Genomic DNA, 62,396 nt, shown 5'->3' on the forward strand with positions numbered 1-62,396 from the left:
TTTTCTTGATAGTAAAGAAAAGGTTTCTGCAAAGTTACAACAAAATGCAGTGTCTATGAGCCGAGATATGATAACTTTAATAAATTTTATTTAATCGTCTGCTTAGAAAAAATCCCAAAATAAAAAAAAATTAAAGTAAATTTTTTTTTTTATAATCTTTCTTGTTATTATAAATTACCTTTGTTTTCAAATTTTGACCCTATTTTATGCTTAGTAACATTAATTTTTTAGCTTTTATATCGAATTAACCTCCTTTTTTAGTTTTGAAATTTAAAAAAAAATAGAAGGGGTGGTATTTACCCTTTGGATTTTTTTCCATAGTTAGATGAACAAACGATACTAATTTGTGTAAAGTTACAAATCAATCTGTTGTTTAGAAGCAGAGATATAAAGAGTGGCTGCTAGTTTCAGCGTCATCCCCGGCACAGAGGTAGGGTGGCCTTGCTCATAACAACGCCACCCCTTAGACGTGTGGTACTAAAGTGTAACCTAACCAGGATTCTAATAACCAAATTTAACATGAATAAACTCGTCACACTCAACGCTCCCCAGTAGGAGTTTGTCCTGTGGGGGGGGGGGGGTCTGTCAACACACACAACACACAAGCACAAACGCCCGGACCACGACAAAAACCTATTTAGCTAATACAAATGTTTCTCATGTGCTGCGTTAAGGCTAGGTATTCCTGCAAAAGTAGGCATTTAGCGCTGAGCCGGCCGCGCGTGATAATACTTCGCGCGGACACTGCGGCAGTGAACTCGCATTGCAAACGTGACCCCGCCGTCAGTGACACAGTGCAGAATTAAGCAGTAGGATAATTTTATTTGGCTTTAAAATAGAAAGGCATTTATTATGATCATTTTTTATAGTAGTAATAAATAATATCTAGTTTCGTAAATAAATGAAAGTAAAGGATTTTAGGGTTATTTATTTTAAAGACTGTTTGACATAAATAGAATAAAGGGTATCAAATGAAACAAATTACATTACAAAATTTAAAATATTATTATGTATCATCTCAATAAAATAGTCTGTAATTAAATTAGTTCTCCGATGTTGATGAATTTTAAAATTACTTCATCGGCATAGGCGTAAAAATATAACAGACAGACTGACTTTTGAATTTTGTAATTGTATTTACTTAAAATAAAAAATAATTGTATTTGCTCGCAAACGAAAAAAACCGACTTCAATTACATCGACAAGTAATAAAATGTAGATCGACGAAAAAATAGTCAAGTATCTACGCGTTATCAAAGATTACTCAAAAAGTAGTTATCAGATCTCAATAAAATTTACATGTGACCACATGATAAACATCAGCTTTCGATTAAATTAAAAATTATCAAAAGCGGTATACCCAATAAAAAGTTATGCGGATTTTCGAGAGTTTCCTTTGATTTCTCTAGGATCTCATCATCAGATCCTGGTTTTCTTATCATGGTATCAAACTAGGGTAGCAGTAAAAAGTTATGCAGTATAATACAACGTAGGTCGACGAAAAAAGCGTCAAGTAAAAACGCATTATTAGATATAACTCGAAAAGTAGTTGTTAGATCTCAAATAAATTTAAATGGGACCAAATGACATACACCACCTTTCGATCGGTCCACCCAGTCAAAAGTTCTGAAGTCACATACATTGCAGTCGAATTGAGAACCTCTTCCTTTTTTGGAAGTCGGTTAAAAATATAATTTAGATTATTCATTTTTAGCTGTGTACGAGTGTAAGGTTTGACATGTAGCGTTGCTTAGTTTAAACTAGTATCAAAATTATTTTAAAACTCATTAAATTTTAATTAGCGTGTGCTTTGTGCCGGCATTGAATCATCAGGGTTATCAGAGCTAGGATTAGGGGGATCTATGGCAAGCTTTTCATATTCCTTTTGACTTGATATGTCTCTAATGGGCATACTCCTTGCATTTCTACTGTCTATTATTTCAGGCAGCAAGCAATTTATATAAAATGTTAATAATTTAGGTTTCATATTAGTGTTCCAAAATACATCATCCTTTTCTATCAATTGTGTGTATATTTTTTCATTCTCGCCTGCCCATATGGCCAAAAGACACTTTTGTCGTTCTGATACGTGCAACTGACCTTGTATTTGGCGATACCAGTTAATTTTTTTATTAATTGTGGTTGTTTTAGTATTTTTATTATACTTTAAAATTCGTATCTTGTTTTCTTTTACTGCAGTAGAAAGTCCTTTTTTATATGCTGCAATTGGACACTTGACTTCGACAATAGTATCATGTCCAATTAAGCCGTCAGGCGTTGCCCCTATAAAAGGGTAATCTTTGTCAATAAATAAACCACAGGGTGCAATGATAACACCTTCCTGCTGTTGTAATTGCTGCAAAGCTTGTTGCTCATGCACGACTCCGTGTGCAACAGTCGTGACATGGGACAAATTTTTTCTGTTAAGTAAGTTTTTTACGAGAGGAGCTGTACTTGAGGTTACTTTTCTTTTGCATATAAGGCCTAAGTTTGAAGCAGTTACTAGGCTTTTTCTGATTTCAAGCCACTCGCCGCTGTCTCTCTGCAGTATCGTAGATCTTTCTACCTTGTGTCTGTCAGATGTAACAGTTTCTAAATTTTTTAGAAATTCTTTCTTTGCTGTTTCGTATTCTTTTGGCGACATATCAGGTGCTGAACAGGTTGAACCATAGTCGTTTTGCCCATTGTTTAAGTCTTTTAGCACTCTTTGTTTCTTTACTGGGTTTTCCATATTTAATTTTCGTTTTTTTGCACGTCGTTCTTCAATTTCTTTTGCTTTACCTCCAGAAGTGTTACCTTTTAAGTAAGTTAACAGTTTGAATTGTTGATACTGCAGCTTTCGTGTTAAACGAAACAACGGCGGCTGCACACCTTCCTTGGTAGCCACCTTTTAAAGCAAAATTTATTCTTTTGCCTCCAGTAAATTTTGCTATTACGCTGTTGAAGCACTCTACCTTATTTGTGTTCACATTTTCGACCAAAATTCGTGTTTTTGAAGCTACGTTGGACACAATTGCATTGATCCTGAACAGAAAATTGAATTTATTATTTTTAAAATTGAATATATTATTAAATATGTTTATATGCGAGCGACAAAGACAAAATATCGGGGAGTCGGTGTGCGAAATTCTTCGTACTCCGCGTCCGTACTATAATAAGTGAATAGTTCCATATAATATATTTATTATTCTTCTTTTTGAACCTACTGATAAAGTTAGACTGTGGTCAGTAGGTACGGATATTGAATCCGCACTAATATTAAAAATACGAGAAATAAAACTTACCGTATTTTATTCGCTATTATTATTAGTTCTATTAATCAAAATTATTATAATATGAAAATATGCTTTACGCAACAGAAGGGACTCGCGCGCAAAAAATCGTCACACGTCCTATCTCGGTAACGTCCCGCTGGACAATGCGAGCGCCTCGCGCGGATCGAAAATCACTTGAAAAATCGATAAAAAATTATTAAATTTATTTAAAAAAAAAACATCGGGTGTAAACCCTCCAGTTATATATGACCTTTATTTAGGTAAGTAACTCATAATATTTAATCAGTTATTTTAAAAATAAAACCGAAAATAGAACATAATATGACCCGAAAAGAGGTAACTTTGTGAATTTATTCTATCGAGCCAAATTTATCAAATCATGTTTTCATCGGATATAATCCCTAAAGTATACCCTAAACAATATTAATTAAATTTATTAGATTACAATTTCACTGTTTACTATTTCAAAAATGAATAACTAGAAACGTGTTTTGCAGGAATACCTGAAACAGCTCCCCTTAACGCTTAGTCGTAATATTACTTTCTGCTAAGTGTGGAACAATAACTGATTATCCGTCCTATGTTACATTCCCACAGATTTCCTTACATAGTGCCAATTATTTCGTTGAATAGAAGTTTAAAAATAAATTCGTAATATTACATAGAATAATGTAATAAAGAATTAAAAGAAAAAATAAATCATATTCTGTTCCTTTTAATACTATCTTACTACTATCTAAACATGTAAACTATATTAATATTGCCTCAAGTGTAAGCAATTATCAAAAATTTTTGAGCTCCTTTGTTGGTATGCTAAAAATTTACGATAAATCGAGTTGGCGTACAATTGTGTAGAGTTTGATATATAGATATGTATAACTAGGTATATTTTTATGTAAATACGTGCAATAAAATGATGGTAGTGTAGACCTAAACATTAGATCGCGTAAGACTTCCGGTAAGTCGTATTGACGCAAGACATTCATTCAAATTCATGCTTACGATTTGACTCTTGTTATCCAACTTCCAAATAAGGATGTTCTCAATTCGATTGTATTTTATTTATGCATGTTACCTCAGAACCTTTTACTGGGTGGACCGATTTCGATGATTTTTTTAATCATAAGGTATTGTGTAATGTTGTCCCATTTAAATTTAATTGAGCTCTGATTGGAACTTTTCGAGTTATACTCGTACCTAATAATGCATATTTACTTGACTATTTTTTCGTCGACCTACGTTGTATTATACCGCGTAACTTTTCGCTGGGTATACCGATTTTAATCATTCTTGCTTTAATCCAAAGCTGATACTTGTCTTGTAGTCCTATTTAAATTTAACTATTTTTTCGTCTACTTACGTTGTATTACTCGTCAATCTAATTTAAGTCGGTTTTATTTCGTTTGCGGGCAAACACGATTATTTAACACACCATCACGTAGATGCACATACACACATGACGGCAATTATTTATTCATTGATTTCCTTGTTATTGTAAATTATGTATATCTAAAGTTCCTACTCCTTATATATTTATGTTCTCAGATTTTATTGATACCTCAAGTCTCGTATTTGTATTATTATACCTAATTGTATTTGCTCGCAAACGAAAAAAAAACGAACATCAGTTACATCGACAAGTAATACAATACAACGTTAACAACTCCATAATGCAACGTTGCACTTTATTAAATAACATGACATAACACATCAATTATTAGGCATTGTTAATAATAAGTAATATCAATGCAATATTGTACTGCAGAGGCCAATGACCGGGCGAAAATTATCAAACCGTAACGTAGCCTTAAATAAGGATGATCACGTACACTGTTGACGTTCGGTTTTTCATCGTTGCCTGTGTTTCTGCGAATTTGGCTGTTTGTTAATGCTATTGTAACTAAAAAATCCAGTGGATTTGGAAAATGATTTGTTTACTAAAAGCTGTAGTCTATTATTTTAAATTTAACATTAGTCTATATTGGACGACTATTTTTAAAGATTATATATTATTCGTCAGGATTTTTTTAGTACCTCTGTCTAAAGTTTATCATAACTATAGATGTAATATGTTAAATCAATATAAAGTTTTTAGGATTTAGTAAACAATGGGTGCTAACGACTATCAGTTCTATCCGCTATCATTTGGTCATTCTTTCTTGACACCAGTAATTATGAATTTATTTCTCTCTCCTCTATACTACTCTCATCTACATCTTTGTTAACATCTTATTGAAACTAAAAGTTTAGGAGTGTAGACTACATTATTTCTGCAACATTTGTTACTTCCTGGATTAGTAAAAAAAATAATTAATCGTGAAATTTTTTTGCGATAAACCAACGTGATAGGATAACATTCAATTTAAACAAATATCTTCTTCTCTACGAAGTTATGGCTCAATGTATTTCCATTGACTTTCAAATCACAAAAGCAAAAAGTTATTATTTTACTCATGCTCATAAAAGAAATATTTCTTATGTTTACCTACTAGTATGAGTAGACTTATAAATAGCTACGCACACAAATGCACTGTAAATAAAGTCATACATTTTTACTACGTTGTTGTAAGGCTCGGCGTGTACGTCTCGTGATATATCTGAGCCTCATGCCGTCTGTGCTGCTGAGTCACAGCGCTTATCTCGGCTTTGTTAATACCGTGCTTACGTTGATATAGTAATCATGCTCTGTACGAGGAATGTTGTATTGTATGTGAATAATTAGATGTTAGAATTGGAGAAAATAAATATGGAAATGTATTAAAAACATCGTATGTCTCAACTCGATTTCATATTGTTAAAGGCTAGTTGTTTTGCTCGGCTTCGTTTGTATAGAAATTTTCATATTATCTCATAACTTATGTTATCAAAAGATAAAGTATTATTCTTATGAAACATTTTAAATTGATGCTCAGCTATTATAGGTCGATTAATGGATTATCCAACACTAAAATAATTTTTCGACTATTTGTAATATTACTTATTAGTATAGTTTTTAGCATAAACACATAAAATAAATTATTATACGTTTGTTATTCTGTAAAGTGTGTAGTTTATATTTTAATGTGACTTGGGTAACTATTTGTAACTTTAACCGAGTCAGCCAGACAGTTTTAAAGCTTCCAACCCCCGTCAGACATAATTGACGTAGCTGTCAGACGTAAATCCCGCATTTACGGGATCCTATATATAATCTTGTGACCTACATAGAGAAGTCGAACTAAATTTAAATAAACAATTAAACACTGTAGCAGATTAGTATAAAAAACTGCAATAAGATTCTTATAAATATGTTTCTTTAATAAATTTTAAATATATACGTGAGAACGACTAAGTACTATGAGAATAGATTTTTTTTATATCACTAGGTCGATAAACAAGCGTACGGCTCACCTAATGGTAAGAGATTACCGTAGCTTATAGACGCCTGCAACACCAGAAGCAACGCAAGCGCCTAGCCAACCCAATCCCCAATCCCCTCCCCCAGGAGCTCTGGTCACCTTACTCACCAACAGGAACACAATACTGCTTGAAAACAGTATTATTATGCTGTGATCTTCTGTAAGGTCGAGGTACTACCCCAGTCGAGCTGCTCCATATTAGATCCAAATTTTTAACTCCAAAGAATTTGAAATTCATAATTTTTAGCAATAGAAGAACATAGCTAGTAAAAGGCAGCCAAACTCTTGTCGTGTTTAAAATATTCTATTATCAAACAATTAATTTTTGACCAACCATTTAATTGACAATTTCCAGAAGCAACAGATAATCCAACAAATATATATAGCTCTATTTTGAAATTGTAAACCAAAAGGAAAGCCGTGGTTTTATGGTGTTTTAAAGGTATTGGATATTTGTGACGTATTAATTAATCAGTATTATTGTTGTTTCAGTATTAGACCAAGGGGAGCGGCCAGTGAAACTAAGCTCAGAACAAACACAGGCAAAGCCGACGGTACATTACATCACGGAGGACGAAGAGGTAATATATAACTTATAAGTACACATAACAGTATTATATATATACATATAATCCGATGATTGTGTTAATACCTAAATAATAAAACAACGATTTCAAATATATGGGATGACTCAAAAAGTACTCCTCAGATCTCATTAAAAATAGGACTACATGACAAGTATCAGTTTTCGATTAGAAAAAGAATCATTAAAATCTGTACACTCGGTGAAAATACACATTAAAAATACACAGTCGAATTAAAAACGTTTATCTTTTCTTGCAGTTGATTGAAAACGATTCGTTTTACTCGTGAACAGTTTAATTTCGAAAATTTGTTCGAAATACGCATCTTTTTTTAATATAGGATCGCTTTTAAATTGATTTTATTTATACTAATATGATAAAGCTGAAGAGTTTTTGTTTGAACGCGCTAATCGCACAAGAACTACTGGTCCGATTTGAAAAATTATTTCAGTGTTAGATAGCTAGCTCATTTATCGAGGAAGAGTATAGGCTATATATTATCACGTTAAAATCAATAGGAGCGGAGCACTAATGAAGAATGTTTCAAAATCGTTTTTTTTTAAGTAACTTCAAGCGGACGAAGTCGCGGGCAATAGCTAGTATTAATATAAAACTCTTACTATTCGGTTTTTTAATATCAAAAAAAGAAAAAAAATATAGCGCTTAAGATTATTTTCGATCATATAACTTCGTGATGTTTTTGTCGCCTTGTATGTAACCTTCCTCAATAAATAGAGCATCGTGACGCATGATGTCGAAATATGACTATCTAATTTTTGCTTATTGTGTTTGTATTAGCATCATGAAATTATATGAACTACGTCAGTTATTTTATCACTTAAACATTTGCAAAATCAAGTATAAATAATCGAAATGAGCTACATTTAATAATAACATATAAACTTCGTAACAAGAATTTTTTAAATTGTTCTTATATATGTAAATTTAAAATAAATATGTTAAAATAGTTAATAATGCGTGAATTAAAATATGAATGTAACAGATGTTTCTTTGCCATCCAGACGAAAGACAAACAATTACTGACACATTTTATGTTGATAATATTCCAAACGTCTTTTTCGCTATTATTGGGAACACGCAGCCTGGTTTAAAAAATAATTGCTTTATAAATCCTGCCTAGTGTATCTATTTACATATTGTTGTTTATCAACCTTAATTGACTAATATTTTGTATAACTTTTTATACTAGCTTTCACTTTCACTATGAACACTTTTATTTATTATCTTGGAATTCGCGTTGACATAATGATTTTTCTTTGTATTACTAAATTAATAGCAGCAAATCATCACGCTACGAGTCAAACAATACTAAATCAATACATATAATAAAAATGTAACGGGTCTCTGTCTTGTACATTTAAGATATATGAGAAAAATATTATTGGAACCATTATCAACGCAAATAGCACCCAAATCAATGATTGTCAAAATTTTGTCTGTTTGTCTGTCCGTTATTTGTGCACGCTACTCTCAGAAATGGCTTATCCGACTTAGATGTGGTTTTTACTTATATATTGTGGCAAGCTTAGCTTAACATTTAGTATTTGTTTCATGTCAATAAGTTCATAAATAAAAAAGTTATGCTAATTTAAAGAATCACAAAAACGCGGATGAAGTCGTGAGCACAGCTGTGAATCAAATACAAGTTAAACAATGAAACACATCTAGTCTTTCCATAGAAAGCAATTCTTTACACGAGTTGATATCAACAAGCAGCTCGAATAGCTCCCCATATTGTTATTGCTTAGATGCAAAAACGGAAGTACTTTTATGGCGGATTTGGTACGTCATACGATTATTAGTTTGTTGATCTCACTAAGTATGTCTGTATTATTCTCGTGTAAAAGAAAAACATTCAATAAGAATGTGTGACTAGCTTCTAAGATATGCCGTGGGTTTCCGGAGCACTTATTTGACCAAATATTTAGTTTTTAACGTAGCCGAACCTATAACCATTTAAGAGATAAATTTCAAGACTAATCAAGTAAAAACTTTCTACATTTCCACGTTTACTTTCACTTTTGAATTTATTTGTAATAGGCTGTTTTTCAAAATATGAACCAACTTAAAAATTATTGTTTTTCCAATCCTAAGTAAAAGTAAAGTAAAATCAAGTTTGGTTCAATAAGTTTAAATTTGGGGTTGATTATAAAAATTACTATACAGTTATACACAATAAATATTTTGTATAAACTTGCCGTCAGTAAAATCTGACACGATATAAAATGTTAGAGATATCTAAAGTATAGTAATAAACTATTCACGTAGGTAATAAATCGCATAATTTTATATTGGTAATGATTGCGGATTAAATGTGACAAAGTTTCAAGACAGATTTACCACATAAACTTCAATGAACATTGAGAGTTTAAGAACCGGGCGAATATTATGTCTAGACAAGTTTTGACATGTTGGTCTAGTCGGCAAGCTTTTGTTCAATTTAAAACGAGACGTGACTTGGAAATTACATGGTTTATTTCTCTAATAAAACTCAACTTTTCATTTTGTACAACTCTCTTTGTCGCTTCAAAATGTTACACTTTATTTTTAAAACCAGTGTATGTGCTTAGAGTGAAAGGTTTTTGTGTAGTCTATCTTAAAAACGGTTTTACCGGTTTAGGTAAAAATTTGTGATTTATTGAAGATGCTATTTGAACTTTGTAGAGATTTTTGGATGTCAAGGGGCGCCGTAATAAACATTCATGACTATTTGGGTTCAAAATTATTTTGGGTTCAAAATTTTTTATTTTTTTTGGTGACAATTTTTAGGATCTGGATAATAAATAACCAGAAATGAGGGGTCTATATTGTCGATCTTCTCTCCAAGAAATGTGACTAATTTAGATGTGGTATTTTTCGTGAAATTCCTAAAAATTTCTTTGCAATTATTGTCTTTTTGCTGTTTTTATGTGGTTTTATCAGTATAATATCAGTTTTCTGTAATGATACATATTAATTGATTCTGAGAAAAATGATGACAAAATACACAGTTTTTTGGGTTTTATAATTATTTCCGAACTTTTTGAGGTTCTTCTGTAATTACAAAGATTACGCAAGTTTTGGATTTTACCAACTTTTTTATTTATAAAATTGCAACAATGCATTTTACGCCCGTTTTTTTGCTCCGTACGGTATTAACTTGCAATATTTAAGTAATTCACAGTTTAATGCACTGCGAAAGGTCATATACACTTGATAACGATTGCTACACTTGGTAGGAACATTACCTGCCAAACTGCAGAGGAATAGTGTGATGTGTGGTGTATTATATGAAGAAGACACCTGGCTCAGCAGTAGGATGTATAGAGTTTTTTTTTTTTGTTTTGTTTTTTTAATAATTTCCACTATGACATATTTGCTGACTAATATCCAAACAGCATATATAATATATCAGCTCTCGCAAGTTTTCCACTTGTAGGTAATTTAATTTCGCATACATTTTCTTTCTTTCGTTCATGTCTTTTATACTATGGGCTCTGTTCCCATCTAACCAACTCTTACAGGTCGATTCAGTTCAATTAGAAAAGTACCTACTTCCATCGCTGCCTATTTGTTCCGTTTCCGTCGGTAATGTAGTGTGGCGGACTAATTTAGTGAAAACGATTAATAGAAAATCCGTCTAGTTACTGACCTTGGCCGAGTTCAATGCACATTTTTAAAACTAACCCAAAATCTAACACGAGACCAATTTCAAAATATTAAAATATGATTTTTTTTATTACTTGTTAGGTATTATGTTGATGTTTCAAAATATTTGAAAACTGACCGATATATGGTCACATTTAAAAAAAATGTCTTTTTTGTATTATTATTTTTTTTAATGTAGCAATTTATTCAAATTAATTTATTGAATTATTCTCTGTTGAAAGTATAAAATATGTAGCTAATAAGACTTAGTATAACTAAAATGAATTATTTAATAGATGGATACTGCATCACAAACAAACAAGGCAATTAACTTTTTCATCGTAATTATAATACATATACTCGATTTGGATCAAGCAACCAAGGACCGGACCGTGCATGCCTGATCAGGACTAGATAAGGCATGTAACGCAGATGATGTATCTGGACCTGACCAGGGAAACCTGATCAGGTCCAGATCAGGTATGACCTGAGATCAGGAAAACCTGATCAGGTCAGGGGTCAGGTCAGGTGTGTTGCTTATGAAAATTATGTTGGAATTTAAAAGAAAATCGTTTAGTATTACGGTACAGTACGTACTGTACTTATACCCGAGTAGAAATTTTTTCGTCTTCCTAGTCAGGACCGGACCGTGCATGCCTGATCAGGACTAGATAAGGCATGTAACGCAGATGATGTATCTGGACCTGATCAGGAAAACCTGATCAGGTAACCTGTCCAGAAGTACAGTACGTACTGTACCGTAATACTAAACGATTTTCTTTTAAATTCCAACATAATTTTCATAAGCAACACAAAAATGATCGAAAATGAAGTTTATTTTCATTAAATATTCGTTATTTTTTTCTTACCATTTACCATTAATTTAGATATATTTGTAATTTGCTTCAGTATATAATAATTGCTTGTCGATAATTACGGTTCGCTTCGGATAAACTAAGGAGGCTGAGCATTGCCCTGTCAATGACACCATCAAGTAACATTGCATCATTAAAAGTAACATTATCAATTTACGTCGAATTTACACTTTCAACCGTTCTTGATTAGTGTCATCGGAGTTATTTCAAATCATTATTCGACATTACACTATATAATGTTAATTATTACAGATGTTTTTTTTTCTCTATTATACGTAACATTGGCGAAACCGTCTGTACTGTTTTTGCTTTTTTAAAGCCATCAAACTATAACGAATTTATAAATTATGTTCACAAGCCGATATTCCTCAATTAAATTAACACATATTTGATAAAAACAAAACTTCACGCAAGCACCATTGATAATACCGTATCTAATATAGCCTGTATAAGTGTTAGGATAAGACTTAAAATATCATCTGTCCATAGTGAGATTTTTATAAAAAATCGGAATGACATTCATCGTACATTGAAATGAAATCAAAATGCATCGCGTGCGTGTTTCGTACATCACTTTCTACACCTATCAACACGCTGTACGGACGCATGCAAAGCGTTCATTGCGAAAGCGATACACTCGAAACTCGATCTTGATTTATTGTTTAGTTCGGGGTTAGAAAATTTTACTAAAATGAAAGTATTCAACGACTAATAGGAAGTACTGACTAACTAAAAAGTTTAAGTTTTATAAACATGGATTAATATCAACTTTACTTATTAACTTATGGAAATGACTCGAGTTATTTTTAAAAATTTGTAATATTTTATTTTTAATTTACCTGCAAGTTAATTAAATAATTGCTTAATTTAATTTTTAAAAGTTAAGCGTTTGTAGTGATGATTACATCTTAAAAAAGATGTCGATCAGATAACATTTTAAGTCAGATAATAATTAATTAATATTTCGACATTTTTCGGTTATCAATGGAACTATTTAATTAATTTAACGTTTTTAAATTAAAAGGTCAGGGTTTCGGCTCCTAATTTCACGATAAATTAAAAATGATATAAAAATAAACGATTCAGCCTGTAATATCCCACTACTGGGCATAGGCCTCTTTTCCCATGTAGGAGAAGGATCAGAGCTTAATCCACCACGCTGCTCCAATGCGGGTTGGCGGATGCAATGCGGCTTGGCGGATATTCTAAATGTATAGAAGGTTATACAGTTAGTCTAGGTTAACGTTTTATATAATATTTTTGGAACAGTGCTCTACATAGCATCATGTTCATTAATATTGTTTGATTCGACAAGAAATCAAGACCATCTCATCAAATATCACACGATTTCAACATATTTACAATCACGTACTTGCAACATACTTGCATGAGATTAAATTCAGCAAATATTTTGTCATTGTAAAATGCACGAGCTGTTTCTCGATGATAAAGCCTTATTTTATTGTAGCTAATGAACTCGTTAGGTATCATTTAAGTTATAAAATATAGGTTTAGTACTTAAATAATTATAGTTAATATGAAATTACATCGATGTATTAAACTCTACTGATAACATTGGCAAGATAAACGACAGGGCCTGTTTCACCAGTTTTGGGTACCGCTATTTGACGGATGACAGTATCCGACATTAAAAAGCTTTTGATTCATTATTCTTTTTTACCATGGAATTCTAATGTGTTTATGAAATATATCTATTCGCATATATTAATCTTAAAGTCATAGTTTACTAATTGCTGAGAAACAGGTCCTACTGGCCTATTCTACCTCCCGCTGTCAAAGTCTGTTTGTATCGTCATCCGTCAAATAGAGCTATGCGCAACTGGTAAAAACAGACCCTTTCTCTTCTAACGTCAATATAATATTATGCTTTGGCTACTAACGACATAACATCAAGTTTTTGTTCAAGAAATTGATGTTCATATTCGTATGCCTAACGAATCGTATAATTTCCATTATAACACGATACGTTTGACAAGTAAACTAAACGTTAAACTGTAAGTAGGCGTAATCCGAATTTATCCGAAATAGTGTGGTTTCATTAGTACGACTTCACTGAACAGGAAAGTTTTAGAGCACTCCGTGTCGGCTTCGCTTTAGTTGCCTAATGTTGATCGCATGTCATCAATAACACATGGAAATTTGTGGTTGTTCGAGTTATTGCGTGATATTGTTTGTTGCATATTGTTTTACTGTAATCTTTATCTACATATCTATATATGAGTGTGTATATAAAAATAAATCGCTACAATGCCGCGGTTTCGCATATAAATTTCAAAAGATAGCATTAAATTAGAGTTTTCTTTTTGTTAAAAAACAAAATGACAAAAAAAAACTTAATCCTTCGAAAAATGGCAGTACTAAGTTGGCCGAGTCAGTGCTAGCTTTTTATACGTCTCCTTAAATTTGTGTGTGTAAATGTCAAGGCCTCGTAGATGTTTTAACTATGATTTGTTTCCCTTTTCAGTCAATTATTGACTGTGAATAAATAGCATATGAATGTTGTAATAGGTAAATAAGTGTTCGAATCGTGTATACCATTGCAGGTTAGTATGACAATAATAATAATAATATTCTTTATTGCACACCATTAAAAGATTCAAACAAAAGTAGTATAATTAGAGGAAGATGTACAAAGGCGGTCTTATCGCTAAAAGAGCGATTTCTTCCAGAAAGCCTTTGGGTATAGGACAGTGTATAGAAAAGCGTAAGAAATATTGTGATGGTGAAACGGGAAATACGATTTTTTTTTCGATATTCTTGTAAGAAAACTAACATTTAAAAAGTGTGACGGTTCCCATTCACGAAAATTTGTAGGCAGTTTTACATATTTTCTTTATAGTGCGATAACTATATATTTTTACTAATTATACATTTATAGTATGCATTAATTGTGGAAGATTAATCTATCTGTATCCGCCAACCCGCATTTCTGGAGAGTGTGGTGGATTAACCACCAATCCTTCTCCTACGTGGAGAAAGGCCTATGCCCAGTAGTGTGGAATGTTACAGGCTGAATCGTGATTCTGTCTTATAAAGTCCGTTAGTAAATAAGATTGTCAAACGTATTTGACTATTCATTTAGAAGACTTTTTATTCGAAAAATTTATTATAGTAAACAGCAGTTTCTCGTAAATATTTAAGCTAAATCATCATAACGGTCAAGTGATTAATCACGGATCTAGCTCTAATGAACCGAAAAAATCGAGAAACGCTACTCCAAGCAATTTGAAAAATTAAGTTTTTTTCGAGTAACGATGATCAAACAACCCATTTACTTGTAGGTATACTTATACAATATAAACAAATAAACAACAACAATTTTAACTGAGGTAGCGTACAGCAGAATATATCCTGCTCAAAATGTAGAGCAGCCCGACTGGGGAAGTACTTCGACCTTGCAGAAGATTACAGCTAAATAATACTGCTTTCAAGCAGTGTTGTGTTCCAGTGATAAGTATGGTGACCAGAGCTCTTAGAGGGATAGGGGGAGGGACGATAGGGTCGGCAATGCTAGGCTACGGTAATCGCTTACCAATAGTTGAGCAACGAGTATTGTCAGGTAGCGTACCTGCTGTTTGTCGACCTAGTTGTATATAAAAAAGTTTTTTTTTTTTTGCTCACCTGATGGTAAGAGATTACCGTAGCTTATAGACGCCTGCAACACCAGAAACATCGCAAGCGCGTTGCCGACCCGATCCCAAATCCCCAGGAGCTCTGGTCACCTTACTCACCAACAGGAACACAATACTAATTGAAAGCAGTATTATTTAGCTGTGATAAAAGTGTGTGTATACTTATGTTTGTACGCGCATAAGATGTTATACTTCATTGGCTAGCTAACTTCACGTTGCCAACTTCTTCGCTAACTCGTTTAACTTCAGGGTGTCGGTTTTTTGTGACGGTATGCGCACACATCGTAAAAAATTACTTTCATTATTTTTCCCTAACGAGCCAAAAGAAGTTTAACTTCAAACATTTAAAAAAAGATAACGGTAATGCTTTTTTTTAATAAAAATTAGAGAGACTTCGATGTAGGTTTTCTCGTGGAAAACGATATTCCGTAGTTTTAACCCTTCAAATATTTATCCCTCGAACTCCTAAGTTATCACTCATCGTGTTTCACCTTATCTTTTTTTTAGTAAACGTATAATCGTACGTAATTTAACATCAATTTCGGTCGAAGCATAAATAAGACTTCGTAATATATTTTTAAGTATCTAACACATTATTATCTCATTAAAAATTTTATGCAATGTAAATGTTTGTAACGGATTACTTAAATAAAATAAATATTAATTTATATTAATGTTTTTTTAATAACTAGCTGACCAGCGAACTTCGCATGGGTCGTTTAAAAATTTGAATCGATTGCGTTTGACGTATATCCCGCGGAAGGGCTTTGGTGGTGAGGGAATGGAATTTCAGTTTGTTGTCATCTTGAAATCGAATATTTAGCATGTTAGAAACGTCAGAACCAAGAGAAGTGAAGCGTTCTTTTAAGTAAGTAGGATAGTCAGCACGAATAAGGATAGAGTAGAGAACAGATAGAAGATGTAAATTACGTCGGTCTCTTATTTTAAACCATTTCGGCTGTGCTCGATTATCTGATATATGAACATATTTTCTCAGGCCATATATGAATCTAATAATTGTTTTGCAAGTGTTCTAGTTTGTTAAGAAGAGTTTGATAGGTCAGGATGAAACCAAACTCATGTGTTGCTAATGAAGTTAAGACACACATTACTTTGCTAGGTCTATTATAACTTTAGTTGTATAAACCACAAAGCGAATACATTTGTAAATCTAGTACCTAAATCCAAGGTTATCTAGTCGAAGAAGAAATATATCCAATCGAGTCACAGTTGGTCAAGCCACGTTAGCTAAGACCCGATTACCTTTGCTGCTATTTTGTAATCGCGAACTCCTTTCCCTTGTCTAAGAGTGCATTCAATTATATAAATACTTAAAAACTTTAAGCAAATAACTATTATTTTGTTTTTGTCTTATAAATATAATAGTGTTTGTTCGAAAACAGAAAATAACCGACTTCGATTAGAATGAGAAAGAAGGTTCGAAAGCTGTCAGTCATATGGTCCCATTTAAATTTAATTCAGATCTGATGAGTACTTTTCATTCTAATATATGATAACGTGTATTTAATTTGAATATTTTTTCGTTTGCGAGCAAACACAATTATTATTCCTTACGAAAGAGGATGATAGTTAATATGTGTTATGGCGTACGAATCTTCTACTTTAATCTTTGGCGTACGAAATACCTTTATACTACTACAATGCAATGAAGCCTCCTTCGTGAATATAATGTTACCACTGTAAATATTATAAGTAATTTCATTGAAATTTCATATCGAGGTCGGTCGAAAAAAAAAATATTTTTCAATTACTCAGATAATGTTTTAAAGTAGTTATAATTAAAAGCAACGTTTTAATTACAAGGTGATTTATATTATTTATTATTAATTAATAATCTTTATGTATTCTAAAATGGTTTACCTTCCTGCTATTGTGTACGATCTTTAGTTATTTAATTATGATTATTTACATTGTGAGATAATTGTTACTGGCATATTTTAATGTCAATTACTTTCATGATCATAGTCATTTACTTTGTTGATATTTTATAGGTATATGTTTTTCCCGCGGTTTTATCGATCCTCTTTCATTACTCGTAACGTAATAGGTTATGAATTATATCAGTAACGCTTTCTAATGCAATAATAATTTTTAAAGTTAGTCCGACTTTTTTGATTGGTAAGTTCAAACAAACTTTAGATAGGTATAGTGAACCTCCTTGTATGGCGTAAAAAAAAACAGAATTATTTTTATATGAGAATATCATTCATTAAAAATAAAACTCCGCCTTTATAATGTTAGTATAGATAAGATCGATGTACCTATATATCCTATCGTACGATATAAAATCTCCATGGAGTATCTGAGATTATGTAACACTCTTTCCACGTAACGATTAACGTTGAGGCGTCTATAACGTTATTTCGGTGATAATCGGTCAAGAACATGTTTAAATATTATCTGGAAATTTTTTAACAGTAAATATTGAATTAAAATCTTTTTGATAAAGTTTTTTTTTTAATGACATTATATTTACAGCAAATTTAAGCTGACGATGTTGTTGTATGATCGAGTTCTAAATACTAATTTTATGCATAATCATTGTGTACGTATGTGTGTATGTCGTATTATAATGTGAACAACACTCTGGTAGGCTGATTACGATGAAATAAAACACTTTTTTTCTTATAATACAACTTTATCGTTTACTTGAAAGCGATTACATATTAACATGTTGATGTAGTGCTTGCGTGATTCAGAAAATTAAATAAATCTACCAACGCCATCTAGGCGTCATCGAGGAACTAAACTTATTGAAATAAATTGTAAACAAAAAATAAAGTTATAGTTACAAATACCTACTGGTGTGTATGTTTAATCCGGACATACCGCCCACCAAGGACATTATGCGAAATGTCCTTCAAACCGCCCACCATGCAACAGTCCAAATTGTAAAGAATCCTTCGACTAATAACTTATTTAGTTACAGGTAAAATTGCTACCTTAGAAGTAGGTCTTTTAATTAAAGAATTTTTGGTACGTATTGTGACTACCCGCGTGATATTATCGGGTCCCGGATGTTTTTGCTCGATTTTACCTAGCAACCATCGCGCCGGGGGTAGATCTTCCTCCTTAACTAAAACTACATCACCCAGTGATGGTTCCGGGTTCTGATATTCCCATTTATGCCTTTGAAGGAACTGATGAAGGTAATCCTGGGACCATCGACGCCAAAAGTCCTGCATCATTCGCTGGTGGAATTGCCATCTTCGCAAAGTATACATATTCGACGACTCATAATTTGCATCAGGAACAACTATGAGTGGTTCCCCCACCAGGAAATGACCAGGGGTCAATACTACGACCTCGGTTTGATCCTCTACACGAGACAATGGCCTCGAATTCAGACATGCCTCTATTTGAGATAACACTGTGGCCATCTCCTCATACGTCAACGTAGAGTTTCCAACTACTCGTTTGAGGTGGAACTTTGTGGACTTTATTCCTGCCTCCCATAGTCCACCGAAATTTGGAGCGCGAGGAGGAATAAAATTCCACTTGGTTCCATTGGTCACGAGATACTCTGCCAGTTCAGGTTTAAAATTAGTTTTCTCTTCGTTGAACAGACACAGTAACTGTCGAGCAGCGCCTACAAAATTTGTGCCGTTATCGCTGTATAGCTCTGCACACCTACCTCGTCTTGCAACAAACCTTTTAAAAGCGGCTATAAACCCTTGAGTGGACAGCTCGCTAACAGCTTCAAGATGGACGGCTCTGGTCGACATGCAAATAAACAGAGCAATATATCCTTTGTACGACTTGTTACCCCTACCTTTTGAAATTCTTATATTAATAGGCCCTGCGTAATCGACTCCGCTTATAAGAAAGGGCTTATTCGGATTAACACGCGCGGAAGGTAACTGCCCCATGAGCTGAGATGTGGACCGGCTTGAGTAACGCGTACAAGTTACACAGCTACGATAGTATTTTTTTAATTAGAGACTTTGCACCCACAATCCAATACTTCGATCTCAAATAGGTAATCATGAGTTGTGGGCCTCCGTGCAGGGTTTTTTGATGAGCATCAGCAATTAAGAGTCCACTCAAAAAAGATTCTTTAGGTATGAGAATCGGATATTTCTCGTTAAATGACAGCGAAGACATTTCTAGCCGGCCGCCGACTCTAATTATACCTTCTGAATCTAAAAATATATTTAATGACTTTAACTTTTTCTTTTTTTTATTTATTATGCCGTGTTTTCGAAATCCTTCCAATTCTTCCCAGAACCCTTCTTCTTGACATTTTTTAATACAGACCTTTATCGCATCCTCAATTTCCTGTCGCTCCAATGCTCCTAAACTTGGCATGCTACTTGAACCTTTTCTTAACCTTAACCATCGACGACAATAGGCGACTACACGAACAAGCTTCGAGAATGAAGAAAACCTTTGCCACAAAGTTGTGTCAACGACCGCTGTGTGAACTTTAACTTGCTCAAGATTTGTAACCAGGTGTTTTGGTTTTGTACACCTAATTACCTTATTTTTTAGAAACTCTGGCCCTTCAAACCATATAGCCATTTCTGATAGTTCCGCCGGAGAAATACCCCGTGATGCACAATCAGCAGGATTCTTCTTAGTGGTCACATGGGACCAATGATGTGTATCCAAAATCTGTAGGATTTCAGAAACTCGGTTAGCCACGAAGGACTTCCATCGACTTGGGTGATTGTTAAGCCAGGCTAAAACCACTTCACTGTCAGTGAATGCATGTAACTGATTCCTTTCAACATTCATGACTTCAGCTACCTCAATCATCAATTTAGCCAAGAGAACGGCCCCACAAAGCTCAAGTCTAGGGATAGACACCTGCTTTATGGGAGCTACTTTTGTTTTCGATGTAACCAACGAGACATACACATTTCCCACTTCATCTACAACTCGCAGATACACAACAGCCGCATAAGCCACCTTCGAAGCGTCAGCAAACCCGTACAACTCGCGCTTATATTTATTACACGTGTGTATCCATCGTGGAATTTTAATATTCTGTAAGGCAGTTAAATTTTTACGGTAAGTATTCCATTCAATTATTAAATTACTAGGAACTTGCTCATCCCACCCAATACCAGCTAACCAAAGCTTTTGTATGAGTATTTTTGCTGCTATAATACAAGGAGCTAACCATCCGAGTGGATCAAATAATCGGGATATATCAGATATAATTTTCCTTTTTGTTACAGGTTCCTCTTGTGGTGCAAGATCTACAGAGTACCGGAAGAAGTCACCACGCTGATCCCAGGTAAGTCCTAATATTTTAGTTGTATCATCTACCTTAATCCTTAATTCCTCATCCTTATTACCCTTTGCTTTCCATATTTTAGCTAATATTTCCTTAGAATTGCTTTTCCATTTCTGCAACGGAAACCCTCCTTTCGCTAACACTTCGGTTAATTCTTTATATATTTTATAAGCATCTTCTAGAGTTTCACTTCCGGTCATCACATCATCCATGTAAAAATCATTCAAAATAATTTTAGCGATTTTTGGCTTATTCTGACACTCCTTATAGGCTAACTCTTGCAGTGACCGCACAGCTAAATATGGAGCACATGCGGTGCCAAAGGTTACGGTAAGTAATTCAAACTCTTGAAGCTCCTTTTCAGGACTATCTCTCCAAAGAATCCTCTGAAATGGAGTATCTTCCCGATTTACCAGCACTTGTCGGTACATTTTCACCACATCCGCCACCAAACATATCTTATATTGTCTCCAGCGCATAATTATATGACGTAGTTCGGCTTGCAGTGGCGGTCCGATCAATAAATCATCATTTAATGACTTCCCATTGCTTCCCTTACAGGAGGCATCAAACACTACTCGGACTTTAGTAGTATCCTTATCTTCTCGGACTACTGCGTGGTGTGGTAAGTAAATAGCTGTTTCCTTAAATTTATCTTTATCTGTAACTTTTACCATATGATTTAAGTTTAAATACTCCCTTATAACTTGTATATAATCCTCTTTTAACCTAATGTTCTTTTGCAATTTAAATTCTAAATTTCTCAATCTTTTTTCAGCTATTTTCCTGAACTCACCACGCATGCAGTCCGGGTTAGCCGTACGAAACGGCAGTTTTACGATGAACCGACCATCTCCATCCCGTTTCGTAGTATCCTTAAATAATTTCTCACATTTAATTTCCTCATCTGTGAGCATTCTTTTTGTTACAGGTGGTTCGGCTTCAAGTTCCCAAAACCTTTTCAGCATATTGTCCAGTTCCAGATACGAATGCATCACAGTTATGTGAGAATGGATATTTGACGTGCTGTCTACCTCACAGACGCCAGATATTATCCAACCAAAAGCAGTATCCTGCGCCAAGAGAGATCCGTTGAAGTTTCTTTTAATGCCTTCTTGAATAATCTGACTGAATATCTCCGCACCTAATAAGATATCAATCTTATTAGGCGTGTGATACTCGGGATCAGCCAGATCATCCAGAGTCAGGTTTTCCCATTCTACCCTAGTTGCCTTCGCAACTGGGAGAAGAGACGTAACCGACTTCAAGACATACGCATTAACCTTCACTTGAAACCTAGGATCAACTCTCGACCTTAAATTGATTTTGACTGTGGACTTGGAAGTCACACTTTTGTCTCCCCCTACACCGACTATGGTGTTTTTGACCGCAAGCCTTTTTAAACCTAAGCGCTGCACCATAGCCTCGGTAATAAAAGAACCTTGCGACCCCTGATCCAATAAAGCCCTAACTGGGAAATGAGTCCCGTCCTTCGACTCAGCTTGCACCACAGCTGTAGTCAATAAAACCGTTTTAGAACAGTTTCCTGTCGAAAAACAAGACACAAGTGTTTTATCTAAACATTCTGCTGGAACAGATAACTTATCACTGCTTGCGGCAGTATCCTCATCCGTTGACCTTCGACTGGTCGACGAGGTTGATTGATGAATCGCCCCAACTTCAGCACTACCAGAACCAGAATCACCACTGGGATGTAATAGAGAATGATGTCGACGTTTACACACCTGGCATCGGACAATATTTTTACATAGTTTAGCGGAATGGTTGCTATTTAAACAAATAAAACATAAGTTTTTATCTAATACGAACTCACGGCGTTTCTCATTACTTTCTTTCCCAAATCTTTTGCACGTAGTTATCTTATGATCCGCATTGCAATACGCACACGATACAATCGGTTTATTTTTAACCACGTGAAAAGATTTAGTAAATTTTTTCTCACTGTGATGTACCTTAAAATCGATATTTTCTAGACCTCTAAAACGCCCTATTAAAAAATTGGAAAAATCTTGAAACGTGGGTAATTCGTCACTCGGATCTGAAGATACCTTTAACTCCCATGCTTTTCGCGTGTCCTTATCTAATTTAGCGCTTATAATGTGGATAATCAGGATATCCCAAGATGAAACATCCACACCAATATTTTTTATTGAGTCTAAACAATCTGAAGTTGTACAAATTAAGTTTTTAATTTCCGATGCTGATTCAGACACCAAACTTTTTTGACTTAGTAGACGCTTCAAGATGCCGTTCGCCAAAAACCTTTTATTATTATACATGCTATCTAATTTCTCCCAGGCAACTTGATAACTATCCGACGTCACCTTAATATTGCGTAACAGTTGTTCGGCTTCCCCGGTTAAATGTCCCCTTAAATAATAAAATCTTTGGGCATCATCCAGTGACTTGTTTTCATGCACAAGCCCTAAAAACAAATCTCTGAATGTCTGCCACTCTGTGTATTTACCGGAAAAGGTAGGTATTTTAATTTCCGGCAACTTGAAACGTCTTGCTGAACTCTCACCTTGACTATTTGAACTTAACTTTACTTCTAACTCAGGCGCTTTTAATTTATACAACATTTCTTTTAACTCAGTTTTGAATTGAACATATAATTCTTCTACATCATCATACACACTATTTTTGTGATAATCTGAACTATACAAATCAGTTCGCTTAACCTGGCTTATAATTTTAGCATGAGTGTCTGTAAACAAAGTCCACTGTTGTTCTAAGTTATCTAGCCTTGTTTCAATATAAGCAACCGTCAAACGATCCTTAGGAGACTTTTTAAAATTAGTCTTAACTTTTAGCATTTTAGTCCTTATGTCTTCCTGCAGATCATTAAACGACTCCATTTTAAATTTTTTAGTTTAACAATTTTATCACTTATAGGTAAATATAAAAGAATAGTATCAAATATAAAACAGAACACCAACTCTATACAACTAAATTATTTTTGTCCAAATTTTTATGATCCAATTTTTTCTAAGTCCAAGAAACAGATGAGCAAAATTTTACAAGTCTTTTTAACTTTAAATTCTAACTAAAATCGGGCATAGGTTCCCCGTCTCGACCAATATTTACTTAAAACTATTACAAGTCTTAAATTATTGATATTCTTCTAAGTTACTGTATAATTCACTATCTTCAATTTTTTAAGTTCAACTAATCTTTGAAATAAGGTTCAATTTTCAAGTTAATTTCTTCTATTATAATATTTAAAAATGTACTCACAATATATCACCGCACACACTCACTTATCTTCGCTATAATGCACCTGTGGCGCCCTCTAGCACTCCGCAACCTCACCGCTGCTTGCCGCTTCCCGTCCGTCTCTCCTCCGGGTTGTAGACACCCGGCTCCTCCACTGCCTCGGCGCCGCACGTGGCACCTCGCTGTAGGGATGTTCTGGACAGCAATCCACTGCCAGTAGTGACGAAGCTAGTGGTACTACTGTACCACTGACGCAGCAATAACACAAAAACACGCCTTGCCTATCCGGCTCGAAGGACCATGAACAACACTCTGGTAGGCTGATTACGATGAAATAAAACACTTTTTTTCTTATAATACAACTTTATCGTTTACTTGAAAGCGATTACATATTAACATGTTGATGTAGTGCTTGCGTGATTCAGAAAATTAAATAAATCTACCAACGCCATCTAGGCGTCATCGAGGAACTAAACTTATTGAAATAAATTGTAAACAAAAAATAAAGTTATAGTTACAAATACCTACTGGTGTGTATGTTTAATCCGGACATAATGAAAGTAATCAATTTTTGATGTGCGTGTGTAAGTTTGCGCAGAGCACACGTACGCTTAAATCGCCTGATATCAGTTTAGGCTTTTAATCCTCAAGTATTTAAAGGTCTTTTGAGGTCTTAAGAAGTATTAAAAGGTCATCAGTAATTTGAAGTTACCCGTTCCTCATTACCGGTCGGAAGTCAGCGGAGCGTTAACGACTGTTACTTTTACTTAATGAGGATAAGACGTAAACTTAACGCTTTGAACTGTTCTGATAACTGGGCTTTTTCATGAAATCAAAGCTTAACCCGGTTTCTTGCGAGAGGTCGTTATTACTTTTAACTTACCTTCTCTTTTAGTTATTAAATTTATGTTACAGTTATATTTTAAATATTTTGTTATGATTACAAATATTCATTAAAATAATTATTAATATTCAATAAAGAGCTCGCAATATTTTGTAAGTATGTTACTATTAATTTTATATTTGCTACATACAATAAAGTAAGAATAGCTGGCAAGTTTACAACTTGACACACATTTACAGTGTTTATTTATTTTAATCGTTTTTATAGATGTGTTTTTAATTATAATGTGAGTCGTTAACATTTAACAAATGTTATAAACATGTTTTTAAAAATATTTTGGTTTATGCTGATTACATTCGTAAAAAAAATTGTTTCAGTTAATATTAGCGAAAGCTTTTTTTTTAAATACGTACAGAAAAAAAATGCAAATGAGTTTGAATTACCTACATATATTAATTAAAATGGGAAAAAAATTCAGCTAATTTAGTTCAAGTACAATCGCATTTTTTAGATAATTCATGTATCCAAAGGTCATTCGAGTGCTTCAAATTCCACGTATGAAGTTAAAAAAAATAACAATGCAATGAGTTCTTAGAAAAGTATTTAAGGTTATACCGCTTTTGTTTTACATTTGAATGCAGTAGAAAGGAATTATTGTTATCTGACCTGGATTGCTATGGACTGGTAATATCGTCTAGTAAAATATATGTGGGAAACATTTTTTACAACCCTAAAAATCGCTCGAATCTACAAACTTGGTTTGGTATAGATTAAGGAATAAAAATAAAAGAGTAAGAGAAGGAGAAGGATCGGAGCTTAAAGAGCTTTCCTTGTAGGAGATAGGAGAGAGAAGTAGGACACATGGTCAAGGGACACCTATGCCCAGTCGTGGGATGTTAAAGACTGGATCGTTGATAAATGAGTGTTTATATATTTATTAAAAAATAATTCTAATATATAACTTAAAGTTTTTACGGTCACTATCAATACTTTTACTTAAATATAAATAATAATAAGTGTTCGATTTTTTCCATAATGGTGCAAGGGATCCGAGCCCGGAATCAATATCTCGGATGACAAGGAATCTTGACGTCAATTACTTGAACGATAAAAATTCAATATCTTTCAATCCCAATTATACTAAAAGCCACTTAAATAACGTTAAAGTTGTGTACAATATAGCAGGTATATTCTATCTATAGTATCTATCTTAGAAACTCCTAAATGTCGTATGATGGCTACGGCTATCCTGAATGGATTTTGTTTATAATAATCGTTTGAAACCTAGTTTTCAATAAGAGAGGTTGTAAATTGACAATATGTTGGTTTATATTTGGTCAAAATGTAATTTTAAACAACTGAACTGGTGATCGGAAGGTGACATTTTAAAGCCAATAGCATAAATTAAAATGGTAGGTACTCATTAAAAAATTTAAAATGTACATGTCAACAAATATTCGGTTCATTAGCTATGGTTTTAATTCAAATCAATAATAAACGTTATTTACTTACTGTGTGAACTCGCTAACCTCACCAGCTCGTTAATTCTTTATTATTTGAATTAATTGCTTTCAATAGTGCCCAAATGGCAGGGATGAGTTCGCCAATAATAGTAAGTAATCAATAAGGTCTATTAAAAAAATATTTTTGTATTTATTATACTTACAAGGTTATATACTATGTATCGAGTGATTTTTAAAAATGGAAATTTAAAAAAAAATGTTAAAATAGGCTCCTCCTGAGTATTTTCACCAATTTTTGTTTACTTTCCTTTCTAATCAAATCTAATATAATCTAAATTCCTTAAACTCAATTCAGTCTTTGTTCCTATTTAAAAATAATTGTGATTGCTCACAAACGAAAAAAAAAACCGACTTCAATTACATCGACGAGTAATTACGCGTTATCAAAGATTACTCCAAAAGTAGTTATCAGATCTCGATAAAATTTGTATGAGACCACATGATAAACATCAGCTTTCGATTAAATTAAAAATTATCAAAATCGGATCGGGATTTTCGAGAGTTTCCCTTGATTTCTCTGGGATCCCATCATCAGATCCTGGTTTTCTTGTCATGGTACTAAGCTTGGCATATCTCCTTTCCAACAAAAAAAGAATTATCAAAATCGGTACATTCAGTAGAAAGTTATGCGGTATAATACAACGTAGATCGACGAAAAAAGCGTCAAGTAAAAACGCAATATTAGATATAACTCGAAAAGTAGTTGTTAGATCTCAAATAAATTTAAATGGGACTAAATGACACACACTACCTTTCGATTAAAAGAAAATTTGTCGAAATCGCTCCACCCAGTCAAAAGTTCTGAACTAACATACATAAAAAAAAAATACAGTCGAATTGAGAACCTCCTCCATTTTTTGGAAGTCGGTTACAAAATAGGCTATTACGAAGAGATTTTCTTTAAAATATTATCGTTGGTAGAATCGTAAAACGGTTTGACTGGTTTTGAAAATTACCTCTGATGAAAATTACTACTGATTCATATATTAAATATGTATTGAAACATAATTCGTAGAAGCAAAGTAGTATTCATAAAAGCGAGTAAAATATACGAGTCATTTGTCATAACAATGAGATGAACCAAAATACTCAAACTACATAAATACATTACTCATAATTAATTATATTCAATTCAAACGTATTATAAATCAACAAAGCCGTCATCAGTTTGACGTATAGATGTCTGCCGTTACAAGGAAATGTTTGCAAATTAACTGTAATTTACTACGGCAAACACGCGCACGGGCCACATGATCGTAAGCGATCACCGTAACATATGTATAGACCCTACCCGCAGGAGATCTGTTCACCTTACTCACTACAGGAACACAACACAGCTTGAAAGCAGTGCTATTTAGCTGTGATCTTCCCCATACGGGCTGCTCCAAATTTTGAGCAGGATATTTCCTGCTGTGCCGTGCTTCAGTTAAATATTTGCCGTTATTGCAATATTTTTCGTTGGTGCTCTATTTCTATCGATCGTACCATGATTCTATAAAACCTATATAATATAATAGTATTAATAAAGTCTAAGTCTTGAAATAAGCTATCCAAAATTAAATATTTTTTTATTTCGATTTTAACCAACATTTCTTAAAATTAACGCATTGAATTAAAAAAAACTCTTCAGCTTTATAATATTAGAATAATTTAAAAAAAGAATCGGTATTATTAATATAGCAAAAGGATATTCCAAAAATGGCGTGAACTCGCGTGTTTTGCACATAGTCACCGCGCTGGGCAGGGGAGTTGGTGAACGCAGGGCTGGTTTTATCGCACCGAAGACGCTGCTGCCCGTCTTCGGCCTGTGTATTTGAAAGCAAGCAGATGGATGGTAACCCCGCCATCGGTCGGCTTTATAAGTTCCAAGGTGGTAGTGGAACTTTATTATCCTTTGGTCGCCTCTTACTAAACCCACGGGAAGAGCGAGGGGGTGGCTATATTCTTTACTGTCGTAACCACACAGCAATGATGCATCATTCATATTAACTTGTAAATTGTGATTTTAGGCTAACCCGTGTACTTATATCCCGTGTGTTGCGGTGTTGCTTATTATTATTATTATTTATTTATTATTTTTCCGATGAGGCTATTGTAATATTATTATGTATATTTAGGAATTGTAATGTTATGTACTATCATCATTTATGATTCTCTTTTTTTTTAAATTTCCGTTTGGGTTCTATTTTAATTTGAAAGCAATAACGATTAAAAATAAGTTTCGAAATAAAAGTTGAAAGTTTCTAAATTCATTATACTATGTATTTTTTTTTTTGTATTTTGCAGTTTTATTTGGATGAAAATGATATTCATTTCCGTAATAACGATGCAGTACGTACCAATTTAGATTTAACAAATTCCAAATTACAATAAATAAGATAAGTCACTAATCTTTTAGACACTGTCCTCACATCGTCACCTTCCAAAGATAATCTATAATTATTATAAAATTAAATAATAAATATCATAAAAATACAATTAATTAACTTCTTTTCGAACGATAAACAATTAGTCACATTCCTTTTTATTATCGTAATAGGCGTGGAAGTCTCAGGAAAATTCTATAGGCGTAACGAATTATGAAATAATGTGTAACATAACATAATGTAATTGTAATCGTAAATTTTTTTATTGTTTGTTATCGTGTGTTCGTTCTGATTATGTGTTGATAATACTAGTTTCTGTTTTTTTAACGACCAATTGATGGCGTAAATATATCGATGTAATGATGTTCGCACACCTATCATTTCCTAATTGTTTTTTAATAAGTCAATAAGCTTTAATTATAGCTTCTAACCTAACATACGTTGTTCCGTCTTGTTAACTGTCAAACGGTTTAAATAACTGATACGTATTTCTTTAGTGTTCTAATTATCTGCGCAGTTTTATTAATTATTCATTCCGTAAGAACCGTCTAAAAATTATTAGAAAAGTTCCGAAAAAGTCCATTTCTATCTGTTCTCGTTTTTTTAACTTAGCGAGACGGTACTTTTTTATTTTTGAAGATTATTTATTCAAATTTCACAAAAATAATAAATCGATCGATGTCAGCATGACTGTCATTGTCATGAACATTTTACTTTAACATTGCTACTCACCTACTTAAATAACTTTGACTTAAATACATTTTAAATAAAGACAAAAATAACTGCCAAACACAAGTCTCGACTTGCTTGATATGAAAATTATGATACTACGCGGATAAGCCACCTGATATTTTGTTATTATATTTACATCAATAGATATGTTTTTACATGCTAATCTTGTTATACTTAAGTAGAATTAAATGGTAAAGCTGAAACGTATAAAGCCCTAGTTCGAATTAACAGTACGATTCACGCGTTAATCGTGTAAAAAGGTAATAAAATAGGTAAGATATAAATGGATTATATGGAACGGTTACAGCCATGGATTGTGCCTGGTGCGCTGGCGGTTGCGGGTTTGATCCCCGCACATGACAAACATTTGTATTGGCCATAAAGGTGTTTTCCGTGGTCTAGGTGTTTGTGCAGTCCTTGTGTGTCTCCCCGCCGTGCCTCGGAGAGCACGTTAAGCCGTCGGTCCCGGTTGTTATCATGTACACCTGATAGCGATCGTTACTCCTAGTAATGAATATATCCACCAAGCCGCATTGGAGCAGCGTGGTGGATTAAGCTCTGATCCTTCTACTACATGGGGAAAGAGGCCTAGCCCAGTTGGCAATCAGAACCTATTCGTAACAGTCGAAAATTTCTCGAGCCGTTCCAGTTTAATGGATAACGGGTTAGCAGGCCATTTATAATCTATCTAGAACTCTTGAATATATTTTGTTTAATTTAGTCTCAATAACAATTTCATCACTTCAGCTTATCGCAGTCCACTGCTGGACATAGGCCTCGACAAATTCACGCCGAAAATGGCGTGAACTCATGTGTTGTGCCCATAGTCACCACGCTGGGCTGGCGGGTTGGTGACCGCAGGGCTGGCTTTGTTTGGCCTGTGTATTTCAAAGCTAGTAGTTGGATGGTTATCCCGCCATTGGTCGGCTTTTTAAGTTCCAAGGTGGTAGTGGAACAGTTTATCCTTTAGTAGCCTCTTACGACACCCTCAGGAAGAGAGGGGTTGGCTATATTCTTTACTGCCGTAACCACACAGCACGGCAATGGTGATTATTCTACAGATAATAAATTGTTCCAGGGTGAAGTACTCGACTGTCCGCTATGCCTGACGACATTCACAGCAGCGAGTATGGTCCGACTGGCGTGGTGCTCGCACCGCTGCTGCGAGTCCTGCCTCCGACAGTACCTCGCCATCGAGATCTTCGAGGCGAGGGTGCCAGTTAACTGCCCAGTCTGCCACGAGAATATGCATCCGTCTGGTAAGTTTATTTGATACCTGCTACATCTTTGGGGTCGTCCATTTATCATGTGATGTTTTTAGCTATTTTTACCTCCGTAGCCAAAATCATTTTTGTAAAAAAATATTTAAATTTAAATATTATAATATTTTCTTTAAATACAGGTATAATGTGATTAAATTTTGGAAAATTAAGTATCGTTTTACAATTTTCTACACAGACATCAAGGTCGCAAAGTGTTTGTTGGTTGTGTTTTGGTTTTACAATCGCCCGTTCAACGAAAAATAAATAAACGTGATATCTCATTACAGCCTCCGCCCTCCATATGATATTTCGTGTTTTTTTTCCAAACTCTTTTCAAGCCTAGTATGATTAATGGGCGCCCTTGTTTGTTAATTTTTGAACCAGTGCTGTGACCGTTGCACCACGTCGGCGTAGTATATATGATTCAAAATAATGTCTCTTGTTTGGGTCAGTCCTGTATATTACATACAGGTACCCAAAAGAATAATTGTGTTAGCTCTCAAACGAAAAAAAAAAACGATTTCAATTACATCGACAAGTAGTATCGTAGTACAACGTAGGTAGACGAAAAAATAGTCAAGTAAATACGCGTTATCAAAGATTACTCAAAAAGTAGTCATCGGATCTCACTCAGACAAGCATCAGCTCTCGATTAAAACAAGAATCGTCAAAATCGGTATACCGAGTGAAAATTTGTGCGGTGTAATACAACGTTAGGTCGACGAAAAAATAGTCGAGTAAGTCAAAAGTAAATATAATCGATCATATATAAATAAAATACAATCGAATCGAGAACCTCTTCCTTTTCTGGAAGACGGCTAAAAATATACATAAGTCCACCATTCGATTAGATTCGATTCCCATCTCAAGTCTGAGTGTGCCTAATATTTATGTGTTTCTATTGAAATCATACATATTTATATCAATCGGCTGTTACCTAAAACAAAGCCATCGAGTTGTCTACCATAGGGACAGATAATTAGGAACAGAAAAAACAAAAAAAAAAAAAAAATAGGTAAATCTTGTAGCATAACATCCTTAGATTACCTACGCTTATTTTAGTTACCTTGGCATTCATAGCGTCAGTATCTATTTATCTATGTACATTAGAATTCAATTAATAACGTGCGGAACTGACGACGAGACTAACATTGACTCTTGGCAGCCTGCCTGTTCATCTGTATGCCTTAATATTAGTACGTGTCAGAAATGATTGCAATCGGAAATTTTTCAACGTCCAATTAATCATACAATACGTGTTTGTCTTATGAATGTCTACTAATTTTAATACAAAATAAAATACTATTTTTAAAGTTCCATAGTAACTAACTACTAGTTTCAATATTCTATGTATCTCTGAATTTGCTTACTAGAGATATAATTTTGACCTAAGCTCCATACAAATTGTGTTCAAAATCTATCGCTAGTAGACCAAACCAGAGGTAGATAGATTATTGAAAACGGCCGTAAGTCTATGATTTCTATGTAAAATAGTATATTTATCACGTTTGTTGGTAATTTTGAGTCCCCAATGTTTCTCAATGTCGGACTGTTGTAAAAGCCAAGGTCACATTTAGGGTGAATTCAGTGCGTGGTAAATGTCCCGATTTGCATATAATGAGTATATTGTTATATTATTTAATTTTTACGTTGTTTTATATTATATAGTATTATTAATTAATAACGCAAAACTTAGTTTTGAGTAAATCACTAATCTCAACACGCGCTTGCTAAGTGTCAAAATGTAGAAATTAGCATTGTAAACTTAAATGTATCAATTGTAATAATGGAGTTACATTTTCTTTCATACTCGATTGAGATCAACAGTATAGTTGACTAGATAACTATCAAAACAACGTCGACACTCTTGACTCTCACTATAGAGTTCTTAAAGTGAAATATAAAAGCTAAGACAAGGGGAATGATAATTACTTTATGATTTCTTTTCGTGCCACTTGTGGCGCTGGCGTCACTATGAAGTGTCTTTAAAGTTAGCGGTAGTGCACTCGTACGTAGCTAAAGTTATGTGAATGCAGTTAATTATTGTAAAAACTTATCTTTAGTTTCACATATTTCTATCTATTCTAGAACATATTTCCGTACCTATATTCTATTTAAAGTGATTTTCGCTATAAAAAAAGAACTTACTATATATATTTTCAATTAAATCTTACAGTTTTACACTGAATTTCTCAAATTTAAGTCTTAGCTCTCGGATCTACCTTTCTGTAGTTATAAAAGAAATTTAAAATGTGAAATGCAAAAACAGGCCAGTGGTAAAGAGTATAAAATTGCAAGCGCTTTTTATGCTTTATATTTGTACTAATATGAGTTATAACAGTTCATTGTAATCACCTTAATGCTATATGAAAAATTCAGTTTGACATATGCTGTAGAATATAAACAGATTTCTGCATAAAATAACTTTATAGTGTGACCCTTACTATCATTCTTTATCGCATTCAAACGGATGGAATAGAAACTCAAACCAATTTGCATATGGGCTCTGGGTATATACTGCGCTAGAGTACTTGCTTTCTAGACAGTCCTTAACGTAGCTTTTTTTAAAAACATTTTTACGAGACTCGCTATAACAAATATCGATACAATAACAAACAGATAAATTCGTCCATGTCACGTAAGATGGGGGAGGATACGAAGGAGGCACTTACTATAATTCCTAAAAAACATTGTGTAGTAGGAGTGTTTAGAAAAAAACGTCGTGCATTAGAAATTTTCTTTTTCATAAAGTGTACCTTAATTAGCTTGACGACGAGTATATGAGCGAAAAAGTAAACGTGTAAATCCACGTGTCCGTCTATACTAAAAAAAAAAAAAAATAACTAAACGTACAAAGTAGTAACAAGAAAAACCCAGTATAGCTGCATTTATTGCCAATATTTTAAAGTTAATGAGTCTGTTTTCAACGTATTTATCTCAAATATTTCCAGTCCAAATTGCAATATTGTTTGTTCTCGATAGTCACTTTTAATACAATAAAATTGTAATTCTTAAATTTTACTTCACAGCATGGCATCAATATGGTGTTAAGTAAACAAATGTCACACTCATTGACCCCCCTAATATGATGTAACCCCGGGGCCCGGAAACACGCCACACGAGCTCAAATGCCCATACTGTAACAAACTATTTGGCTATATGGCCTATCATATAAATAAAATATCGAACGCGACTCGTGCGAACTAGTTGCTTTGACTACTGCGCTGACACGTCGTCAATCTTATGATCTTATGTAAATATATAATTTCTTTTAAAATCCGGCCAAGTTTGAGACCAATATAAAAGAGTTTAGTATGGTGCAAATTATTATTATTAATAGTAATAGTAGAACTAAGTATTATTTTATATTTTGGATTGATTGATTCAGCCTTTAACATCCCACTGCTGGACTAGATCTTTTCTCGTTGTAGGAGAAGGGTATTTTCTCTATGTGGGAGAATTATTTTATATCGATTTAAAATAAACTACAATTAACATTTTTGAAGATAAATTAACTTTATTTATGATATAACTATTATTTTTATTATCGTTTGGTATAAAGGTCATAATGCCCTAGAATATACACAAATATTACAATGAAAAAAAATCGAAGTGATAATTTCAAGTATCACGGCTTAAAAACCTACATCCGTGTAACCGACAAATACCTAAACCGGTTATAAATGCGTTTGTGTTTGTACCGGGTGTATTGTGTGTTTCCCAAGTCAAAGACACAAGAGTTTAAATTTTAAATCGTACTGGGGGCCGTTGAGTGTGTAGTATGTTTTAATGCGGATTTCTAAATCCACGTAGTATCCGAACAAACCTGTTAGCTAATATAATTTTAAATTTAATCAAAATTATGCTAAGTTTGTATTTATCTTAAGTAAACGGAACTAAGATTAGTTTATTTTTGGTTATCATTTAACGATTAGCATGTTGGTACAGTTGGTAATGGCCCAGCTTTCAGCGCTAAGCGTCAAGGCCTTGATGTTTATAATTATAAATGATATTTTAGTTATGGTTCATTGATGGACGAAGTGTCAATAACTTGAGCTACGCTGACGACATGGTTCTGTTGAGACCGTCGATCTGGGGATTAAGAAAATTGATAGTGATTTGCGAGTCGTATTTGGGGGCCCATGGCGTGGTGTAAAATGCCACGAAAAATGAGATCCTCCTGTTTAAGGCTGGTAAGCGGTTGCCAGGTCGTTTCCCGACAATTACTTTGAGCACGCACGCAGGTTTGCTCGTGATACTGCGGATGTCAAGATTACCCTATTTCGGGCTTTTTTTTCACTCGTTTTACTCGGATGACCTGTGGGTGAGCTACACGCGTCAAGGCTACAGCGCACTACGCGTGTAGTATAACAATGCCTCCAAAATGCTGTTGCGGCTGCCGCGTTTCTTCAGCGCCTCAGAAATATTCGCGGACGCACGGGTTAAAAATGCATCGTCTCTGTTGTGGCGCATGAGGGCCAGTAGCAACAGCATTCTGATGATAATCACGGCTCGCCGATTGTTCTATCCAAAAACATTTAATAGCAACAAAACTAACATAATCTATTAGTAAATTTTGTTATTAATACACTAATACTCTGTGGCTGATTAATCTGAAATAATCTATTGTTATTTTATTATTATTTATTAATTTTATATGTCTATCTTAAGCACGGCCGGCCGTATGATAAGTTAAACATATTTATACGTTTATAATTATATAATTCTCAAAAAAACATATTGTTAATTAGAAGTAAAGTATTATCCATCATTATTTCACTATGATATCAACATCGTGATAACAAAATATACGAGTATCTATATAACAAATCTACAAATGACTTGTTTAATTAATGTGTGGTCAAGATTTCTTTTTTATTTATTATTATTCGTAATTCTTCTGAGTAAAATCGACAAGAAACTCACAGTTACTCTTGTGCTGAATGAAAAATGTTTAATACGTACACGAAAGTCAGCGAAGATTGATGTATTTAAATATCTTGTTAATACTTTTTGTAAATATCGTGCATTTGTAATTCTTATAACAAAAAAGTCAAATAAAATATAGTCTTGTCTTGCAAGCAACAGATTATGAACGATTTTATTACTATGAATATTCATAACAAGTCCATTGTCTAATAAAACAGTACAAAAACGATTCGTGATATAAAATAATTAATTTGATACAGACTTTAAATAAGTATGTTCTCTTTAAATAAATATTAATATCTCGTTAAAAATTCGTGCGTAGTTGAAAATTAATTTAAATTTTAGTGTATTGATTATACCGAATATTCTGCAACCATTAATGTATTATAACTTAAACAACTTGTCCTAGCAAGTTTGTTACTGATTCGATTAAAAAACACTAATAAACAGAAAAACCTGTCTCGATACGTTTCAAATCAGTCAGCACTGTAACACTATCATTTTAAGACATCTTAAGCTATTGACAAGACATTTTTTTAAATGTTTTAGTTACGTATATATTTTTATATTAAATGCTTATTTAAATATATTTATAGACATCGACGTTGTGTGGTAACGAATAAAAATAATCTAATGGGCTAGCAGGTGAGTATATAAACTATGTACTATTAATAAATATCATGGCCATACAGGTGCTAAATGATTAATAATAAAGATGCTTTAATATTTTGTGATAGACAGATGAAATAATATAACGTATAGATGATAAGACATTTTTAATAACTCTATAATAAGATAGTTGCTTTTGACTGTGTTTTTGTTTGCGTGGAACTTCTTAATCTTAAACGGAACAACTTATTTTTCTGTGATAAAAATTAGCCTTGTACTATTCCTTGATTATTACGTATCTCCGTGCCTGTCAACCATACCCTAAACGTTATCAAGCCTAGCCGTTTTGACGCGATTAAATGATAAACATCTATACTTCCAATCGTTCGCACATATAATAGAAAAATGTGCATAACCGAAATTAACGAATAGAATTTTCATGACACTTCATGACCGCATTAGAAAATAATAGCATTAATTAACATTAAATAAATTTTGTATCGTGTCAGTAAATACAGACTTGAGAAATGCGATCAAAAAACAATGTTTAAATCGCAATGGATAATCGTCATACTGTTTGCTGAGCTGCTTAATAAAAACAAAAATATTTTTTATCATAAAATATGTATATTGAAATTAAATTTCTACATGTCTTATACGTATTACACATGTCATTCGCACATACGTGAGATGCCAGCCCTGACACGGAAATAAAGCCGCGGGCTAATTTTTATTTGTAAAAAAATATTAAAGATTTGTCTTGTATTAAAAATAAGTTAAAATGTATATTAAGACAAAATCAACCGCCTACTATTCATATGTCACCCATACAATAAATTATGACTAATCATAAAGGTACAATAAAATCCGAGCGTGTTAAAAATTAACATACATATTATATCAAATTAATAAAATCATACAAAACAAATTCAGTTACATTACAATTATTAAACATTTAAAAATCAAAAGAGGTTTTTCGAGAAATCTTCTCTTTATTCTATCCGTCCGTCGTTCGGTACGTGGGACGTAAATATCAACAGACCTTTTAAAATTGAATGCTCAATAAAACTTCGAAGTGATGTCATTTTATCTATTAGAAGCGACACGTTTGAAACAAACGTGCTACTACATCGTCTCGAACTAAATATAAATCAATACGAGACAATGTATTTGAAAGGAATTTAGGATGAAAAACAGAATTTATAGTTCCACAACCTCTTTCCCTCGAGGTGTTAATGAAAGCTATAAGTAATGTTAGTTTGGTAAATAACAAACCATTAAATATTCAAATAAATGCTTTGTTAGGATTTATTTTAAGAGATAGTTATGAATATTGATTAAATAAAACAAGTTGTTATATTAAGAATTGTATGGGAATACGTAAAATCTGTATTTGCGACAAAAATACTGTTAAATATTTGCATTACGAAAATATCACTTTTTACTTCACGGGACTCGAACAAAGTCGCATCTATTGAAACCTATATCTATACAATCTATATCTATACAAATAAATAAAATTGGAGTGTCTGTTTGTAATATTAAAATAACCACTTTTTACTAAATGCTATGGATGTATACACATGGTACATATACCAAAATAACATTTTTTACAATTTTTGTCTGTCTGTCTGTTTGTTCCGGCTAATCTCTGAAACGGCTAGACCGATTTTGACGGGACCTTCATTGGCAGATATAGCTGATGTAATAAATAATAATAATAATAAACGCTTCACACTCCACGGATCCCCCAGTAGGATTTTCTCGTGTGTTAGGGATCCGGAAACACATACAATACACAAACAACTCCCAGACCACGACTAACATCTATATGGTCGATACAAATGTTTGTCGTGAGCGGGAATCGAACCCGCGGACGCCAGCGTAACAGCCAGTGCTATTACCGCTGCGCTAACGCGTCGTCAATATAATATAAAGAGTAGCTTAGGCTACTTTTATTTTAGCATTTTTTTTTTTGAACTGTGAACTGAACAATAACGAACGCGGACGAAGTCGCTGGCACAGCTAGTATATAATAATTCTGATGCTTTCAGCGCTTTGAATTTGTCATTATAATTTATTATTAGCGTTTGTTTATTACATATTATGTAATGTCTACGTTTTGCAATTATAACGTGTTACTAGTATAAATACGTTTCTTAAATTGAGTTAATTGGTGTTAATGTTCTGCTCAATTTCTAGTTTTTAAATCGTAGGAAGTAATTGTGTCACGAGCGTTTAGATCAATAGAATAGACATAAAATATCTCTTTATAGAATAGAAACGTAGGGACAGGGTATGCGTTGTCACTTTCATTGTCTTCAAATAATATTTTGTCGATATTTTTGTTATGTTTTTAACTAAAGCAAAAAATTATTAATATACCAACGTATAAAATTAGTAAGTGTTAATGTTATCTTACCAGTCCTAATAAAGTATTTCGAAAGGCTATTTTAACCAAGGGCGGATCCAGGGTTTCGTGACCCCCTGGGCTGGGTCCAGAAACTAGGTGGAACACTAATTAAAATTGTTAAACAATATTTTTATATATTTTTTGTCACAATATAGATATTTTTAAGTACAGTACTTGCGTACATCAATAACCAAACCAATACCTACTTTTATCTGTATCTATCATTATCAAAATTAAATTATAACTTCTTGTGACTTGACCACGACTATGTCCCCCCCACCTCTGGCGCCAAAGCCGGATCCGCTCTTGATTTTAACGTGATCGTATACCGTACTGAACATTTTTTTATTCAAAGCTTTTTTTCAAATATACAAAGTAAAATAGTAACGAGCGTCAGAATAAACTGATTTTCTAGGTCAGTTTTATATTCAGAAATACTTTTCGCCCTATTTTAAAATAATATTTAGAACATTGTTACCGTTTTTAGTAAGTACTAAATAATAAAATCCATACCTATATTTTAATTTGTAGTAGGTAGGTAGATATTTTAAAATCTAAATAACTACGCTTGGCAATATATTCGGCTAACTGTACTTTACGTACGTGCGTGGGTATGTATGTGCATGTGCGTTTGCGCGCTTGTGTGCACGCGCGCATGGCATGCGTGCGTACCGGCGTGCGTGCGTACATGTAAGCTAATTAAAAAGCAGCAATATCCTTTAACCCCTCCGTTAATTTCAGATGTCCGGAGAATAGTGGACAACCCTGCGCTTTACGACAAGTATGAAGAGTTCTCAGTGCGTCGAGCGCTCGCCGCCGACCCTGACACGAGGTGGTGTCCAGCTCCAGACTGCAGGTAAAGCAACTAACCCAATAATCATTTTGGTCTTTTTACAAGTCATTCATTTAAATGTGCCGATTCGAAAGTGCTTTTGAAGCCTTCACGTAATTTTTGGTAGATTTATGCATTTGATTTAAGAACTAATAGTGCCAAATCACAATCACAATGTCACTTAGAATGGAGAAGATAATAAAGATATTAATATTAGAATTTAGAGATTAATAGCTGTGGTGTAATTAGTCTTTTCATATAATCAATGAAAAAGGCATATAAATTCTTTTCAACCTTGACGTCAATGAGACGTATTTTATAAAATATTTCGGAGTACCCACTTTATCTAGTTATGTGACGCATGTCCTAATTTTTGTTCTACTAGACCGAGTGTTTCATCCATTGGACCTATTTAAAATAACACAAAAAAATACAGTCGAACTGAGAATCTCCAACTTTTTAACCGACTTCAAAAAAGGTTTATAAATCGAATGTTTTTTTTTTTTGTTTCTGTAGTGTTTGCCTGTGTACCTTTGAATGTTTTTATTAATAATAATAAAACAGTCATGAAAATGATTTCTGTGATTCACTAGCACTATATCTTATCAGATTTTTATTTTATTAAATATTTTTCTCGTCCGTAAAGAATTGCTCAGCATATACCAGCGGGCCATATGGGCGTCTGTTGGTAGGTCAACTCTTAGGAACAGTCTAAAATCTGAAGACTCAATGACTCTCAAGACTCTGAATAAATGACTATTTTAATATTGTATTTTTATATCTATATAATCGATCCACTAGCATTTACTATGATTGTTTCTTTAGGTCGGTCGCAACGTGATCTTTTATAGCCTATTCCCATATATCTTTATATATATATATAAAATCATAATCAAACAATTTGTCACTATCGTAATGGCCCGACCTTTTAATGTAATTAATGTAATCCTACGATGTCCAGCTAATAGACACTTGCCCATTAATTCTTACAATTAAAGCCAACTGATCCGGCGCGCTCACGGATATTTAACACTCGTTTATCGTACAAGCGGGAGCAAAGACCTGTGTTTTATCTGAACTATTTCTTTCTATTAATACATTTCTTACATTTGTACTAATACCGATAGTAAACAAATAGGTCGTCCGGTGATTTCGATCGTGAAAATCGTCCTACATATTCATTTGAGATAAAAGATTTACGTTCTACGCGCGTCAAAGTCATCCATCGTAACAGATTACGGAACGATTGGTAAGAGCGTCGGACCGTGAAAGTGGGACGAATAAATTCACTTAAACATTTATGAAATCAATAGAGATGTTAAGAACAATCCAGAAATAACACGTTACGAAATAATTGACCCATCCACTTTTTTAAGTATCATCAAACTTCGTAAAAAAAAGTTGTGTCCTGAAATTTAAAACAATAAGACAAGAACGCTGAAAAAAAACCTGATTTTCAATAAAATTCCTTTTTTAACTGAAATGTTGAAAGTTAAAGTCACTTTTTAGTGCAAATTATATCTAACCGGCCAAAACAAATCGAATTTACCACCAATCTGACCAAATATTAAACAGTTTCGCAGTCGTGGCCACCGGTTGCGCGTCCTGCCCGAAGTTGACCTGCCTGGCGCCAGGCTGTGGCGCGTCATTCTGCTATCACTGTAAAGCCGCGTGGCACCCCACACAGACCTGTGACGCGGCGAGGCGAAGTCGCCAACCACCGCCCCGGGCGCCTCAGCCCTCTCACAACGATATGGAGCATGGTAAGGAAGAAATTAATTTGAGAATTTAATACTATACGTCAGGGATTTCCAAAGTGATTGACATTTTTGATATGTTCAAAGCTATAATATTTGTAAGTAGCTTTTATCAATATTATAAAAACTGGAGATAGGTTTTTTAAATTAATTTGGCAATAGAAAATCAGACCGAGTTCATTTTGAAAAAGAGGTCTCTTGCCCAAAATAGTCACATCTTTCAAATTGTCGGCGATGTTTTTGCGCTATTACATCTTAAATTGAGAATATCTAGTAATGAAGTTAAATAAATTTTTTACATCCTCCAAAGTAGGACAATTGGATTTGTCCACTTTTAAGGAAGTAGATATGATACTATTTGGCTCATACTTTTTAATGGGACATTTATAATTTTATTTTATACCAACTAGCCCGACAGGCGTCCTGTCTTGAACACAATAAAACATGCTAATTTAAAATAATCATTACATTTTCTGAAGTTTTAGAATTTACTGCGCAACTTTCTTAAATTTTTATTCCGTAATAACAAAGTATTAGAAAATTTCAAAAATAATTAGCTGATTTGTCAACCCGTTTTCATTTCTATTGATTTTTATTTATATATTTTAACTGAGGTAGGGCACAGCAGGAATTTCCTGCTCAAAATATGGAGCAGCCCGACTGGGGTAGTACCTCGACCTTACAGAAGATCACAGCAAAGTAATACTGTTTTCAAGCAGTATTGTGTTCCTGTTGGTGAGTAAGGTGACCAGAGCTCCTGGGGGGATTGGGGATTGGGTCGGCAACGCGCTTGCGATGCTTCTGGTGTTGCAGGCGTCTATAAGCTACGGTAATCGCTTACCATCAGGTGAGCCGTACGCTTGTTTGCCGACCTTGTGACATAAAAAAAAAAAAAAAAAAAAAAAAAAATATTTATTCGGTCGTCTATTCCTACGGTAAGCAACCTAATGCTTGTTTTATAGGTAACAGCCGACACTTACAGATATTTTTTATATATAGCAAACAACATAACAAACATATATATATATATATATATATATATATATATGTGTACTTAGGCGGGAATCGATCCTACAACCCGCGGAGCAGAAAACAGGGCCACTACAAACGCCAACGGAATACTCAATATGTAATAATAGATTACAAATTATTTATTTAAATTTTCTCATTTCAGGCGAAGTAAAACCATGTCCGAGATGTTCAGTACTCATCGTGAAGGTCGAGGACGGCTCGTGCAACCACATGGTGTGCTGCGTGTGTGGCGCTGAGTTTTGTTGGCTGTGCATGAAGGAGGTCTCAGATCTGCATTATCTGAGGTAAAAATAATTTTTATAGCTAACATAGTTACGGGCTACCTACTTATCTAGTTAATTTAATGTTCTTGAAAAATTAAAATTGAAATGCCCAAAAAAATTTGGCAATTTGGATATAGTATAATGTAATCATGTTTATTTATTTTATTTTGTTTATTTATTTTATTTTTTATCTCTTGGTTCATCTAAATTTTTTCATACTTACACATACACATATAAACAGCTTCGAAACCAATTACGGATCAACACAAGAGAATATTACTACAGTACGGCAATTTGAGTTTTTAGTAGGTAATAAAAATTAATAAACCTACTTTTTTAATTTTTCTAGTCCAAGTGGCTGCACTTTCTGGGGCAAGAAACCTTGGTCGAGGAAAAAGAAGCTACTTTGGCAGCTGGGCACACTGGCCGGGGCGCCGCTCGGTATCGCAGTAGTGGCGGGGGTGGCCCTACCCGCCCTATTGGTCGGGCTCCCACTGTGGGCGGGGCGAAGAGCTCACCGGAGACTCCGTAGGGCGCGCCCTGCGAGGCGGAGGGCTGCGGTAGCCGCCGCTGTCGCCGCTGCTGTAAGTACTTGGGAAATACTTTCTTAAAAAACATATAAAAATAGTTTATTTCAGTGGCCTACAACAATAGCGTCCAAACCACAACAATGTCTTGTACAGAATATTGTCTTGCGATTGTAATCTATCTATACATATAAATGCTAGGAAAGTCAAAACTGTACATTGAATATTTTTTTAAAATAATACTTGGGGTGTGATCTACAATCGATATCGAAGCCAAAAATATTGTTTTTAGAATTTTTGTCTGTTTGTCTGTTTGTATGTCCGGGATAAACTCAAAAAGTACCGCATGGATTTACTTCAAATTTGGCACGAATATTATTAAGAAGTCGGGTCAACATATAGGCTACATATTATCACGCTATCACCTACGGGGAAAGCGCAGTGAACCTTTTTCTCTTCAACGCATTTTGTAACAACGCGTAACCTAACGACGCATATTTGAATGTTGTTGTTATTATGTTCATAATAACCATGCTATAAGCTAGCTTCACACTATAAATAAAGACATTATGTAGTATCTTTAGTATCAGCATTGCACCCGTGCGAAGCCGGGGCGGGTCGCTAGTAACCTTATAAAACACTCATTCCTATAGCCCCACTATCCAATTTTTTTTTATGGTGTAGATATATAAAAACAATATTTATTGTGATATTATTTAATAGTTTTAAATTAAGTCAAAGCTTATTATTAATTTAATTAAAGGTTAAGCAAATCAATTGATACTAAAATTACAATTACGTTATAGACTAACGCGTACCGTTCCATTACAGTTGATCGTGTCGCCACTAGTAGCGGGGCTGGCGGTGGGGATCGGCGTGCCCATCCTGCTGTTCTACGTGTACGGCGTGGTGCCGGTGTCGCTGTGCCGCGCCGGCGGCTGCGCCTCGCCGCCCGACGACCACCCCGACCACCTCGACCACCCGCTCGACCACCCACTCGACCACGCTCTCGACCTGGATGCCGCCTCGCGACGTCTCGAGCCCAGCATCGGTTAGTATGCAAAATTTAATTCTGTAAAAAATATCTAATTATTTTGTATGTGCACAGTTAGAAAATAGAAATTGTGGGTGGACATAGCAGGAAATAACTTGCTCAAAATTTACAAGATACTCAAGCAACTACTGTGAGTAAGGTGGCCAGAGCTTCTGGAGTGACTTAGGGTCGATAATGCGTTTGCCATACTTCAAAGTAACTCCTTACCAACTAGTGGACCGTACGCTCGTTTACCCGACCTAGTTGCATAAAAAAGATACCTTCAGCGTTAATAAGCGCAGTCGTGGTCGCAGGCGACGCGTCCCTGTCCGCGGGCTCGCAGCAGGCGGAGGCGCGCGCGCCGTCGCTGGCCGGGCTGGCGGGCTCGCTGGGCGGCCACGAGGCCGCGTCGCCCGCCGCGCACCGCCTCGAGGTCACGGCCGACGTGGCCTGCGACAGCGCCAGCGCCGCCAGCTGGCCCGACGACCTGCCGTCCACCTCGCGCTCCGCGGCGCGCCTGCGCAGCCTGTTCCTGTACGGCTCCGCGCAGCCGCCGCCCGACCCCGAGGCCGCCGGCTGCGCCGCGAGCGCGAGCCCCGTGCCCGCGGAGCTCACGACCGCGTGCGAGACGCACGCGCGCGACCACGAGCTCGAGACGTCGGCCGCGGTCGAACGGGACGTCTCGTAACGAATCGCGTCCCCGACCGACGACCCGAGTGACTTTCCCGAGTGAAACCGACGCCCGACGATTCGTACAGTCGCGAGGATGACTGAAGCCGGCGGATCGCATGTGACCGATGACACGTGTGACGAGTTCCCGTGTGGGAACGAACGGCTCTCGATGTCGCAGTTCGTCGGACGGCGACGCGGGCCCGGCGGTGCGGCCGAGTACCGACCGCCGTGATTCGAGGACTATGAGTATGATCGGAAGCGGCTTTCGATTGTAGAGGGATTGCCAAGCTTCGCCCCATTCTCATTATATTTAAGATGCCAATAAGGACTATACGCAGTCGGTCGTACGTTTCCTTCCTTCTAAATGCTTAGTATTACTTCGAAACGACTATGACAACTTAATTAGTGTTAAGAATCGCCAAAATAAAAAAAAAATAAAACATAGATGATATTTACGGTACCGACCGGCGGTCCCTACGATAGATGCTTCGCGCTTTCAGTGCAGTGTTATTCTATCTGATATTTGTGATACTTTTAATAATAAATACTATAATTATCTAAATTATTTAATTTTTCACGTTTGTAGGCGAAAAGTAATTATAAGCGATATGTTATGTGAATCATATAAAATGTAAACTACGATTAAAATGTGATTAAATCCATTCATTGTTTTCTTTACGAATTTATTGTGTTGAAATAAAAACAGAAAAAAAGACAACTTACGTAATTTTATGATACTATTTAATTGCTTTCACTGTTCCTGATCAACGTCTACATAAGAAATATTTAAGAATAATTGTGTTTGCTCGCAAACGAAAATAAACCGACTTCAATTACATCGACGAGTAATACAACGTAGATCGACGAAAAAATAGTCAAGCAACTACGTGTTATCAAAGATTACTCAAAAAGTAGTTATCAGATCTCGATAAAATTTATATGTGACCATATGATAAACACCAGCTTTCGATTAAATTAAAAATTATCAAAATCGGTACACCCAGTAAAAAGTTATTGCGGATTTTCAAGAGTTTCCCTCGATTTCTCTGGGATCCCATCATCAGATCCTGGTTTCCTTATCATAGTACTAAACTGGGGATATCTCCTTTCTAACAAAAAAAGAATATCAAAATCGGTACATCCAGTAGAAAGTTATGCGGTATAATATAACGTAGGTCGACGAAAAAAGCGTCAAGTAAAAACGCATTATTAGATATAACTCTAAAAGTAGTTGTTAGATCTCAAATAAATTTAAATGGAACCAATTGACAAACACCACCTTTCGATTAAAAAAAAATTGTCGAAATCGGTCCACACGGTCAAAAGTTCTGATGTAACATACATAAAAAAAAATAATAGTCGAATTGAGAACCTCGTCCTTTTTTGGAAGTGGGTTAAAAACTGATTACAGAAGCTGAGGAATAACAGCAAGGATTTGTTTATATAATTTTTGTGCGTATATTTCTCTGTCACACAAAATTGGATGCTGTTGTAAGTTTAATTGGATATACATTCAGGTAAATATGTACAATAGTCGAATCTGCAGTCATCAGTCACCAGCCTTGCGCATTACTCTCAAATCTTGTGAAATTAGAAAAATGGGTTCCATTACCAATCTTTAAGGCTTACAGCCTTTTATAATATATTAATTTACAACATTATGGCTAACTGTCTTTTAAATCATTTAGCAAAATATATTATGGTTACTAGCACTGGATGCCGCCCATCATACACGCATTATCATCATTATCAAAACGCATCAATACAGTGCTGTTAAGAAAACTAACCTTAGTTTAAAGCAGTAATTAAATTAAACACAAGGTAAGGATTAGTTAGAATTAAAGAGCGGTAAAATAAATAAATAAAACTTCTAAAAAAACGATATTTATTTAAATATCACTTGTCTGATTTTTTATTTTTATCACAATCTGCTTATAAAATACATCCAACTGCTTTTTATACAATCACTTCATGGTATTATTACATATTACAAATCTGTATTATAGGAGGATGATAGCTACATATTATATTTCAGTTAAAGATACTATAGAAACCTTCATATTTAAGCATATTTCAAACAAATCAGAGATATTCAAACTTTCATTTAAAACGTCTATAAGTAAGGACTACTTAGTTCGTAAAATAAAATACTCTATTAAAAATTACTAAGTTTAATCTTGTGATTTATGGTCTAGAGTCTCAGGATTACTTTTGTTTCCTATTATAGTGATGCAATTTTTTTGTGATGTACTAAAATTCGAGAGCAACTGACAATAAGTATAAATATTTACAATGTATACCTACTACCATATCTAAATATGTTTTAACAAAGAAAAACAAATGTAATCAAAAATTATATTCTTGTTTACATTTAATTTTAACAAAATCATAGTTTCAAAAATATATTTTAAAATTAAATAACAATATCACATATTAACCATATCGAATTTAAAACAAAGTTTGTAGACCTCTGATTGAGAAGGCGGTTAGCACATAACTTAAATTCAAATATTTTTCAATTTTATCTATACTTTATAATTCATTTGTCTCTTGGCAGCAACCTCTTAAATGCACTATATTTATTAATAAAAACCTTCAATAAAGATTCAATAAAGATCTTCAAAAATTACCAGGAAAACAAAAATAAGCTCAAAAAGTTTAATGCATAGTTTCCAATTTTTTCTACAGAATGTACGCATACGTAAATTTTGGCGCAAAAAAACAATATTTATTTAGAACGTCTGTCAATCAAATTAAATAATGTAGGAAGGCGCCAAAACATTGACATTATGTTTAATTAACCAATAGTATTTTTTTTTAATTACAAGCTTATTAAATCCTTATTGAAAATTGTAATGACTTATAAATAAAACTATTTCTATAAATGGAAAAATATGCTGTTATAATATTTAAGATAATTTTTAATAATATTCGTTACAAATAGCACAAGTAACATCAAAATTCAACATTAATCTATACCATTACATGCTTACACTAAGGAACAATTATATCCTACTATTATTTACATATGTACAATGAACGTACATCTTTTATAATTAATTTTATGTTGTCAACAGGCTTTCGGTGTCTATTTTACTCCTGTATTTCCAGGCATAAAAATGAAAGTTCTTTAACAAAGACAAAAAAAAATACGTGTGGATATCATTATCATAAAAGGTACTAAACATGTCCTTTTTCATTGTTGACAATAATATACCTTTATAAATACATATTTTAACACAAAATAGAACGTATATTTATTCTTGCGTTAAACATATCTGAGACACACACAAAAACCTATAAGTGTATACAAATTTTGTTCAATGAGAAATAATAACTTATTGCATTTATGAAGACAATAATAATATATAATTTCATTTGCAGGATTCATTTTCTTTCTTAAAGAGAGCGTGAAGGAATTACATTAATAATAGGCCCGTTTTATATAATTATAAATATATAAATTACTAAAATACCGACATCAAATTCAGACCGCGGTAATCTGTGGACATTCGCTAGCACACAAATTGATGTTGGTTTTAAGACCGGCTGTTATATTAAAAAAAACGATTCGTTTTGTTCACGACCGATTTCTGGAAATAGATTTTTTTTTCTTAATATATAAGAACCCAGCTACAGCTAAATACATTTATAGCTTTGTCATTTGACTTTTTCAAGTTTTCTTTTTCGAGCCCGATCTTCTCGATCTTGGAAGATTAAACTTTTTTTTATTCCAGATTTTTGTTTCATACAGTAGGTAGGTAAAGGTAGGTACATAAATATAATTTAGAATTATAGAAAAAATTTAATTATTAATTATAGATCTAACTAATAATTTCAGATATTATTATCTATTTACGTATTCCGAGAGAGTTCTTCAAATAAATCTTTTAATTTCATTGAACCTGAGTTACGTATTATAAAATATAATCTATTTGCTTACAAACTAATACAAGAAATGTTAGGGGGGGTTATAAGGGATAAAATTTATTTCTAGTGCACGGATATAATTATAGTCGTGAATATTATAAAGTCGTGCGCAGAAAATGGTTTATTAAATAGCTTTGGCACAACAGAGCTACTACACCATGGTCACCAATCTATATAAATCTTCATGGTTTTTTTTTTAGTTCTTAGGTCCTTTGTGAACTAGTTCGTTCTATCAGTTTGTGCATAGAAAAGTTGTATTGTTAAAATTTCCATGTTTACTCATTTGTTTTTATTTAATACATTAAAGACAAATAATAACTTATAAATGCATTTAAGATGGACGAAATCGAAAGTTAAAAAAGTGATTTTACATGTCTTTTTTTATTACGTTTATTTGGCGCCAAAAATTTTCACTTAAACCACAGACTATACATATTAGTGTACATTAAAGGCCTGTTTCACCGGTTGTCGATAAAGCTATTTGACGTATAGCGATATTCAATAGATAAGTTTGTTTTTCTTTTTCACCACTGAAATCCAAATCAAATTTGTGTGAAACTTATAGAAGTACTTGGATACAAATCCAAGTCGTAATTTATTAATTGATGTGAAAAAGGGCTCTAACAAACTATTTCATCTCCTAATTTTAAAGTTTATTTGTAATTTATATACATGATAAACTGTCAACTAACAGTGAAACAGGCCCTTAGATCGTTATAATTTTAATATTCGCTCTTAAACGCCATCGTTTAGTCTGTGGACAAGCTTTTGTACAGCGCCCTCTGTTTCTCGGCTCCGTTCTAGTAAAAGGTATCGAAGGTGTACAATAACTGCCACATAAGTAAATACATTGGAAGTAAACTAATATCAGTACACATCATACACTTGTTAGAAAACAGTGAAAGTAAGCCAGAGAGAAAGGGGTGGAGGGGAGGACGCGTTGTCACTTTATTTCAATGAATCGAACGAACTATTTCACTAAGGAGTAGGAGGGGAGGGGAACTAGTTCCTGTAGTTCGTTTAAGGGAAGATCCCGGATAGGCACGCATATTGAACACTCAACAGCAGAGGGGGATTGCTACGCGAATCAAGCTGGGATCGCAATCAAGAAATAGTTTTGTTAAGTACAAAAATAAACAAAAATACAATGTAAACATATTTAGTACTCATTAAATATCTACAATATCGATAAAATGTAGAAGCTGAAGGGTAAAGCTTATATATATGCCGGTAGCAATACTATACTTTGCTGATCAGCATTTGTCTGTGACCTGATCGCAGCACATTGACTATATTCATGTCCTATGTCATTGAAAATCACCTCTAGTGCTGTCAAATACCATGGCTGGATGCGATAAACAGCTAGCAGTAAGTGCTTTTAATCAAGCCAAACAGAGTCGGAAAAAAACGCACAAGCCACAATCCAAGATATGGGGGGTGGTGGAGCTGTAACGTGTCTGCAGCAGAACTGACCAAAGCTACGATATATGCAATGATGGACCGCATATGACAACGAGTGGGGGAAGCTTTTTAATATAGCTGGAAGTCACAAAGCTATCATATCCCCAGCCTCAGACCAGATGCGACAAAGAGTATGCTGTTCAGTAGAGCTTGAAGACGCACAAAGCTATAGTATTGGCAGTTCTGGAACAAATATTACAAAGACTAGTAGAGCTGGAACTCACATAAAGCTATCATATCTGCAGTTATGGACCACATATGACAAAGAGTGGGGGATGCTGTTTAGTAGAGCTGGAAGTCGTAGGTGGTGGATCCGTCCCGCCAGGTGGGCTCGTCGGCCACCTTGGCGCGGCACAGCGGGCACGTGTGCTCGCGGTCCAGCCAGGCCGCGATGCAGAGCTCGCAGAAGATGTGGCTGCAGCCGAGCCGCACCGGCGTGCTGTAGTCGTCGTGGCAGATGGGGCACGCCTCGCCCGCGGACACCAGCTGCTCGCCGGTGGGCTTCGTGCCCAGGTTCTGGAAATGTTTTAACAAACGATTAAATATCATTTACATACATGATCGTCTGTTTCAGTATAGTGTATGGGTATGGTGTGAAATCTGCTCAAGATATGGAGCTGCCTGATTGGGGTAGTACCTTAACCTTAGAGAAGATTACCTAAATAATACTGTTAGCTGTAAGCAGTATTGTGTTCCTGTTGGTGAGTAAGATGACCAGAGCCATTGGAGAAATGGGGATAGGCTTCTGGTGTTGCAGATGTCTATAAGCTACAGTAATTGCTTAACATCAGGTGAACTGTACGCTTGTTTGTCAACCTAGTTATACATAAAAAAAAGTGTAATACGTAAACTATTGATTTATGTGCAAATAAAAAAAAAGTTAATACTATACCTACTTTAATTTTAAGAAGTGTATGGGATTATGCTGTGTTGTAACTTGATAAATTTCTATTGAATTAAATGAATTGCTTCAGCCTGTAATATCCCACTATTGGGCATAGGCGTCTTTCCCCATGTAGGAGAAGGATCAGAGCATAATCCACCACGCTGCTCCAATGCGGGTTGGCGGATATATTCCCTACTATGAGTAACGATCGCTATCAGGTGTATATGATAACAACCGGGATCGACGGCTTAACGTGCTCTCCGAGGCACGGTGGGGAGACCCACAAGGACTGCACAAGCACCCAGACCACGGCAAATGCCTGTATGACCAATACAAATGTTTGTCATGTGCGGGGTGTCGAACCCGCAACCGCCAGCGCCAGCACAATCCATAGATGTGACCGTTGCGCCAACGCGGCGTTAAATGAATGCTGACTATCATCAATAAGTAAATGCGTAAAATTAACTGTGACTGAAGTACCTTCCTGTAAATCTACTATTAAAACACTTGTTTTATATATGTTTGGGACATTAATACATGATCAGTTAAGAATTGCAATATTTCATCTCCTAATGCCATTCATTTGAGGGGGATATATTGCCTGTGTTAAGGCAACAGTTAACTGATAAAACTTATGCAGTTTTCATTGAAAACTATACAAAAATATTACATTTTAGTAAAGGGTACTGTAGCTTATGGACACTTTCAACACCATGAGCATACCAATGCGTTACGACCCAAACCCCTTACCCTCCCTAGGAGTTCAAGTTACTCATTGCCTTTGCCTTACTCACCACAGGAACACAATACTACTTGAAAGAAGTATAATTTAGCTGTGCTATTTCCCCAGTTGTCCCAATATTACTATCATCATTTAATTATATATAACATATAACCTTTCAAATGGGAAAGAATTAATAATCTTCTATGCAAATGATAATAAATGATTCTTAGGTTACTTACAACACTTTGCAATAGCGTCCATGTGGCATTTTTAAACAGCTGTAGTCGAACCAGAATCTCAACAACCTTTGAAATACCATACACTGAAGTGAGGAACATCCCTACCATCTTCTCTGATCCCTCATAAGATTGCATCAAGTAAAACACCCATGGTTGTATGGTTATTAAAGAGCGATACAGCTGTGATATTGCCTCAATAAAGAAATACACTTTACCCTGAAAATAAAACATAAAATTAAATGAAAATCAAAATATTTATTGAAACCAAGACTGTTACATTATTTGGTGATATTCAGCAGCATCAACTCTTCGAAAAAAAAAAATATATATATACTCCATTTGACTAATAATTGTATATGTTGCAGTCAAAACTCTTAACCAGTCAAAAGCACTATTGACTAGCAAAATCAGTCAGAAGTACTTTTGACCGTTTGCTTTAGTCAATAATACTTTTGACTAAAATAACAGTTAAAAGTACTTTTGCCCAATGGAGCTGGTTAAAAGTACTTTTGACTAAATGATTCCGTCAAAAGTGGTTTTGACTGGTTGTATCAGTCAAAACCCTTAAAAAATTAAGGTGGTCGATAAAAATAACGACAAACGCACATATAAACTTTTATATTATTCATTATTAGTGGAAAATGTGCTGATATTAGAACAAAAATGAGTGACTACGAAAAGAAAGAAGGCTTTTTGCAAAGAATTTTAGCGATGGAAGATATGAAAGATAGTCATTTCAATGTGATGACAAAAGAAAAATTTGAAAAGTTTGCAATGGATGTGGAAGACGCGAAATTTAATGAAAAGGAAACACCATTACAGTGCAGCAGGCTACAACGCTTTAACACACACCGAAGTTTGTGGTATAAAAAAATTAGTTACAAACACAGAACCTGTCAAATATTTTTGCCGGCTGAGGAAATCTACGACATTATTGATGCTGCTCATATTTCTATAGGGCATGGTGGTCGCGATAGACTTAAGAATGAAACGGCAAAAAAGTACGCTAATGTTACAAAAGAAATGATTAATATATATTTATCAATGTGCGAAGTATGCCAAAGGAAGAAAAGCAAGAAAAGGATGGGTCAGGTTTAGAAACCGATCCTGCACACTGAAATGAACAGCCGCCGCCAAGTCGATCTGATTGACATGCAGTCGCAAGAAGATCGCGGGCATAAATTTATTATGGTTTATCAAGATCATTTAACTAAATTTATTCACATCTAACGAGTTAATAGTGCTTTTGACTGACGCTTTTTTGCTGTTAAAACTACTTTTGACGGAGAGCGTCAGTCAAAAGTATTTTTAACCGCGAATTTGCAGTCAAAAGTACTAATAACCAATAATTTTCAGTCAAAACCACTTTTGACCAACTTGTCCAGTCAAAAGTACTTTTGACCGATTTCGCTAGTCAATAGTACTTTTGACTGGTTAAGAGTTCTGACTGCAACATATATATTGTATTGATCCCTGTTTAGAAATTGGATATTAATAAAATAGGGAAGCCACGGTCACCAACCCGCCTGCCCAGCGTGGTGACTATGGGCAACACACATGAGTTCACGCATTTTTGGCGCGAACTTGTGGAGGCCTATGTCCAGCAGTGGACTGCAATAGGCTGGAATGATGAATGATGAAAATAGGGAAGTAAAATATTTATAATTAAATTTAATTATTATAAAATCTGATATCATGAGATGGATGATTATTGAAACTGACTGGTTCTTAAGAAATAAGGGCAAAATCTGTAATAAATTTTTACTCATAAGGTAATCTGCGTGTGAATTCTGGATGAATGTTGATAGATATTACTTAAAAGTACTTGATAAAAAAAGGAATGTTACCCAGCTATCAGCACTTACATACGCTTCAGACTGTAATATCCCACTGCTGGGCATAGGCCTCTTTCCCCATGTAGAAGAAGGATCAGAGGTTTATCCATCATGTTGCTCCAATGTGGGTTGGCAGATATATTATCTACTATGAGTAACAATCTCTATCAGGTGTACATGATAACAATCGGGACACAGTGATTCTCCGAGGCATGGTGGGGTGACCCACAAGGACTAACATCCAGACCAGAAATAAATATTTGTATAAAAACAAACATCCACTCCAAGCGGGAATCGAACCCGCGACCGCCGGTGTTTAGGCGCCGCCGAAACGGCACACGCACCATTACACCAGAGCGGTCGTCGGTCGAGCAGCACTTACATACCAACATACAATTATACCAATATAAAAAAATAATCTTACCCTCTTCTGAAATGGTAGAATAAAAGCTGGCATCATCGTCACGACTATTTTAATATTAACAGTTACGATTTTCACTATGAGATCAGTGAGCACGACCAGCCACAATAGCTCCCATATATCTATAGGATCTGTATAGCCTGGGAACATTATAACGTTGGGCAAAAGTTTCCCATGACCAAATAAAAAATGAACAATGAAAATGCAACTGCTTGTAAGGATAATTTCACTGAATAATGCCAATATGCTCCGGTTCATTTGTTTACCATTTTCTCTGAAAGACAAAGCAGATTTTGAATATAAATGTTATGCAATGTCTAGTATGCAGTCTAGAAATAGTAAAAAAAAATATTCATTGTTATTCATTAATTCAAATGTATGACTTACCTCCTAACAATACTGTTACTGTGTGAAAAAGTTACAAACAACACAATAAACGTGAACAAGCCCTCCCTGCTATCATACATAAACTTTATAAATAATATAAAGTAGAAAGGAGCATAGCGTAGCAACAGATTTAAAGTTGCTCTTACATCCACTACCTGTAATAGAAGAATTAAATAAATCAGTATAACAATGCAAATTAAATTGATTTTTTTTAAATATGTAAACAGGTGACCATGTACACTTTCCAGGGTTCCACAAGTGATCCCATGGCATTATTCAGTTAACAGGGCTTGATAAGCTTAAGTATGTAGTATGGCTTGCCAGAATTATGTGCAGCCCTTGCCCTAACTAGGAGATCTACAAGCCATCACTAGGCAGATATGAATAAATGCATTTCTCATCAGAAGTCAATATGTAGAAACTAGGTGCATCTGTTTAACTGATTAACCATGAGAAGTAAAATACGAGAGTATTGCTTATTAAATTTCTTAATTGAATTCCTTGGAATAAAATTTTATTTTTAACTGCTGAACACTTACCAATTCATTTATATACAATTCATTTGTTTTTTTCTATTAAATGTTATCTTTTATTGTTTATTTTATTTAAACTTTATGATTTGATTTGATTGATGAAACTTCATAATAGTATTCACCATGTTTATCTTTATAAGTAATATGACTCATAGAATCAAAATGCAAGTTGATAGCAAAACTTCTTATAAGTAAAAACTTGCAATAGATAAATTAATGCCATATTACATACAAATATAACAGTTTTTGAAAAATTTCCTCATCCTCTCTTCAATAATATGTTAAACCAAGAATGAGTGCGACTGAATTATTAGTAACAAAAATAATTAAATTGTTATTGACAGAATTTAATGTACCAGAAGATTCCATCCAAAGATAAAACAATTGATTAATTGACAAACATAATATAATAATACTCTTTATTGTACACCAAAATACAAACAAACAGAGTAGTAACTAAAAACAGATGTACAAAGGTGATCTTATCGCTGAAGAGTGATTTCTTCCTGATAACCTTTGGGCACAAGACACGACACTGTCGCGACGGATAGGAAGTAATCAAACATATTGACTAATATTATAAATACAATACAGCAATAAATATTAAAGTATGTCCTATAACATATTAAATGTAGTTTCCCCTCACCTGTTGTGTACCATCTTCACTTTGGCTATCATTATCAGCGTTATCATTAATATTATTGTTATTCGATGGATTTACAGACACGTTAATGTCTACTTGTTCAGGAACCTGCTCGGAGATATTAGAGTCATTTGATGGACTGTTGTTCATACCGTGGCTTATACCTCTTTGTAAGGCCGGTGTACCTCGGTCAGTTACTACATAAGTCTGGGCTCCAGGCCCTAAATTCACATGAGCTATGGAACTTTGTGGTCTTTGGAGTCCTTCTCCAGCTTGATGCGTTCCCGGGGGATTCCTCGGTAGCCACGTAGGAAGTGACAATCTAGAGTTATTGCCCTAAAACAAAATATTGAACAATATACTACCATATAAACAATAAAAGTGAAAATAAGAGATCTTTCTAAGTTCTACACACACTTACAATTTGACTCAAACTGTATTTATCTTGAACTTATTATATTTTAACCCAAATTGAACATATTCAATTTGTTTTTATTGCATTCAAGATGCTGATTTGTATATTTAACTATCTTAAACGAGATATTTTGCGTTCATTATTTTATAATTAAACAATATATTCTTAACCTCAATGTCATAGTGAAGAAAACGATTTGATGTTCCTGTGTAAATCGTAACCAAAATTATATTGACGGCGATAGGGCTAAGATGTTGTTGCGTCATAATAATAAAAACAACAAATGTGACTCACCATTCTTGCATGTTCTACCAAAGGTCGGATCTCTCTAAACACACTGTTAAGTCGATCTCCTAACCCCAGGTTATTTCTATTTGGAACCAGTGGCCTGGAAACCGAGTCCATTCTGTGTAATGGATTATTACGGTTACTACTTTCAGCTACCGCTTCATCCTCTATTTCGAGGTTCACTTGATTCGGTTGAGCCATCACTACACTGCATTAATTTCACTAATCACGAATTATAACTTCAAAAGTATCATGTCCAATAAAATAAAATTCGACGAAGGTCAAAACCGACATCGAAATTAAACCAAATTAAACAGAGTGACAGCTTATTGACATAACATCACAGATTCATAACATATATTTATTAGATTGTGATTTTTTGTTACAGGCAATGCATATTTATCATTTTTGCCAACTTTATTTTTATAGACCCTCTCAATTTGACCCAGGACTCCCAGGAGAATGTTCAAGAGAAAACAATTGAATGGCCCAGTTCAAGAAATCCATAAGTCAAGGTCTTAGAGACTTTAGTCACTCTTGGAAAACGTCCCTTAGCTTACAACACCGCTCAAGTCGAAATTGACGGTTTTCACATTGTAATGCTTTTAAAAGTAATGACAGCGCGCAAGTCGGTTGGCAGTGTTGCCGTTTTAGCCATTTTGTGGCTAGATCTAGCGGATTTTCAACGGTTTTAGCCAAAAAACAATCCATTTTAGCCACCGAAATAAATCTAGCTACTTCTGGCTGCTTTTCAGATTTTTACTGCATACATATTTTTATTACTATAAAAAGTCCACCGACTAATACTTACCACCATACGGTACCAATACTACCAAACTAAAATACATAGTTAATTTTAGGCAGCACCAATAATGTCCTCATTATGACAGGGGGATTCCCGAATGAATGTTTATCTTTAACGTAATTTAGGTTCGATCGAATGAAAATGGACCGTACTGCTATTGCTGTTGAGCCTAGTTTGTTTTACATAACGTTAATACTACTCATGTCAAAATGTCAAACGGAGCGCAAAGTTGTTATTGTTTACGCATTCGCTTTTTTTTAAATTAAAGCGGGTGAAACCGCGGGGCTCAGCTGGTATATATAATTAGTAATTCAAAGTAAAGTAAAGTCGTCGTAGTTTTTTAGGTGTATTTCAAAACGAATTCAAGTTCCAATTAAGCATCAGCACAATTTAGCATTGTGCTCCACTGAGTCACATTATTCTCTGTAATTGGAAAAGTCACACTTTAGCCACTTCTAGCGGAATTTCGAAAGTGATTTATTTACAAAACTGGCAACTTTTTTCTTTGATGTAGCCACAAACTAAATTGTCCTAACGGCAACACTGTCGGTTGGCCTCAACACCGCATAAGTCGTTAGATGGTCGGGTCGTTAGATTGTCATACTTTTCTCGTAAAACTACTTCGCGCTCCGTGATTAATATATTCTTTATGAGTTTTGTCGCTGAAAGGTTGCTAAAAGTTGTTATAGATGATTAATAGGTAAGCTATATAATAAAGTAATGTTTATTGATTTTCGCTTATTAATATAGAAATAAATGATAATAGAATATTTTTATTCACCTAAGCGATGTTTACTGATTATGTTTTTTTTTTTAACTTGGCGATGTTTCAAGTGGTATTTTATTTCTTTTAGGAAACTTAATAATTCAAATACACATGAATGGAGAAGAAATTAATTCCTTAAGTGATCCGAGTTCAGATGACAGACTAGTTCTCCTTGTACCAAAGCATGCAATTCTCATAATAAATACGAAATTATAGCAACACCAATAAACGAACAAAACTTCGGGGAGTCCATGAAAAGTATTTTATAAGTAGCCAGGACAATGTAAAAACAATACTTAATCAAAATGTAGAGTTGGATATTGAAAATATTAACATTAGCAATCTAGATGAAAAGATTCTTCTCTGCAGAATCTACATTCCGAATCGGTGGTAGCTTTACTTTTACAAAAATAATAATTTATTTTTAAACTTTTAATTTTAGTTAAAATGACGATTCGAAAGTGCTCTTGGGGCCTATTTGAATAAAGCTATTTTTGAATTTGAGATGTTATAGAAAAAGTTGATAATGTCTTCTTTGATCTGCACTCGAATTCGCTACGGTAGCGGTCGAGTACCCTCAGCCTTCTGAAGGTAGTAAGACAACACACAGACACAGTAGAAAGTGAGAACGTTGTGCTAGAACTAGGAAATATTGTCCTTAATATAAATTCTATAAATTTAAATCATGAATCTTTCCCTACCTTGAAACAAAATACCTTGACATTCGTCACAGATGGACGTATGCTAGAATACACCAAATGGTACAATTTGGTATTAAATTGATTTTGATGACGAGCTTCAGCCGTTGCCACATCGTCCCATACCAATTAACATCAGCAAACAAATAAATTACCCGCAGAAACTGTATACAGTTAGAATAACAATTACAAAACGGAAGTATAAAGACTTGCGATACTTATGTATTGCCATCTAGTTGCCACTGTTTTTACGATAACCTTCCGCACAGCTATTGCTAAAGTCTGCAACTAACTATTCGACTAGAGATTTCAAGTAGGTATTATATTTTATTTTTATGATTTTATTACTCTTATATCTTGTTTCGTTGCAGTTTATTAAATACTATGTTTTAAACATTTTATTTAAACAAATACTAAATACTAATCACTTGCGCTCTAAATGTTTGTGTGTCACCAAATAACTTTAAGCAATTGATCTCAACAATGTGATTCTTAAGATTTAGGTTATAGTTACCTACGTTTTAACGATTGTTAATTATTTTTGAACTATTTCTTAATAAAAACTTTACTTTGTAAATCATCTATTAATACCTCATATATTAATCCCTAACATTTCCGCAAACAACACCGCCTTAATCTAATAAAATATCAGTCAACATAGCTCAAGTCATAAAGTAAAAGTTAAAATAAAATAAATCGTCAAAATAAGTATAAATAATTATTTCTTAACCCCTAACTAAGGCAATTATTAAGTAATAACAAAAAATCCACCGATTTTATAAAATAGATAATTTTTTTCGTCTCCTGTAAAGTTGGTAAAAATGACTTATGCGGTGTTGTTAGCTAAGGGACGAAAAACTTTTCATTGTTATAGGGATTTTTAATTGAAATTCTTAAGTACAGTTGAAAATCCCTAAGTTCAAACCAAAAATTCCTAAGTCCATATGTTATTATCCTAGACGAAACCTATAACCTTATATTTTTATCTACCAAAATTCATTAATGTATGCTGACAGATGTTTAAGTCAAATATATCCCAATGTTTGCATTATATTTCCCAAGGATTTTGTTATATCATTTGAAGAACCAAATTAAAATGTCATTCCAAAATTTCTATCGCAATAAAATGGACTCGGTGTCGGTACCAATAAAGTCTGACTATTAAATATCAATATCGTTTGGCGAAAAACCGTAAATCTCAATTACAAAAATTATATAGTTAAGATCAGTGATGAAACGGATAGCAGTTTGGCCGGATCCCGGATGTAAAAAATATACTATTATATGTATATATATATATCATGTTTACATGATATAGTGATAATCAACAGAATGAATTTAATGAGAATACATATAATGAAAATAAAGAGTGCAGAATGCTAATATTTTTTCAGAATGCTAGTATTTACTTGTTTAGAAACCACTATTCAGTAACTGAAATAAAAATGGATATTATATTTTAATAGTGTTTATTTAAAAGGTATTCTTTGGACGACATTCATTACAAATAAAGAACTATTTAAATATTTAACAATTAATGTAAATTTGAAAATATCAACAATGATATTAAAATAATAAGATAGAAAATGAACAAAAAATTAAAAAAGAAAACGTAAGTTTTGAGATCCTTCTTATATAAACGAGTTCATACAAAATTGTCAGTATCTTCTTCTGTTAACCCAACGCAGTCTTCGTGAAGATACGTTTTACTTAAAAAGCATAGTCTCATGTTTGCTACTCTACCCTCATTGCAAACGTAACAATACCAAGTCATTAGAGTTTTTAGAATGTCATTTAACTTTTTGTTTAGAAAACTTAGAAGTTACTGCTTCACTCTTGTTCATCATTATCATTACAGCCTAAACAATCCACTGCTGGACATAGGCCTCCACAACTTCCACAAGTTTACGCCAAAAATAACGTGAACCCATGTGTTTTGCCCATAGTCACCACGCTGGGCAGGCGGGTTGGTGACCGCAGTACTGGCTTTGTCGCACCGAAGAAACTGCTGCCCGTCTTCGGCCTGTGTATTTCAAAGCCAGCAGTTGGATGGTTATCCCGCCATCGGTCGGCTTGTTCATATTAGCAGAATATAGTTTTCCTTTTTTGGGAAGAAATTTTAGATGATCCTGGCTAATGAGCCATTTTTCACTGTAAACATCGATTTTGTTATCTCCTCTTTCAGACTGTTAATAGCTTTAGCCCTTGGTGTAGTTTTTGGTCTTGATATTTTCTCCGGAGTTTTTAAAATTTCACGAAAATATGAATATGAGTCATTAAATGTTGTGGAGCAAACGTTTCTGTAAATATGGCCAAACGCAAGCCATATTTACAGTCATGCAAATTTTTATAAATAAAAAAAACACGCAAGTTTTGTTAAATTACCAAAGAATTATTAAATTACAATCGTCACCCAATATCGTAATGTGAATAGCAACGATTTTTATTAGAAAAGTAACGAAATACAAGACAATCAATATTTACTTAATGTTTTTATAACCACAACAGTATGTTTCACAATAAGGGACGCTGGGCGAACAGCGAGTGCACGAGAGGGGTGACAATTACGCTGTTCTGATACATGCGGCATTAGCGACAAGCTATGATCACTTTGAAGTTATTATAAAGTTTCGTGTTTTAAATAATGGCATGTGGCCATATTTTCCGGCTGGCCATATTCGACCCAGGTACCATATGATAACTACACGGCTTTGCCACTTATGTTTTATATATTTTGACTAGCCTATTATATATATTATATTATATATGTCTATGTATATTTATCAAAAAAAATATGTATTTGCCTATAACACTCGGCTGTTACCTGTAACACAAGCATTAAGTTGCTTACCCTAGAAACAGATGACCATGTGTGTACATTTATTATCTGATACTATTAAACAAGCAAAAAAATATATATATATATATATATATATATATATATCTGAATCTCGGATTTCGGGGGCGTCAAATCGATATAGCTAGGATTCATTTTTAGAAAATGTCGTTTTATCCCTGTTTATAGGCAATGAAAAAATGACTACAATATCGTTAGAATACGAAGGTAAATTTCACAATTATCAATAAAGTTGTAATAGCGCAGGTGAGAAATTTTTCTAATTGCAACTCATGATTTTTTATTTATATGACTAGTTCATATTTTTTATTATGTCGGTAAAATCGGGAAGTATTATACATATTTTATCAATATGTAATTCGTATTTAAATATGATTTCCAAAAAACACGATTTACTAAAAATACCGAGCTAAGTTCGGTCATCCACAAAGTCACAAAGTCAGTCAGGTACAAAATAATTTATTCATAAAACAAAAGTATTAAAATTTATCCCCGAATTCATTGCCACCTCTCAAAAGCAGGACTAGTTTTGGGGGAAATTTACAAAAAATGACCAAATTTCGAACGTTCAGTTTCTGTATTTTTAACAGTTTGCAAATTGTTTATCATTGTTGAAATAATTTTGTTTGCTCACAATAAAAAGTTAAGTTTTTGAAATATTCGATTAAAAAATAAACTTTTTATCTAGAATGCTTAGAGAAGAAAAATATTTAGGAGCCTTCACTTCATCGCTGCCCAAGAGTTTTAAACTCTCAAATCCTGCCCTGCTCCAATGAATCAA

General features: G+C 34.1%; 3 protein-coding genes across 3 annotated transcripts; 1 reads left to right on the forward strand and 2 right to left on the reverse strand.

Moving 5' to 3' along the window:
- Positions 1-18,369: 18,369 nt before the first annotated feature.
- Positions 18,370-23,575, reverse strand: LOC123657637. Its single transcript, XM_045593159.1, has 2 exons — positions 19,712-23,575; positions 18,370-19,326 (listed from the first exon to the last, which is right to left on the reverse strand). Exons 1-2 carry the CDS (start codon positions 23,573-23,575, stop codon positions 18,370-18,372), a joined length of 4,821 nt encoding a protein of 1,606 aa, XP_045449115.1.
- Positions 23,576-23,991: 416 nt separating this feature from the next.
- LOC123657638 (E3 ubiquitin-protein ligase RNF19B-like) lies at positions 23,992-44,743 on the forward strand. The gene is made up of 8 exons (XM_045593160.1): positions 23,992-24,117; positions 30,435-30,657; positions 39,353-39,467; positions 41,019-41,206; positions 42,375-42,516; positions 42,845-43,079; positions 43,854-44,073; positions 44,370-44,743. Exons 1-8 carry the CDS (start codon positions 23,992-23,994, stop codon positions 44,741-44,743), a joined length of 1,623 nt encoding a protein of 540 aa, XP_045449116.1.
- A 2,865-nt stretch (positions 44,744-47,608) lies between these two features.
- LOC123657904 (RING finger and transmembrane domain-containing protein 2) lies at positions 47,609-56,690 on the reverse strand. The gene is made up of 6 exons (XM_045593394.1): positions 56,496-56,690; positions 55,790-56,122; positions 54,611-54,765; positions 54,227-54,497; positions 51,968-52,183; positions 47,609-50,634 (listed from the first exon to the last, which is right to left on the reverse strand). The coding sequence occupies exons 1-6, from the start codon at positions 56,688-56,690 to the stop codon at positions 50,401-50,403; spliced, it is 1,404 nt and encodes a 467-aa protein (XP_045449350.1). The 3' UTR covers positions 47,609-50,400.
- Between the last annotated feature and the right edge of the window lie 5,706 nt (positions 56,691-62,396).

Source organism: Melitaea cinxia, chromosome 11 (genome assembly GCF_905220565.1).
Source record: "Melitaea cinxia chromosome 11, ilMelCinx1.1, whole genome shotgun sequence".
Lineage (NCBI taxonomy): Eukaryota > Metazoa > Arthropoda > Insecta > Lepidoptera > Nymphalidae > Melitaea > Melitaea cinxia.

Bases quoted from the DNA above. Each gene is read 5' to 3' on its own strand.
- LOC123657637 (XM_045593159.1), bottom strand. From the start codon at position 23,575: ATGGAGTCGTTTAATGATCTGCAGGAAGACATAAGGACTAAAATGCTA. The intron at 19,327-19,711 runs GTCTGTATTAAA...TCCACATCTCAG, and splicing joins AAATTGAGGATGCGATAAAG to CTCATGGGGCAGTTACCTTC.
- LOC123657638 (XM_045593160.1), top strand. From the start codon at position 23,992: ATGCACCTGTGGCGCCCTCTAGCACTCCGCAACCTCACCGCTGCTTGC. The intron at 24,118-30,434 runs GTAGGGATGTTC...GTAACCACACAG, and splicing joins GCCGCACGTGGCACCTCGCT to CACGGCAATGGTGATTATTC. The intron at 39,468-41,018 runs GTAAAGCAACTA...AATATTAAACAG, and splicing joins TGTCCAGCTCCAGACTGCAG to TTTCGCAGTCGTGGCCACCG.
- LOC123657904 (XM_045593394.1), bottom strand. From the start codon at position 56,690: ATGGCTCAACCGAATCAAGTGAACCTCGAAATAGAGGATGAAGCGGTA. The intron at 54,766-55,789 runs GTGAGGGGAAAC...CTTCTATTACAG, and splicing joins GTGAAGATGGTACACAACAG to GTAGTGGATGTAAGAGCAAC. The intron at 50,635-51,967 runs GTAAGTAACCTA...AAACATTTCCAG, and splicing joins GGACGCTATTGCAAAGTGTT to AACCTGGGCACGAAGCCCAC.